General features: G+C 40.9%; 1 protein-coding gene and 1 pseudogene across 1 annotated transcript; one reads left to right on the top strand and one right to left on the bottom strand.

The window, feature by feature from the left end:
• Positions 1-3,489, bottom strand: part of LOC120863449 — a 4,816-nt pseudogene extending 1,327 nt beyond the window's left edge.
• Positions 3,490-15,832: 12,343 nt separating this feature from the next.
• Positions 15,833-67,240, top strand: FAM81B (family with sequence similarity 81 member B). The gene is made up of 10 exons (XM_040239665.1): positions 15,833-15,842; positions 16,235-16,374; positions 19,356-19,420; positions 33,785-34,028; positions 40,595-40,713; positions 49,029-49,158; positions 54,000-54,106; positions 63,623-63,758; positions 65,266-65,461; positions 66,941-67,240. The coding sequence occupies exons 1-10, from the start codon at positions 15,833-15,835 to the stop codon at positions 67,072-67,074; spliced, it is 1,281 nt and encodes a 426-aa protein (XP_040095599.1). The 3' UTR covers positions 67,075-67,240.
• Positions 67,241-72,089: the final 4,849 nt, after the last annotated feature.

Below are 72,089 nucleotides of genomic sequence, written 5' to 3'. Positions count from 1 at the left end.
GGGGATCTTCCCAACCCAGAGACTGAACCCAGGTCTCCCACACTGCAGGTGGATTCTTTACCATCTGAGCCACCAGGGCAGACCATAGAACAGTATGCAAACATGTAAAGAGAAAGAATATACATATGGAATGTATCTATGTGGATTGTATAATACATAGAATTTATATCTTGGGGTTTTTTTTCACTTAACATTTTTTTAGTGAACAAAATCACTATTTTAGGGATTCATTTGTATTTCATCAGAACCCATTTTTAAAGTTTTCTTACTTTTTTACATTTGTTTCCAGTGTTCTGCTCTTGTAAATAGGAAGGAGGAGAATATGAAGTTTCAATAAAAGGCAGGAAAGCAGCACTGTGTAAGCCCGTCAATGTGGAGCGCCAAAGGAGGACTCTTGGCAGCTAGAGGAACGCTGGACCCCTGTCGAGATACCAAGATGGGGAGGAGGGATATTCTTGGGGATGTGGAAATCTCTAAGGAAAACTGACCACCCACAAGTGTTCCTGAGCATAGTCCTGCATACAGAAATGGCAACTCCGGAAAGAATACATACGCTCATCCAAGACCAACACGTCTCTCACCTAGAGACAAACTGCTCTTCCAGAAGACTTCAGCCAAGAGCTCATTTATTTGGAAAGGACAATCAACAATCAATTCAATTAAGACAAATCTTCAGAGAATTCTTGAAAGATAGTATACCCTTTTTCTTTTTATGATACTGTTTTAGTTTCAGGTATACAGCAAAGTGATTTGTTTTCGTTCTTTTTTTTCCAGACTATTTTCCATTATAGGTTGTTATAGATACTGAATATAGCTCCCTGTGCTGTACAGAGAATCTTTGCTGCTTATCTATTTTATATATAATGGTGTGTATCTCTTAATCCCATACTCCTAATTTATCCCTCTCCCCATACACCTTTTTTCTAAATATTCTTAATGAAGGCCTATTGTTTCCGCTCATCTGAATAAAGCCCCCTCTTTTTTTTGACTCAGTGCAAAAACCTATTCTCAGATAGTGATGGATGACCTATTTATACAATATTAAAATGAAAGTATATTGCTTCTAGCCTAGAAGGCTATGTTTAGGCTGCTCAGCTGAAACGTCTTCTAGTTATAAAATATTTATAAAGTAATTTTCCCATGTTTTGCCCTTTCAACAAGTTTTCCATCATAAGGATAGTGTTTGGGTAGGAACTACTTTTATATTTTACTAGTTCAACCATTTTCCCAAGTAAATCTTTTCTTAATGGTACCTTACTCAATCTAATGATAATTTCATCCAAATTTTAACAAATCTTTCAACACTTCTGTTTTGAGTGATCTTTTTTTAATTCAAATATCATTCTGATCTTCAAAGTACTACTTTAATTTTCATATCTGCCTTTTTAACTCTTTTCTTGTTTATAGCATTTCTAAGACTGGTCTCATTTTAGACTTTGGATTTTAAAGTGAAGTGAAAGTGTTAGTTGCTCAGTCGTGTCTGACTCTTTGCGACCCCATGGACTGTAGCCCACCAGGCTCCTCCATCTATGGAATTTTCCAGGCAAGAATATTGGAGTGGGTTGCCATTCCCCTCTCCAAGGGATCTTCCCAACTCAGGAATCAAACTCCAGTCTCCTGCATGGCAGGGACATTCTTTACCAGCTGAGCCACCAGGAATTTTAAATGTCTTTTCAAAGAGAAGATTAACAAAGATGCAACCTTGCAGAGCTCCAGTGAATTGAGACAATGCTTCTTTTCTGAAAGGCCACATATTCCAACCATAGACACTAATGACCTCTAAAAGAATGTCAGGAAAATTCCTTTCTGAGCTTTTCACTGGGATTTTTCTCAGAAAGAAATTTTCTGAAGCAGTATTTCTGAAAGTATGTTCTCTAATTTCCTTAGGATGATAATAATTGCTTCTCAATTGAAAATAAAATGAGATTACCTGGTTACATGACTTTTGGAAATACTAAAGTTAAACAAAGTTAAGCAGTTCCACCTGCTAAGGTACATACTGAAGAAGGAGCAAAAGGAAACTGTTTTTTAAACTTACTTGACCATGAACTCTCCTCTCAAGGAAAAATGATTAAATGTCTCAGTGAAGAATTTGAAGCTACTGATGCTTCCAAGGTAAATCATCTCTGTCTCCATGTCCTACCCCAGTTACCTACACAGCTTCTTACCGACTATTGTCCAGATTCTACTACCTCTTCAGGTCTGTATCCTCCATGGGTTTCCATCAACAGGTACTCACCCTATGTACTGGAAAGCCTTTTCTATAGTGAAAGAAGGTAACTGTTTTATTTTCTAATTCCTGCAAAAGGACAGGTAGCTGCCTCTTGCATGTTCCATGACACTATTTATCTCTTCATACATTTCCTCCAGGTGTCTTTCCTACATGTACAGAAGATCCAACCAGTCCTGAGTGTTCGTTGGAAGGACTGATGTTGAAGCTGACACTCCAATACTTTGGCCACCTGATGCAAAGAACTGACTCATTGGAAAAGACCCTGATGCTGGGAAAGACTTATGGCAGGTGGAGAAGGGGACAACAGAGGATGAGATGGTTGGATGGCATCACTGACTCAATGAACATGAGTTTGGGTGGACTCTGGGAGTTGGTGATGGACAGGGAGGGCTGGTGTGCCGCGACTGAACTGAACTGACACTTATTTTGAGTTAACATCAATGGAGTTTTTTACCTACAGAATTTAATTGCCTCACCCATCATTATTTTCAAATGATGACTTCTTCCAATAGGAACTATGGAAAAGTTAAATGAACAGCCAGCATCCTCCCATGGCAGAGGAGAAATCTACTCCACAGAAAGACCTCTACTACCTCATATTTCTAATCCCTTTCTCTGTCTCCTGAACCAGAATGCAGGTTTGCTGGCTTCCTGAATAGTGTGATCTAGAACCTCAACAGTAACAGCTTTGTCCTCCTTTCTCTGAGTCAAGGGATCCTGGAATCTAAAATGAGAGAAAGTACATTTCCTACGTAAACCATGCTTTTCTGATTTGCTTCCGTTGTTCCTCCCTTGCTCTGCCCTGGATAGAAATACTGTGTCCAAGACAGCATCACTTCCTGCAAGGTCCTAACCACCAGCCAGCATCAGATTCCACAGGACTCCAGGGTGACTGAGATTCCCCAAGACTAGAGACCTTTCCTGCAAAAATCAGGAAAATCCTGGACAAACTGAGGTTGGTCACTCTGTTCTCGGATTAACCACGTCAACAACAGTCTTTCCTGGTAAGGGCATGGAGTCAGGGTAGCAGAACCTCCTTTCATGAGATTCTCACTTCAAAGCTCTTGCCTCTAGGGAAGTGGTAACCAGCTGGAGCCAGGCCAAGACAATGACCCACAGGGAGTCTGGCTCCTCACTCCCTCTCCCCTCCCCTTCGACATCCCCAACTTCCCACTGAAGCCTCCTCTTACCATCACTATGTCCTTCAAGCCTTGATCACAGAATGCCCTGTCTTCATTTTTTATTTCCTGTATCATGCCTTATTGACATTTCATCCTAGTTAAGAGAGTCAGCTAGAGACTTCATCCCCCTGGAGTCTGAACAGAACCGGCAGAATCAGATGCCCCCTGAGGACAACTGGCACATCCATCTCCTTGCAATGATGCCAATGCCCTTTCTACCTGGTTGATATCTGTGATAAACCTTCCTGGTCTAGTGCAGTCCTTCCAGAATTATCTGGTTAACTCAGAGCTTCCTGAATCCACCTTTCCCCATTTACACAGAGAAATACCTAGCCGCGTTCTTTCTTTCAAGAGTGCATACAGAAGAGAGAAAACTGAAGGCACACTTATGTCAGCTTCGCCCTCTTCATTTCTTTCTCCCTTACAATAGGTCTCTCAGGCTAGAAGCAGTAATAGGTTCACACTGCAAGAGCATGATTCCAGGAGGACAAGTCACGGTTCTTCAGTCAATGAGACAAACAGTCCTAAAGGTTAATGAAAGTTGCCACATGGAAAATGGATCTGGGTTCACATTCCGAGGGCTGCTTCTCCTGTTCCCCATGGTGTGTGGGATCTTAGTTCCCCGAGTGGAGATCACACCTGCATTGGAAGGCAGATTCTTAGCCATTGGACCACCAGGGAAGTCCTGAGGCAAGAAAGATGGGTTTATATGAAAAGAAGTGATATGCTGAAGCTCTTTCATGAAGACTTGAATCTACATTTTCACTCATCTATATTAACACTTCAAGCTGTGTTCAAATAATCTGTAATTAAATTGCTCTGTGTTCTCACTTTAAGAGCTCTTTGGTTACTTGGAACACTTTCATTCCATAAAACTTGAAAGTCTAAAGTAGGGATTTTTTTCCAAAGATGTTTGACTTAGCATTCTAAGGAGTCACCCAGCATCTCATGGTTTTTGTTGTCTGCTTTGCCTTTCACGGTTTTGCTTCATCCTAAGACTAGAGTCATTACCCCTGACAAAATTCGGTGTTCGTCCCAAAGTAAATCGTGTGAAATCCTCAGGGCTTACTTCTTGATCCTCCCTTGTGTCCAGCTCCTACATCTGTGCTCAGATCTGTTTCACAAATATAGCTCAGTCACAAAACCCTGACTGCTCACTGGTTTCCAAAGACAGACAAGCAAAAATACTATTCTTTCCAAGCATTTAGTGAACCTAGTAACAGTTGAAGATTTGCAGTCAAAAAAGGGGTTGCCTAAAGCCCTAAACGGTTCACTCCCTTTAAGCGATGCTGTCTCCTCCCTCCCATACGCATCTCACAATTCTCTTCCCTCCGGGAGTAATCGTCCTCACTGGCTTCCTTCACAGTGGTTCTTCCCTGCCTCTCTGAAGCCAGGCCACTAGTGGACAGGCCCCCCAGTGGAGAATGGAGGCATTTTTCTTTAATAAGTGGTTGGCTCTATCTTAAGACATACTCACCACACCCAGTCTGGGAGGGGACCTCTGCAGAGACTGAGGCCTAGGGAGAGGCAACACCATCCCCAGCCCCTCCCACCAGCTGTGGAAGCACTCCTGGCCCTTCCACAGAGGTGGTGTCCTGTCCGAGGAGATGGTAAAGAGCACTTTGCTGACAAAGGTCCATCTAGTCTAAGCTGTGGTTTTTCCAGTAGTCATGTACAGATGTGAGAGCTGGACCATAACGAAGCCTGGGAGCCAAAGAACTGATGCTTTCATGCTGTGGTGCTGGACAAGACTCTTGAGAGTTCCTTGGACAGTAAGGAGATCCAACCAGTCCATCCTAAAGGAAATCAGTCCTGAATATTCAGTGGAAGGACTGATGCTGAAGCTGAAGCTCCAATACTTTGGCCTCCGGATGTGAAGAGCCGACTCATTTGAAAAGAGCCTGATGCTGGGAAAGATTGAGGTCAGGAAGAGAAGGGGGCAACAGAGTATGAGATGGTTGGATGGCATCACTGACTCAATGGACATGAGTTTGAGCAAACTCTGGGAGATGGTGAAGGACCAGGAAGCCTTGCATGCTGCAGTCCACGGGGTCCGACACAACAACAAACTCCAAATTCACTATATGGATGACTTTCTACAGTCTCCATCACTTGGTCAGTGCCGTGGTTATACATTTTCAGTGCTATCAGGTAAATATCTCGTTCTGTTTCAATTTGCACACATGGAGAAATTGCATTATTAAACAGTTTCATTACTTGAATGTACAGTTGTATTTATTTCTAGAACACAGTAGGCAAGGAATTACCCACTGAAATTCCCAAAGATTTTGCTGAAGAAAATGTAAAACAGTAAATATATGCTGTGTGTGTGTGTGTGTGTGTGTGTTTTCAGTTGCAAAGTCATGTCTGACTCTTTGCAACCTTGTGGACTGTAAACTGCCAGGCTCCTCTGTCCATGGGATTCTTCATAAATAAATCCATTCCTCCAACTTTCTTCAAAGTAGTTGAAGACTTTCCTCATAACTATCTTCAATATCCTTCTTCAATTTTATTTACACCATAAACATTAGTATTGAGACTTGAGGTTTTTAAAGAGAGTTTACAGGGACTTCCCTGGTGGTCCAGTGGTTAAGACTCTGTGCTTCTAATACAGGGGCACAGGTTCAACCCCTGGTCAGGGAACTAAGATCCTCATGAGCCACAGCAAAACCAAAAATGAACAAACAAAAAAAAAAAGAATTTACCAAAAAAAAAAAAGTTACCCAAAACTTCAATCCCATCCACCCCCATAAGAGAGTCCATGCAACAAATTTGAATTGCATTTCTGAGTCCATGTGATTGGCCCACTGCAGTGAACACTACTCTTGCTCCTCAGCTTTGGCTAAAGCCAGAGTGACTGGATGCTCCAAGGGGCTTAGTGACAGCGAATGAAGAGTGCACGTGAACACCGGCTCTGTGCTTTCAGCGTGAACCAAGATGGAAAGAAGGGTCTCCCTGACAACACAAAGCTGTCCAAATGTTGCGGAATGAGGATAAGAAATTACCCACTTGAGCCGTTTCATAGCCTAAACTTCACTGTTTCTAACCAAGAGCGATTTAGAATTAGATGCATGATGAAGCCACTTCTTTAAAAAATAATTTAGTCACCAGCATAATTAAAATAAATGACAGAATAAAGCCATAATGAAATTTAGCCCCAAATTGCCTTTAGAGAGAGTATAACAAGCAACTGGAGAGTCGCCTGGTTCAGAAATAATGGTGTTTGTTTTATTAACTGGTATGTATTGTTCTGCCTGACCTATGTTTGACACAGTAATGAGAAAGGGAGTGGAGAGAGATAAATATGGACAGAGCATGGACCTCTGTCTCCATGACATCAAGTCAAGAACTGCCTCTTTCCCCGTCTTTCACCACCATCTGGAAGAGGCTTATGGAAGAACTAAGCCGATCTCAACTTCTGTACACAGCTCTGATGACTCTGATGACATTTCCTTGAGTGACATCTTGTCCCCTGCAGAGCCACTTTTGCCCCTCCATTACTTTCGAGTCCATAAGTGGCCCCATAGAACAAATCTGAAATCTACAAGTCATCACAGATGGGAGAGAGGTGAAGTCTACAGCGATAAGCACCAATGTCTTCGTGGAACATTTTTAAAACTCACTGAAATAAAAGTGCTTTTGTCTACAAATATTATTTGTATGTAGTTTACCATTATAAAGAGCATCCATTTTAGTAGATAGTCAATAATATTGTGACAACTTGATATGGTGGCAGATGGTAACTGGACTTACTGTGGTGCTCATCCCATAATGCATAAAGATATTAAATCAGTATATTGTATACCTAAAACTAATATAACAATGTCTGTCAAGTATAACTTGGTAAAAAAAAATGCACCCATTTTAAGCATACAGTTCAATATAGTTTGATAGGTGTTACACACCAAGGAAATCAGCACAATCAAAACAGAAAATTTCTACCATTCCAGAAAGCTCCCTTGTGTCCTTCCCTGTAAATGCCCCCTGGAAGTATTTTTTTATTTTTTAAGTCATAGAACATCTATTTGAACATTTTAAAGTTGAGGTAGTATAAAAAAGAATCTGTTCACTTGCCAGAAACAACATTTAGATCTTCAATTCTAACATAAAATCAGATAACACTTCTCTGAGTATAGTGGTAACACCAACTAGCTACTAATGAGAAGACATCGCCAGAGAGCTCTCAAACCTGGCTAACATTTGAAGTTTAACATTCCCCCAAAAAAAATCTGAGTAGGAAAGAGGCATTTTAATCTACTTGACATTTTCTGAAGATACACAGATCTCCTACCAAGGCTACATGGTAGGTAGTTCACAAGAGTGAGAGGGCTGAGGGAAGGAAGAAGCAAAAATGAAAAGGAAAAAAAAAGACTTCACTTGAAAAATATATCATTTATACATCAAGTCAACATTGTTGAATTTAAAATATAAGAAATAACTACAGAGACTCCTCAATTCTTAAAAAAATGTTAGAAGTCTCCTAGTGAATCCTCTTCAAGACATTTCTTATTTTTGCTGTCAGATCAAATAATGCTGTCTTCCATCTTAAAAAATAAACATGGACTAAAGTCTGAAACAAATTATTGACTGATGGAAATTGAGTCTGAGACCTAGAGTGAAAAGTGCTTCCTCATCCTGAAGCTGAATATTCTGCTCTGACAGTGCCTCCCTGTCGGCTTCTCTAGGGATCAATAGCGGGATCAGACAGGAACCTTCTCTGCTGCTTTCTAAGAGACGTGGGAATTGAACAAGTCAGGAACTCAACCACAATTCCTCATCTCAAATCCCACACCCAGCTCTGGCCGGTGGAAGCTGTGAAGGCATTCTGGAATTAGCATTTCTCTCCTCTTGGACAATTGAGACAAATACCAATTTTCAGTTATTTTAGCACCGTAATGAACATGTTTATAAGTTTTCTTCTATATTTTTGGAAAGTTCCCCGGAATATATTTTAAGATGTACAAATTCTACATTTGGGTATAGAAATTGTATGTCTCCTGTTACACATTTTCAATTTGCCTTGCAAAAATATAATTTTTTCAGGGCAGTTTGGCAATGTGTATCAAGATTCTCACAAATATCCCTACCCTTTGATCAATTATTTTCTTAGAGAACAGAGGTATATGAAATGATTTTATATAAAATTTTATCACTGTATTATTACCATTATCCAAAAAGTTGGCCACAACCTAAATATGCAAAAATGAAGAAGCAGTTAAATAGAATTATGGTTGGCCAATTATTAAAATCCTATTTTAAAAAATATGTAATAACAGGTAAAATATCAAAATATAGTATACCACTAAGACTAAATGGAGAAGTTAGCATATAAAATTATACATATAATATGATCTTCAATACACAAACACACATACACACACACATACATGTATATGTTCACAGAAAAAAGGCTAAAAGCCCAAAGTGTATAATGATTATTTCAATAATAATTTCAGAGAAGGTAACTGTATAAGAGTGCTGCTTGGCTGCCCAGCACCCCTGCTTTCCTCTATAATTGCACTCACCATGCTTCATCTTAAATGCCTATGCCTATGGACCTTGCCTTTTAGAATATCAGAGAACTTTCTTATGTTTTACTCATTGCTATTTATCTAGAAAAGATCTTAGAAATCACCCAATAAATGTCTGAATGCTTATGTGCCTGACAGAGTAAATGAGTAATTGAATGACTGAATGAATTCAACAGAAAGCTTCAAGTATCGTAAACACAAGGTGACTGGCAAAGGGCAGAAGAGACGCCATAAAGAAGGACAGGAGCAGAAAAGGACGAAGATCTATAGAGACTTCAAAGATGAGCAGTTTGGCAAGACAGAAAGAGCACAGACTTCAGTCAGCCACATACAAAGTCAGCTGTATGACTTTTAGAAAGTTCCTCAACTTGTATCTATATAATGGGACACTGTGCTCACTTAGTTGTTATGAGAATTAATTGAACTATAAATATAGGAATTCACATACACCATGCCCTGCACATGGTAGGCATTCAGTAAATGTTTTCTCATCCCCTAAGGTTCCAGTTTGGACTATTTATTTTTATGCCTATGAAAAGCTCACCACAAATTTCTAGGGGGGAAAAAAAGTGTACTGGACAAAATTATTTTCACTTTAACTTTTAAAAAGATAGCCAAGCTAGAAGAAGGGAAAAGGGAAGATGCCCAAATCCTTGCAAGGTTAGGCATCCTAGCCGTAAGAGGGTGCGACTGTGCAGCGCACGCTGAGGGAATGGACCCATTCTTTGCACAGAACAGAACCTCATATATTTTAATGGTGGGACATCAAGGTATTCCCAGAACAAGGAAAAACTTCCCTCGTGAATTTCATTACCCTCTGTACTGATAAGACCAACACATACAATATTAAATTCTGTCCTAGAGCCATTTGGCTAAATGTGTAGACGTCTAGGGCCAAAAATACATTCATTGATTTGGGGATTAGAATCTATTTATATGCTTTTCAAACAGATATTTCTGTTCACCTTGAAGCTCTGATGCTGGCGTGGGGCTGGAAGGTTGGGGACACTGGTCTCACCACACAACAAAAACAGGCTCCTGGAGGTCTTTAGAGCAGCAGGCCCTGTGCCTGGAGAGCTGACGCCCTCGGGATGTGGAACTCAGGTTTTTGAAAACAGGTTGCTGAATGCAGGAGGCGCATGCGCCTGGCAGAGCAAGAAGCATCCTTTCAGCAAAAGAGATTTTTACAGAGAAATTAGGGAAATAAGTCATGCGACCAGAGCAGCAAGAATAAATAGTCCTGTGTCCAATCTCCCAGAGATTCTGTAAACTAATTTAACAATGAGCACGAGCTTTGCTTGGCTCCACAGAAACTTACGGTCCCTGGATCTGGTAGCAACACAGTAACTTGCCACTCCGATTGTTATCGTTTTTGAATGATTAGCTTACCTACCCTTTGTCATTATCAGCCACAGTAGTTTTTTTAAGTCATTGTGTTTTGTTTGTCTTGGACCCTGTTTGCACATGTGAAAACATGGGGCAGACTCTATACAAAGATGAATTCATGTCTCCAGAGTGTACATTTTTTTCCCCTTGGCATTTTATTCCATTGCAAATTACCAAAGTTGATATATTTTAATGCACTGCACTTCTTAATTTGGTGAGTCAATTGACTTGGCTGGCATTAGCCAAAGCCAGGTAAAGGTTGTGGGGGTTGGAGGCAGGAAACACAGCGGAGGGAGGTGGGAATTCACCTTAGCAGCTGGACGGCAATTAGGTATCTGGGGAGAAGCTGTTTGTTCAGAGGTGGGGGAGACAGAAGTGGTAACAGGGAACCAGAGAAGGGACAAAGAGAGACTCGCTGAGAGGTGGGAGGATGATAACACCAGATAAGCTTGACTGGAAATTATCTGTTGGCACCTAAGGAGAGACTTCTGGTAAGGGGTGATTCAGGCTTGGAGGAGGTGCAGATGGCAATTAGGACCGGAGGAGGTTGTTTTGAAAGGAGAAAGCTCCTCCAGCACCACTGCAGAGGAGGAAAACCCACATAGACACAGAATCTAAGATGCTGATGGATGGATAGCAGACTGGCAAGCAGGTAGACAGTTGATAGTTTATAGGAATATAGTAGCAATTTTAGAAATATTGAGGAGGGTTCCCAACCAAAAGTAGGCTCCTTGTAGGTTTCACAGCAATGGATGACACCTTTAGAAATTACATTCTTTGAGTTGTTCAGTGTGTGGTCCTTGGGTTTCTAATCAAAACAAGCTTCTCTGAAACCTGTGAGGGTGTGACCTCCTCCCAGGAGTCTATAATTTAAGAGGCTCTCCAGGCAAGCTTTATACACCTGATGTGTGCAATGCCTGAACTTGGGCATTGTCCCTTGTTGGATGCGAAGGCCATGCTGAATTGATTAGACCCTTTCTAAGAGAGAAACTGGCTGAAAGTCAGGCAGGAAGAGGACAGGACAAGAAATGTTCAGTGATGGAGAGAGAGAGACCTTTCCTCTCTTCAAGTGTCAATAGGGACCTAGACAGTAAGAGCCGCTGGAGGTGTCCATGGGGCTATTGGAGGGGCAGGGGGGTGGTGAGGGGAGGCAAGAGAAGAGTCAGACTCTGCAGTTGCCACTCAGACCTTAGGGACCTCCAGTCTGTGCATTTTGCAAAGTTCAGGTAAGATGCTAGCTCCTCTACAACTCAAACCACATTCATCCGCTGCCACCTGTATTTCTGAACTCCTTGGCAGAATTTTGTCCACACGTGTTCATGGACTTTGTATATTCATTTATTTAACATACACTAATTGAGCACTTACCATGGGCCAGATACTATTCTAGACACCACGGCAGAGCAGCGAACAAAAGAGATAAAATTTTCTGCCCCCAGGAGCTAAGAATCTAGCAGAGGAAACAATTAGTAAGAAAAGTAAGTACAAATTAGATAGACACATGCTAAAGAGGGGAATATAGCAGAAAATGGGAAGTGTGTGTATATAAGAGGAAATGATAAGTTTTAGAGAGTCAGGGAAGGCCTCTTTAGAAAAGTGATATTTGAATTAAGACCAGTAAAAATTCAAGGGAGTGAGCAGAGGTCCTCAGGTCCACAGAGATCTCTCCAGAAAAGAGGGCCTGAGGGCAGTTAGGACAACAGGCGAGAGGTGACTTAAAAGGAAAAGGAAGTCAGGAGGACATTTCCAACGACCACTGGCTACTGTGGCCCAGCGCTGGTTGAGTCCAGTTCTGCAGAGGACACAGCACTCTGCAGACACCCTGAGTTGGGACGGCCCACAGACACTCGTGGGTGAGTCAGAAATAGGCATATTTTTCTCAAGACCTTTCCTTGACTTTCACTTGTGAGATAGTTGGACTAGTATACTTACCTTATTAGAAGATCTTTTCTTGACGTCTGCCTGAAAATTCGTAAGGCAACAGATTGAACCTTTTATGCCTAACAAACATGAAAATCTACATCGGTATTCTATGAATTTCGGGGGGGCACCAAAATCACTGCAGATGGTGATTGAAGCCATGAAATTAAAAGACGCTTACTCCTTGGAAGGAAAGTTATGACCAAATTAGACAGCATATTAAAAAGCAGAGACATTACTTTTTCAACAAAGGTCCATCTAGTCAAGGCTATGGTTTTTCCAGTGGTCATGTACGGATGTGAGTTCGACTATAAAGAAAGCCGGGTGCTGAAGAATTGATGCTTTTGAACTGTGGTTTTGGAGAAGACTCTTGAGAGTCCCTTGGACTGTAAGGAAATCCAACCAGTCCACCCTAAAGGAGATCAGTCCTGAGTGTTCATTGGAAGGACTGATGCTGAAGCTGAAACTCCAGTACTTTGGCCACCTGATGCGAAGAGCTGACTCATTGGAAAAGACCCTGATGTTGGTAAAGATTGGGCGGGAGGAAAAGGGGATGACAAAGGATGAGATGGTTGGATGGCATCACCGACTCAATGGACATGAGTTTGGGTAACCTCTGAGAGTTGGTGATGGACAGGGAGGCCTGGCATGCTGCAGTTCATGGGGTCGCAAAGAGTCAGACACGACTGAGAGACTGAAGTGAACTGAATTGTGTGAATGGCGCCCCCTAGGGTTTTTAAGTATGCAATAGTACATGGCAGTTCTGTCTGACCACATCTCAAGATTATTTCTTTATGCCTACATTTAAAGTAATAATCAGATCTTCCCTGGTGGCTCAAGTGGTAAAGAGGCCACCTGCCAATGCAGGAGACATGGGTTCAATCACTGATCCAGGAAGATCCCACATGGCCTGGAGCAACTAAGCCCATGGGCCACAGTTACTGAGTCCACATGCTGCAATGACTGAAGGCCATGCCCCCAGAGCCCGTGCTCTGCAAGGGAAGCCACTTCAATGAGAGAGGAGCCCCAGCTTGCTGCAGCTAGAGAAAAGCCCACACAGCAATGAAGACCCAGGATGGTCAAAAATAAATGAGTAAATAAAATTATATTTAAAAATTTGTCTTCCATCTGCTTCCCTGATAGCTCAGTTGCTAAAGAATCCCCCTGCAATGCAGGAGACCCCGGTTTGATTCCTGGGTCAGGAAGATCCCCTGGAGAAGGGATAGGCTACCCACTGCAGTATTCTTGGGCTTCCCTGGTGGCTCAGACAGTAAAGATTCTGCCTGCAATGTGGGAGACCCGGGTTCAGTCCCTGGGTTGGGATGATCCCCGGGGAAGGGAAAGGCTACCCACTCCAGTATTCTGGCCTGGAGAATTCCATGGACTGTATATTCCATGGGGTCGCAAAGAGTCAGACACGACGGAGAGACTTTCACTTATGCATATTAAAAAATAATACCAGAACATAATGTCATTTTTAAGTTTTTAAGGTGAAAATGGAACATCACTGGCTTCTTTGCTTCGGGCTATATTCTTGGTAGCCCTAGATAAGGAGGCATTTTTGAAGATCACTGACTTCCGAGAAGGATTTTCCTACACATTTGGGCAAGGAGGAATTCAATGGTACATATATTTTATGTGCACTACTCTATTAAAAGACAAGCAGCAATTTAGAGAACAGACGAGTTAGACTCTCATTTGGGGCCCATTTTTTTAGCAAATCCTATGGATTTGCTGAATTTTAAAGAGAGAAAGAATTGTAAGAAGTTGTTTAACAAGGTCAAATCCAGTCTTCCTCTCACACAGCCTCTCATTTCTTGGATAATTGCCACCTTGAGAAATAATCACTAATAGCTGCCTTTTAGTGGGGCCCCAGCCTGGCACTCGGCTGAGTACTTCAAGTGTATCACTGCACTGAATCCTCTCAGCCACCTATGAAATCAATATTATTAGCTACCCTTACAGATGAGAAAACTAAGGCCTGAAGAAGGGAGGTAATTTTGCCCAAAGTAAATAGCCGGTAGATTGAGAAGTCAGGGTTCTAACCTTTAACACGATAACCACCTGCTCTGTCACTGGTGTCACTGGTCTCACTTGGCACTCTATAAAAATGATAAGTGGCATCACCAGCACTTTAGACTGCTTGCACACCGTGAAATATTATATCTCTAAGCTTTAAGGACTTACCACTAGAACATACACTAGTGAAGCCAAAATCATGCATGTTTTTATCTATGGGATCAAAATTTGTCACTGAGTATTCTGAACGTCACGCATGCCCACAGAGCAAGGCAAACCAGCACCATCATGTGAAAAGTGACTCAGCCAGTAACATCACTTCTGTATATGAGGGCCAAGTGGTATTAGCAAAATATGCAGATTCTAATTTTAAAAGTCAGGAAAATATCTCAGAGCTAAAACAATCCACATCTTTTTGAACCAAGCCAAACAACCAAACAAAGCCTGTCTACCCACCCACCTGTCACTGCAGCATTCTTTGTAATACTCCACCTAGTGGCCTGGAGGAGTTCAGCTCAGTTCAGTTCAGTCACTCAGTCATGACCGACTCTTTGCGACCCCATGGACTGCAGCACGCCAGGCTTCCCTGTTCATCACCAACTCCTGGAGTTTACTCAAACTCATGTCCATCGAGTCCGTGATGCCATTCAGCCATCTCATCCTCTGTCGTCCCCTTCTCCTCCTGCCCCCAATCCCTCCCAGCATCAGAGTCTTTTCCAGTGAGTCAACTCTTCGCATGAGGTGGCCAAAGTGTTGGAGTTTCAGCTTTAGCATCATTCCTTCCAAAGAAATCCCAGGGTTGATTTCCTACAGAATGGACTGGTTGGATCTCCTTGCAGTCCAAGGGACTCTCAAGAGTCTTCTCCAACACCACTGTTCAAAAGCATCAATTCTTTGGTGCTCAGCTTCCATTATAGTCCAACTTTCACATCTATACACGACTAGTGGAAAAACCATAGCTTTGACTAGACGGACCTTTGTTGGCAAAGTAATGTCTCTGCTTTTTAATATGCTTTCTAGGGTGGTCATAGCTTTTCTTCCAAGGAGCAAGCATCTTTTAATTTCATGGTTGCAGTCACCATCTGCAGTGACTTTGGAGCCCAAGAAGAGTTAGCTGCCTTAACTAGCATACTCGGGGGAAAAGAATCCAGAGTAGGGCAGCATCTCATTTCTTTGTTTAATCTGATAGAAACTGGTCTCTTCTCAAACTCTGAAGGGGAAATGAGCAGAAGGGTGTGAAATATTGGTCTAAAAATAACCACTTCCCACCCATTGAGACAAAGAGGTGGGGAGGATCTAGCGATTTTTACTACAATGAGCATTAAGGAAAACACTTGAAGCCCCTAAACCTAGGACCTAAAGTGTGAGGACCCCCAACCCCATCGACATCACAGTTCCTTCCTGCAGTCACAATGCCGCTGGGCCACCCAGGAAGATGCCCCAGAAACATGAAGACTTTGGTCAGGATGCAATCAAATTTCCTTAGTACTTTGGCTTTCAGAGAGAGAAAATAAAAACCTCTGTTCCCTTTCCAAAAAAATGAAGTCAGGAAATCAAGCGTCATGAGTTCAGGTATTTATCTCATGGATTACTCGAGGACTCTACATGTCTCATTTGGCTAGCTTACTTATATTTCTTTTTACACACAAACAAGGTAATAAATCCTGAAGTAGGTACTCAGAAGGCTTCGGCACAATGGGGTGAGGAATCATTGCCTATTATCAGTCTGACCTAGATGAATGCCTCTTAGCAGTTTCCTGACTGTATCCAAGTATCGGCAGTATCCGAGGTGATAAGCTGTTCTGTAGGTGTGATGCGGACCTGGGGGAGAACTGGAGAGGAGGGGAAGGAGGGAAAGACATGTGAAACAATGGGAAGCCTCCCTTTAATTTCACTGTATGTTCAGAAACTGCCCTCAATTAAAAAATAAACAGTTGCCACCACTGCAAAAACTTCATTTGCAGTAGTTCCTGAACTGATTCAGCATTCTGGTTGCCTAGAGACGGATGTAAACAAAAGTGCCTCCCCGACTGCCGCTGCCAAGGAACAGCCAGAAGAACCTGATGGCCCCCCTCCTGGCTCAGCCAGTGAGCAAGAAAAGAAAGCAAGTACTCTTAGATATTCATATTAAAAATAGGATATTTTGTTCAGCTTCTTTAAAGCTTAATGTTGCTTAGAGAGATCTCAGGAGTCCAGGAAGAGTTGCTTTCCTTTTCACTCTCTTACCTTTCCTGTTTGTTCTGCTTTGAAAAAATGACTGAGGCCAGCACAAGCTGCAAAGAAAAATGATCTCGATTTGTCGGTTCATTCACTGGACTGACTTTTAATATGGGGAGCTAGAAATTTGATCATTATTTATTTTTGTGAAGATTTAAAAGGAACTCAAAGTGTGGGTGTTATCTCTAACAAAAAAGAAAATAACTAAATAAAATTTTTATTGTTATGTACTTGTCATATCTTCCCCATTAATTTAAAAAAAAAACACTCTAATAAGCTGCGTTTTCAGACTTTGCTTTATAATTCTGACTAGCGGACACAGCCTCTTGTGATGCGAAGAGGACTGGAAAGCTAGCACAATGTCAAGCAATGACCTTTGGTATCTACTGGCTGTACCGCATATTGGCTGCATGACTCAATTACTTAAAAACTCTCTGCCTCCTCTTATGCGAAATGGGCTGATTACGCCTATCCTAAGATGTGGAGCTTGAATGAGCCTCTAAGGCAAAGGCAGGTAGGAAGGACTCAGCTTGACCATTATCACCGCCTGCATGATGCTGAGTAAGTTCCTTGCTTCTCTGATCCTCGGATTTCTCACCTATAAAAATAATCATCTTAAATTCTTTCTCTAATAAAGAAGGATTTCAGTTACTTAAGGTAACTATTGTCATCCGTAAGTTAATGATTCTCACTTTACAGAGCTGTTTCAAAAATGAAATTACATCAAATATGTGAACATATTTTATAGTCCATTCTATATTATAAAGCATTATTACTAAACAAATGAAAACTAATACTTCTAAATGTCCTGCGATAATCACAGTTATTTATGAGGCAATTTTGATATAATTATGCTTAGTTTGTAGGAATAGCTGACTCCTATATTCAATTCAATCCAGTGGGATAGCTGACTTCTATATTCAATTAGCAAAAATATAAAAACTTAGTCTTAAATACCTAAAAAAGTACACAAAGAGTAAATAGGTTATGCCCCAATGTTAACAGCTTTTGCTCTAGGATTGTTGTTTTTTTCTGTATCTTTTACTTTTTCTATATTTTTCCAAATTTCCCTCAATTGTCAAGTTTAACATTTATTACTTTAAAAGTATGTGACTTGCAGATATGCTTTTAAGAGAATGCTACTTATTGTCTTCCAAAGCAAAACTTAAAAATGAGCAAAATAAAACTGATTTAAAAAATAAATAGATAAAACAGATATATATCCAACTGCTTTACTTCAAAAGAAGAAAGGAAGACAATAGCCCAGTTAGTCATTGTCCTTGGACACAATGTGCATCGCACTCTTTCTTTCCACACGTGCTCACAAAAGACTAGGAGGTGCCGAACATACAAGGCCAGGGACCAGCTCACAGACAAGCTCCCACAGGCTGGGCTGCAGCCGTGGAGGGGTGAGAAGGAAAGAGCTGGCATTAAGCAGGTGGGGAGCCCATGGCACAGCCCTGTTCCAGCCGAAATCCAGAGTAAAAACAAACCAGGGCAGAAGACCAATCCCATTCTCCAAGGAGCTGGGATGGTTTCCATACCACAGACATCTGTGTGCTCAGGGCATTAGTATAATAAACCCATTCTCTAGCAAAGACCTGGCTTAGGAGCTCCAGACTCATGGTGAACTCCACTCAACGTTGGGCAGAGAGGGTCTGAAGCACAATTAAACGGCTCACTGACTCCATCTGCATAGCCTCAAGCTTTTCCTGGTTCCTTCCACTGAGTGGGCTGGCCAGGAGAGCCTGTTGTCAGGTGTTGTTCTATATTAGCCTCCTTGAAAACAAACATACCTTTTTTTTTTTTTTTAAAGTTTTATTGGAGGAGAGCGGTTTTCAAATAAGTTTCTTTAGCCCTAAATTAAGAAATAAGATGTGGTCATTCTTAAGGCATTTGCAAAAAGAATGATTTCTGTTGTGGGTTTTAACATACTCTGCTCACCATTCCAGTCATTAATAACATAAACCAAGAAAAAATACCCTAGGAACATATTTAAGTTTTTAACTGGAATACAACTCATACTCTCCAGATTGAATCCAGTTCAGTGACAGGCTATTAAAATGAAGGTAAATTCATTTTTTCTTTTAATTAAAAAAAAAATAAAAGAACACTAATATTTAAAACATTTTCAATATAAGCAAAATAGTAAGTACATTTGGTAACCTCTTTCCACCTAGAAATGCTACAAAATTAAATGAATTTTCATGCAATAAAACTTTCTAGTATCATTTTATTGAATTAGTAGTGTCCATACAGCCAATTATGTTTAACATTAGAAATTATGTACATATCTGTGCTCTATACTTTTATTTCTCATTGACTATAAGACTGACAAACAGATTTCTTAGAAAACAGAATTATTTGAATAGACGCAAAACCAATTCAATATTGTAAAGTAATTAACCTCCAATTAAAATAAATACATTTACATTAAAAAATCAAAAAAAAAATGAATAGACAAGTTTTCTAGATTTTGGCTTTGTCTTTTAAAATTAGCTGATTCCCATTGGAATTTACCATGTCAGGAATAATTCACTCTATGAAGACATCTTTAGTAACCCAGCCAGTAATCGTTTGCTATTTCATTAAAATACCATCTAAGAATAATTTATGGTTTTGACTTTTCCAGAAAGTTTTTCTTAACTATGGTACCAAATATATGAAATGCAACTGTCCAGAATTTTCCCAGAACTTGATTTGGGTTTTAGCCTCTAGCTGTACAAATGGGGCGTGTGCAAGATTAACTGAGCAATGATCTATGACCTATAGCATCGATTTTGTTTTAAATTAAAACATCATAAGATGGATAAGATTTCCCTATAAAGTACCTAACAATACATTGTAAACCCATGACCTTTGTTTCAGGTAAGATTTTCTCCGGCCAAAATGTCAACCAAGAATTCTACAGATCTAGTTGAATATGTTGACAAGTAAGTCTGAATTACAACAGTTTTAACTATGGTTGATGATTACATTAGAAATTAAAGGGACTGAATGAGATCTTTGAGTTTATCTAAACTAGTTCTCTGCTTTCAGAAGGACCGCATTAAACCATGTCAGGAAAGCGAACATCCCTTATTCCTCTCTGATTGACAAAACATGCTAATTTTACTGCTTCCTCTTTAAATAGCCCCTACAGTTTCATATAGATTTATAAATAAAATAACACAACATAGGCAATGAAAGACATATGACAAGATAAGATATATTTAACTGTGACTTTCAAAATAAATCAAATGAATATGTTAACATTTCAAGATTAAAAACTCAGGAAATTTTGAAATATATTAAATCAATCCTCAGAATGTTTTTGTTTCCACTATTTACAGTGCCACACCTGAATCTCATCCAGGGAAGGTCTACAGAGAGGGGAAACTCCGGGGACTTGGAAATACACAATTAATACATGCACATTGTCCAAAAGATCTTAGTTTGGACTAGTCGGGATCACAGGACAATGCATATTAGTTTGAGTTTCCATTTGAGTATGTCACAGAGGGATGTGATCTGATAAGTTTTCAGGACAATTGGGATTTAGTGTCAGGCCTTCCAATAATTTTCTGCATGACCTCATGCTTAGTCCCCTGTGTCTCTGGGCTTGTTCTCTCATTTGCCAAATAAAGAGGTTGAACTAGAAAACGCTAAGACCCACTCACTGTACCTTTAAAATAATTCTGATCCTAAAATATACATCATGACCACAGGGGGGAAAAAATGACAGAACAAATTAAATGATTCCACACGAAAAGTAAAAATACTGGATTTTCATTTTTAAATTACTTTTAACCATGAAGTCAATAAAACCTTAAAAATTACTAATATTACAGCGGCTTTCCAGGTGCCACAGTAGTAAAGAAATCACCTGCCAATGTGGGAGACGCAAGAGTCGCGTGTTCGATCCTTGGATAGGGAAGATCCCCTGGAGGAGGAAATGGCAACCCACTCCAGTATCCTTGCCTGGAAAGTTCCACGGACAGAGGAGCCTGATGGGCTACAGTCCATGGGGTTGCAAAGAGTTGGACGTGACTGAGCACGCATGCATGCCACAAATATTCCAGAATGTTCACCATTAAGAATTTCCCTGTTTCTTAGTCAACTGAATTTAGTGCATTCCAAGCAGATCAAGCACAGTATTTCAGCGCTTCTTTTCATGCTACCCCTAATTCGTATTTGTTTATGGGATAATGAGGCTATAATTTAGAGACAATGAAACCATACAAGAGGAAAGGGTGTTTTCTTAATGTTTAAAAATAAGACACGTGGATAGACGGCATTTTTCCTTCGTTAAGGACAAGGAAGGTGGCATGCACAAAAATAATGATCATATTGCCTATATTAGCTAACCCTGCCATCCAAGGAGAACACAGAGACCTATTCCCATCTGACTCTCCACAAATAGAGAATAGAAAGCATTCTTCTGTCAAATTCCAATGTGAACCCAAGTGCATTTCATTAGCTCAGGCTGGTGACTTATATCATAGAAGATGGGAGAAAATCCCTGGAAGATGGCAACAAACTTAAAAAGAAATCCAAATAAATTTTTGCCATTTCCTGGATTCCAGAGAAAGCAAAATTGAAACAAAGGGAAAGATGGACTCAATGATTCAAAGCCAAAGCATGATGACCTCAGGATTCATTTCTACCTTGACCTCCCCCACATCCCTTCTCTTGCTGCCTAAGTCATATACTAAGAGCCTTCTATGTACCACCTGAGATGGCTGGTTTTCTTTCAGTCTCTCTCCTCTAATCTCCCAGAGCAGGCTGCAAACTCCCTAAAGGCAGGGACTCTCTGGCCTTAATACTTTTCGATACACCTTCAACAGCTTATCATGATGCATTGAATTTCGATTCCTACAGAGCTGTAGTTGACAGAAGTAATGGAGAATAATGGTGGAGCAATTGAATCTTTAGGGCTCTGCTTAGAGCAGCAGATTTCTGATTAACTGGAAAAGCAAAATGGCATTTGGGCATTTCGATCATCAGTCGAATGTTTTAAATGGACATAATGAATCCAACAAAATAACATAAACACAATAATTTTTAAAATACCTTCCTCCTTCAAGTGATCAAATGCATTGAGTGGTAACAAAGGTATTGATATGCAAGCGGAGTACTCACACAAGTACAAAACTCATTAAACAGTCTGAATATATGTTACATATTCTCAGAGGTTCTGCCTTATAAATCTATGTGGGCATATTTATAGGTAATACTAAAAACAAATAATAAAAGCAACTGAAGAGAGTAAAAAAAAAAAAAATCCAGCAGCAAGAGGGATAAACACCTATTCTGTGAACGGAGTTTGGCTACAGAAAAGCACATTAAAAAGGCAGGCAGCCGGAGCACGTACACGGCTCTTCTCAGCCTCAGGCAGTTGGAGCAACACCCACACACTATTAGTGCTTGCTAAATGTTAGGTCGTATTAATAATCCATGTAGCAGGGGGAGGCGGAATGCTTGCAATCATTTCTAGGACGATTATGGTGACATTATATTAAAGGCAGTAAATAATTCTGATTTCCCCATGTGTTTATAGATTTGCAATGAACAGACATCCACTGATTTCATGATAGTGCAGTCAGCGCTCATTTAAGTTTAATTAAGCAGAGAAGCACCAACACCTTTTTCCTTTTTCTTCTGCTGGTAGAAGGAGCATTGCATGGTGGCTAGGCACCAACTCTTGAATCTGCCAGTAATCAGCTATGTGACCTTAAGAAAATGAAAATGTCTTTTCTCCAGGCAGTCTCTGCCTCCTCCATAAAATGGGGTGGGGTTTTAAGTGCCTGAGTCCCAAGGGCTGTCTCAGTTCTAGGTAAGATCCAGAATTCATTTCTAGAATGCAGATTAGAGTCACCACTATTTGCTATTTCTCAACTCTGCCCACAAGTTACACTCCTAAGCACTCTTTTATGTAATGAAGTAAGTGGTTAAGATTTAAGAGCATACATTATTCCCCCACAGGATTTCATCTGGAGTGGAAAACAAATTCTGCTCATAAATTACTTTTTCATTTTCTTCAATTGAATCTCCTGAAAAAACAAACAGGTATCTCGCCACAAAATCAAATTACTCTTAAGGTCTCTTCTATCCCTTAGGTTCCTGCAAAAACTGGTAAAGCCATTTATTCACCTAGCAAATATTTACTGATTATATATATTTACTGACTATATACTACATGGCAGGCCCTTGAACAGTCTTCAGTGAACAGAACAAAGACCCTGCCCTCATGGAACATTTGTTCTAGGAAGAGGAACAGATTCACACTGTTAGATCATCTGGCCAGGGTAGGCCTTGTGAGAAGTTAGCATTTGAGCAAAAACCAGGAGATGAGGAAGTGGGCTACATGGACATCAGAGGAAAGCAAATTTGCTAAGGCTGGAACATTCCTGCGGTGTATCAGAAAGAGAACAGGGGCAGAGAGGGCTGGAATAAAAAGAAGGGGGGTATAAGCCTGAACTGTGATGCTCTCTGGGCCAAAGAAATGAAGTTGTTTTGTACTGAGGAGTTGTCCAGGCTGAGCTATAGCCAATATGTACCTCAGAGATGCTCTCAGGAGTACATTTGGGGATGATGGAGGTCTGGGTGACAGCCAAAGAAGGGTATTTAAAATTTGGATACATAAAACTCTCAGTGAGCCAAATGGGCAAAATAATAAATGCTTAATGAGCTCTACTTGTAAGTCGAATAGGACATTCGGGGCCTGGAATATAGTCGTGTTCAACGCTTCTTCCTAGGACTGTGGCAGACATTTTATTATACCATGATGCATCACTCTCGTTGCCACGCAAAGACAGATATTTCACATTAGGATACAAAGAAAGGAAGACAAACAACACCGTTGGCTGAGTGTTTCAGGGGGTAGGTCATGTTAGGTTGGAGACCTCTTGGGTCTTATTTGGCAGTATCATATCCATCTTTGAGGGCAACTAGCTCTCAGGTGGGAGAAGGCAATGGCACCCCACTCTAGTACTCTCGCCTGGAAAATCCTATGGACGAGGAGCCTGGTAGACTGCAGTCCATGGGGTCGCTAAGAGTCAGACATGACTGAGCAACTTCCCTTTCACTTTTCCCTTTCATGCATTGGAGAAGGAAATGGCAACCCACTCCGGTGTTCTTGCCTGGAGAATCCCAGGGACGGGGGAGCCTGGTGGGCTGCCGTCTATGGGGTCGCAGAGTCGGACATGACTGAAGCGACTTAGCAGCAGCAGCTCTCAGGTGAGAAAGCTCAAAATAGTCTGCATAGCTTATGAAAAAAAAAGATATACAGGGCACTCTGGGTTGTGAGCAAGTTGTTTATTACCTGGCAGAACCCTCCCACCCTGCACAGGTCTCTGGCCCCACTGACCATACGCAGTGTTAACATTTCCAGCTCTTAAGTCACTCATGACTGAGTGACTCCTCAGTCATGTATGACCCTTTGTGACCCCATGGACTGTAGCCCGCCATGTTCCTCCATCTGTGGAATTTTCCAGGCAAGAATACTGGAGTGGGTTGCCATTTCCTTCTCCAGGGTATCTTCCTGATCTAGGGATTGAACCTGGGTCTTCTTCATTGTGGGCAGACAGACGCTGTACCATCTGAGCCACCAGAGTAAGCTTCCGGGTCTCACTCTGTGTTAATTATCTATTGAATCTTCACAGTAACTCCAAGAGGTGGAGAGTGTTGCTGTTTTAAAGATGAAGTCACTGGGGTTCAGAGGAGTCAAGTACTTGCCCGCGGTCACACAGTGCAACGACAGACCAAGGTTCTAACACAGAAATCTGTGTCTCCATGACCTCAAAGCCTATTTCCCTAACCACTTGGCTATCCACACCCTCTGCTGGCTATCTTTTCAACACACACACCCTGGGACATCTTAGAATCCTGGGACATCTTTGCCTCTAGTCCATCCCTTGCAGTGTGGAAGATGTGAATGCAGCCACATCTGATCTTCGTCCATGGTGTCCATCCATGGGGTTTCAGCAACCTGGATTCACATCTTAGCCAAGCCTGGGAGGCACTGCTGTCTGCCACAGTGCAGTCTTTTATTCTCTCTCTGGCATCATCTCCCTGAGCACCCCCACCCCCATGATGGGTAAGACTCTGGCTACAGGTGGACGCAGCCACAGGAAATGGGCATCACCCACAACACTCCCATGTCAATCAAGGCAGAACTGCCCACACGAAGCTCACTCCCTCCCATCCCAGGAGGCTCCCTGAATTCCCCCCACACCCAAGAGCTAGTGTGAGAACTGAGCTGAGGTCAGACAAAGGCCAGCCTCAGTTGTCTAGAGCAGGGAGCATGCCCCTCCAACCCCTGGACCACAGAGAGGATCCTTAGGACTCCAAGGAGAGATATGAGCCAAGCACAGGAAAGATAACTGGGGTGAAAAATTGCATAACGTTGGAAGCAATCTAAATATATATATATATACACATATATATGCAGAGAATATAATTATACATATGCAAGCTATATATAACATCATATAGAAACATATATATCTTGACTATATACTTATACATGAAGAATATACATGTGTAAATATGTATGCCAGTTATATATATAGCTTTATATCTGCAAATACATATATTTATCTTGAGTATATATATACATGTATATTTATATTTCAGAGGAATAAATATATCTTATCTCTGAGAATAACTCAGGGATTTATATAAATATATATAATTTTTATATATAAATTATATATATATATATAACAGGGAGAAGTACTAATTGGTCTAAATAAAGCTGCTGTGATGTAGGTAAAAGAGTCAAAGGGGCAGGCTAATATTTCTTGGCTGGATTACTGATAATCTCCAAGCCTTAGTTTCCACCTAAACTGAGAAAAATTTTACTTATGCCAAGGACTTGTGGGGATGAGATGAATGGATGTTTGTGAAAGTGCTCTGTTGACTATAAGCATTATGGAGAAATTGAACCATAGGATAATAAATTCCTTACATTTCTCTTGGGCTAGAAACTCCCCTCAAATAATTTAGCATTTGTATCAGATTCCTAGGACTGCAACAACACAGTACCACAAACAGCAGACGTTTTGCCTCACAATTCCAGGAGTTAGAAGTATGAAATCAAGGCGTTGGCAGGTTGATTCCTTCTAAGGGCTCTGGGGAGACTGTTCTGAGAGAAATTCACCTCTCTCAGCCTCTGGTGACAGCCAGCAATCCCTGGTGCCCCTTGATTCATAGATGCACGGCTCCAATCTCTGCCTCCATCTTTACATGGTCTCCTCCTGTGTCTCCGCCTTCACACAGCTGTCTTCTTATAAAGACATCCGTCAAACTGCCTTAGGCACCCACCAACCCCTGTGAGTGTGACTAGTCACATCTGCCATGACCTTCAAGGTCACATTCTGTGGTGCTAGGAGTTAGAACATCAACATATCTTTTCCCATAACACCGTCTAATCATGAATAATTATCATAATAAGAACACACATCTGTGACCCTTGTAGACATTACAAAGCACTTTAGATACATTAGCGCTTCCCTCATAGCTCAGTCGGAGAAGGCAACGGCACCCCACTCCAGTACTCTTGCCTGGAAAATCCCATGGGCAGAGGAGCCTGGTAGACTGCAGTCCATGGGGTCGCTAAGAGTCAGACACGACTGAGCAACTTCACCTTCACTTTTCACTTTCATGCATTGGAGAAGGAAATGGCAGCCCACTCCAGTGTTCTTGCCTGGAGAATCCCAGGGACAGGGGTGCCTGGTGGGCTGCCGTCTATGGGGTCGCACAGAGTCGGACACGACTGAAGTGACTTAGCAGCAGTTGCAGTAGCAGTAGCAGAGCTCAGTTGGTTAAAAAATCCACCTGCAATGCAGGAGACTCTGGTTCGATTCCCGAAGATCAAACCAGGAAGATCTGCTGGAGAAGGGATAGGCTACCCCCTCCAGTATTCTTGGGCTCCCCTGTGGCTCAGCTGGTAAAGAATTCGCCTGCAATATGGGAGACCTGGGTTCGATCCCTGGGTTGGGAAGATCCCCTGGAGAAGGGAAAGGCTACCCACTCCAGTATTCTGGCCTGGAGAATTCCATGGACTGTATAGTCCATGGAGTCACAAAGAGTCACACACAACTGAGCGACTTGCACTTTAGATACATTAGGTAAATTGATCAACTTCAGCCAGCTCAGAAGGGCAGGAATCATCTTCATAGGACAAATAAAGGGGTTCTCTTCTGGACTGCTTATTAGGGGTGAAGGATATTAAGTGGCAGAGGCAGAACTTGAACCCCCAGTCTTTCCACTTCACATAGAGTCTTATTTCCCCTAGAGACTCACATAAATAGCACACAAATCCCAACGGTAGTGAGGTAATGCAGGTCAGGGTTTCAAGAGCACTACAAAATGCTGTAAGAACTCCAGGTACCATCAGAACAACTTGCTGCTGCAGTCCATGTGTTTCCCTGAAGCCCCCATCCACACAGAGACTCAGGAACACCTGCCCGCCTGAATGTCTCCACCAGAAAGCCAATCACTACAGGGACATTACGAGGTCTGTAATTTTACTGAAAATGTTATTGAGCACAGGGAGTTTGCCTCATACTACGTAACTTGAATCTGGGAAAAGTCCACAGCCAGTCTCTTTCTCCAGCCTCTTCTCAGAGGCATCACTGTTTAGAGTCCTCTCCTTTCCTGGTTCCTCCACTCAGGCCAGTGTTGACCCAACCCCACTGGGCTACTTCTTCCTGTTATGGATGATTTAAAATTGAAATTGCCTCCCTCACTCACCTCCAGCTTTCAGCCCTGTGTGTAAAACTCAGCAAAGGAGGCTCCAAGAGCCACCAAAACCATCTGACAGGGCAACGGTCAGGAACAAGCAACTGGGAAATGATAGAAAATACATTCTCAGTCCCATCGCTCCACGCACATACTCATGGATTATTTTTGTGACGCAGCAAAGTATTCTCTGAAATGTCACTTTATTTCACTATTGTTTGCCAGACTATATGCACTGAGAATGTAATTAGTCATAGAATAAATCTCACAGAAATGAAAATTCTCTTCAGCTATGCCCCTTTGTGTCCTAGAAAGGAGTTTCAATTTTCCAATTTCTGTCTCTTGAATGTTACAGGTTGCTGAAACGGTTTTCCAAATCTCCTAAGTAAATTTAGTGCTCTAGTCACAAGAACAGGACAGGCAGAGACATGAAAGTCACCATGTACCAATGCATCTGCCAGCAACAGCACAGCTGGTGTAAGTCACACGAACCGTAGAGAAATAGAACCCAGAGTTTGCAGAAAATCTGTTCAGACTCAGTTGTCAGCTACATAATCAATGATCTATGTAAAGTCCAAATATCCCTCTGAAAAGGCCCCCTAGGAATACTTCCTCCTGTGGTTAGAAACTCCATCTGTGCTAGTCTGGAATATTCAGTTCTATCTCTCCTTTCACAGTTAAATTTAGATACACAAGTCTCACTGATATGATATACACTAATAAAGCAGTGAATTTTTCAAATTCAGGGTAACCACATCTTGTTACTAGTGAAAAGCCTCAGTTTTTAAACTTTCAGATGATTTGATGTTCTGAACGACAGTGTTACCAGGAATCTCTCTTAGAAGACAGAATGTTCATGTGTTGGATGTTACTCCAGTCACTGGTTTATGAAAGTCATTTGGAAAGCAATATTCTATGTCCTTATGGCAGAAAAATAGGAAATCTATATTTAAGCTCTCTTTATCTGATAGGGATCACACAAGTAGAGCTAAACAGAGCATCATTCGGTGCTTCAGGTTGCCTTTCCCTTCTCCAGGGGAATCTTCCCGACCCAGGGATCAAACCCAGGCCTCCCACATTGCAGGAAGACGCTTTAACCTCTGAGCCACCAGGGAAGCCCATTAAACATCGTTAGCAAACAATAATAATAATATTCCAATACATATCTCACTATATCTCATAGTATGAGATTTACTATATCTCAGGCATGAAAAGAAATTTCAAAAAGGAACATTCTCCACTAAACCATAAAATAAGCTTTAAAAATAAATATTAAGAATCAAAATCAAAGTAACTACAGTTCATCATTTATATGCCACTTAAAGTTCCATGGCTGCAGGCAAGCACATTCACACAGCAGCAGTGCTGCCCTGCAAGGCTTCCCTCCACATGCCAAAGAGCAACAATATTGAGGCCAATCCGGAAGGCAGAAGCGCAGACTGGCATCTGAGCAGAGGTGGCAGTCCTGTTCCGCTGGTCCCTCCCCTGTCTTAGGTCTTTTTCCTCAGACAGAATCCTGTGGATAGAATGCCCTTTCTGGAGACACTCCTGACATCGGCTGACAGTACATTCAAAGAGTAGGGGCACACAGGCCCCTGGTGAGCCTGGACTGTAGAGCAGTTATAAGCACTGGTCTCACCCACCCCACCCCCTGCCACCGGACCAGTCTTAAATAAGTTAGTGATGCTCAGTCATTAGAATATATTCGTCTAAGTGTTTATTTAAAATACAAATTCTTTGTAAAGTTTTTAAGCTACAGTGGCTTCATTTTTTATTTCTATTTTTTTGTCTGTGCCTTGGGGCATGGGGGATGTTAGTTCCCTGACCAGGGATCAAACCTAAATCCCCTGCGATGGAAGCATGGAGTCTTAACCCCTGGACCACCAGGGAAATCCCTAAAATACATATTCTTGTTCTTCCCCTCACCCTCAAAATTCTGAATTAATAGGTCTATCATGGTGCCAAGGAATCTTCATTTTAGCATCTTCCTTTCCTTCATGACTCCTATAAAAAGTTTCTTTGCAAGAAATACTGAATCAGACTAAGTTCCTTGAGGAACAGAACCTTTATTTATTATACATGGACCAGAGTAGACATTTAGTAATATTGACTGACATATTTCTATTTCGATTTACATTTTTATTGGTAAGTTACTAGATATAGAGACAGTGCTTTCAGCTACACATTAAAACGCCAACCAAAATGGCTTATATGTAAGGACATCGATTAGTTCACATTAAAAATCTAGAATTCGGTTAGTTTGGAGGCTTAACAACATCATCAAGTGCCCAAGTGTTTTCGGTCCTTCTTCCCAGCCGTCCTTTTTCTCCTCATGATCACAAGAGGGCTTCAGCAGGTCCCGGCATCCCACACAGACATGGCAACATCCAGGAAAGAAAAGGGAAGTTTCTTTCTGGGTATCTCTTCTTAAGGGCTTCCCTAGTAGCTCCGTTGGTAAGAATCTGCCTGCAATGCAGGAGACCCAGGTTTCATCCCAGGGTTGGGAAAATTCCCTGGAGAAGGAAATGGCAACCACTCCATTACCCTTGCCTGGAGAATTCCAAGGACAGAGGAACCTGGTGGGCTACAGTCCATGGGATCGCAAAGAGCTGGACATAATCTTTGAGGATAATCTCTTCTTAAAGGCAAGCAACCTTACTCAGAAACCCCACAGTAGGATTCCCCTTTGCATCCCATTGGCCAGTACTGCTTCACATGGTCCTCCCTAAACCAATGGCATCTCAGCCCAGAATAATGGGGCCACCAAGATTAGCTTGTGCCCCCGCCCCCGACTCTGAAGGATCTAGGGGTCAGGAGGATGAACCAAATCAGGCAGAAGCAGGGATGGCTATTAAGAAGGTAACCAACAGTGTCTGCCATACTGAGAACATCTAAGAGAAAACAAATTCTAAACGTTGATGGGAATGCAGCATGATTTACAAAGGTCTATATAGAAACCCCACAGACTATACAGTCCAGGGAATTCTCCAGGCCAGAATACTGGAGTGGATAGCCTTTCCCTTCTTCAAGGGATCTTCCCAACCCAGGGATCGAACCCAGGTCTCCTGCATTGCAGGTGGATTCTTTACCAGCTGAGCCACCAGGGAAGCCCAGAACAGAAGAACAGGGATGAAATACTCTTTCACTGGCAAATCCAGGCTGCAGGTTGTCAGAAGAACAGAAAGAAGCACCAGCTCAAGGAAGGACTAGAGCTGCAGTCCACCGCTAGGCTACATGTCACCATCCACAGGGCCAGACATCCCCTTCTCCTCTGCCTGTGACTCATCAGTCCCAGCCAGGGTAGCACTGTCAGCTCGGCGGGGGTTTAAAGGAATGGGTTTTCTATGTATGAGGTTCCATCTGGTAATTTTCCAGAAAAACATTTTTGAGCCAAATGAGTGCTGGATGGAATCTGACTGATGAAACCCTTAGCTGAGTCATCTCTGCTCCTCCGATGTGCAGGTGATAGGAGAGCTGAATCTCACCCAGACCGACGCTAAATATTTCATACTGCTCGGGAAAGCAAACTGTACGCCTTGAGGCTCTAACAACTTGCAGCTTTGTGCAACCATTTTTTTTCCCCCTCCAATTTTCTAACAACGGAGCCTTAAGGAAACAGTCCAGCTAGACAGACCAGTCAGTCAACAAATAGTTTACTGGCCACCTACTACGTGTCAGGCACTCTTCTCAGCGTTGGGGACACTGTGGAGAACAAGTCAGACAAAGTGCCTGCCTTCAGGGAACTTGCAGTCTCATGATGCAGGGCAGAAAATACACACAAACAAGTGAATTAGATGATATCAGGTAATGACAGATGTTATGAAGACAATGAAATGGGCTATTACGATAGAAAGTGACTGAGAGGGAGGTTTGTCTGAGGAGGGGGCGCTGAGGCTGATGCCTAAAGAATGGGGAGCAGGCAGCCATGAAGAGACTGTAGGGAAGGGCTTTCCCAGTGGAAGGCATAGCAAGTGCCAAGGCTCTTAGCTGAGAACTGCCTGGCCTGCCTGAGGAACAGAAAGAAGGCCTGCATCGTTGAGTAAGGGTGAACAGAGAGAAGAGTGGGAGGAGATAAGGCCGGGAAGGGGAAAAAAGATTTTATTCCCAGAGAACGGATGAGCTTTCAGAGGGTTTTCAGGAGGCAAGCTCTATCTTCACATTTTAGAACGACTACTCTTAGCTCTTGTGTGGAAGATGCATTCTTTGTTAGGAGGCAAAAGTAGAGATGATGGCGGCCGTGACTGAGAGAAGAAGAAAGAACTATAGAGAGAGGATGTGAAGCCTGTGGACACTTCTGCGGGTCATTTCTGTTGTCACTCTATCAGGCCACATCAGGAGCATTAATTAAGGTGTGTCCTCTGCTTCTGTTTTTAATCTCTTAGAATGACAGAATGTATGGGAGTAGAGGTTAACATTTGATTTTGGAGACAGACAAGAGATTTTAATTCTGACTCTTCACATTTCCGAGTTGTATGACTGCTCCTGCGTCTGTCTGGTAGATGTTCTCAGTCTTCTCTCCCAAAGCACTAATTCATTCTTCAGCTATCTCCTGTCTGTCGTAGTTATCCCACCTTTTTTGTTTCTTTACCTATTTTCATGTCTAATATTTCTACTTCTTTTCCTGTTTTTTTTTCATTTTGCTAATATCTTCCCATATCTTCACTTTTAATATTTTTATTTACTTTTTAAAAAAATTTCTTATTGTGTGAAAGTGAAAGTCACTTAGTTGTGTCTGACTCTTTGTGACCCCATGGACTGTAGCCCACCAGGCGCCTCTGTCCATGAAATTCTCCAGGCCACAATACTGGAGTGGGTAGCTGTTCCCTTCTCCAGGGGATCTTCCCAACCCAGGGATTAAACCCAGTCTCCCACATTGCAGGCAGATTGTTTACTGTCTGAGCCACCAGGGAAGCCCAAGAATACTGGAGTGGGTAGCCTATCCCTTTTCTGGTGGATCTTCCCGACCCAGGAATCAAACCTGGGTCTCCTGCATTGCAGGAAGATTCTTTACCAGCTGAGCTACCAGGGAAGCCCTCTTATTGCATAACTTAGTAATTCTCTTTTGTAGGAATCTATAATCCAGTAGTCCTGGAGGAGGGCATGGCAACCCACTCCAATATTCTTGCCTGGAGAATTCCCATGGACAGAGGAGCCTGGCAGGTTGCTGTCCCTGGGGTCACAAAGATGTGGACATGACTGAGTCACTAAGCACTGCACATAATCTAGTAGGTTGGTTATTTGTTGGCTAATTGGTTTTTTGAGACTGCGCTCCTCAAAGTTGTGATATTTTGGCTTGTGGGTTCATTTTTCCCTGAAGATTTCAGCCAAATCCTGTTCACCAATGAAGTCTTGTCAGCTCCAATGAGCTTGGGAGGTGGGGTGTGGGTGAGTGCCAGACTAAAACCATCATCAGCCACCCCCTATCCCACAGAATAACTGCTCCCATCAGGTCTTCTCCTCTTGCTTCTAAAAAAGAAGCAATTGGAAGAGCAGTTGCTTTCCCATCCCTGGAACATGTAGATGTAGTGAAGATCTTACATTATTTGAAAAATGTTTTGGCTTTGCCTTCCTTTCATAGCTAATCTAGGACAAACAACTGTATAGGAGAAGAAGCTCTTAGCAAGATTCTAGAGATCTGGAAACTTTCCCCCCTAAGACTAAGGGTATTTGATTGGGGTATAATTAATATGCATTAAAAATATGCAAAGTCTGTATCTCGGTGGATTTTTGACAAATACAGTTAACCATGTAACAGCCACTCAAATCAAAATATAGGACATTCTGGAAGCATTCTGATATTTCCAAGAAGCCAGCTAGATGATGTAACAGGGTGGTGGTCTTTGAATGACCAAAAATTTCCTGGGACTCCATTTGTCAAGAGGTGGATCCTCACGCACTTTGAATATAGGTACAACTTAGTGACTTGCTTCTAGGGAATGAGCTCAAGCAAAAGATACAAGGTATGAATATAGAGACTAGGTCACAAAAATAAGCAAAGAAAATTAAATAAAGAAAAATACACAACAAAAGTAACTTGTTCTCCAAAATGTGTATCTGTGAAGGGAAGGAGTAATTTACTCATGCCAGTAGGAGTTATTGAGATTTTATGTGTTTCTTTATCCTAATAACTAAATAGCCCTAGTCTTTGTATTTTTCTTTTCTAATTCATTTTTTTCTTTTACTTTTTGTTGAACTTCTGACTCTTTTATTCATCTTTGCCTTTGACCTATCATTTCTCCCAGCAATTAGAAAGCAGCTCACTTCTCATATAGGATCATCAGGCATTAAATTTATGTGGATCCAATTTGGCTTGTTAGAATAGCGGGTAAAATGTAGAACAATTCCTGCTTGAAAAACATGGAAAATGGATGATACAAGATCAAGGCTTAAGTCAGACCCAGTTCTCAGATGAGGCATAAACCAAGATTCTCACCATGCAGGGTTTAAAGTCCTACCAAACTTCTCCTCTTGGGGGAGAATATACAGGAGTCCAAGGGCAGCTGCAAGTTCTGGTTCTGGCTCCTCTAGCTCACCCTTGTAAAGTCCCGATGTTGTTTCCTTTTCTGGACCAGGGGTCATTCTTTTCTTCCTGCCATTCCAAACATCCAGAGAAGTCAGCTAGAAGACAGACTCAACAACCAGGACCGCACCATAGCTTTCCTCCTTGAGCAAGCCTTCCGCATCAAGGAGGACATCTCTGCCTGTCTTCAGGGGACCCATGGCTTTCGCAAGGAGGAGTCGCTTGCCAGGAAGCTCCTGGAAAACCACATCCAGACCATCACCAGCATCGTCAAAAAACTCAGCCAGAACATTGAGGTAGTTCTTTATTTCCCATGTGTTGGCACCATTGCTTGACAAAGATTATCAACCGTCAGGGGCAGTTTTCAACTAGAGAAATGAGTCCCTATTATTTAAGCTTAAATGATTACCATTTAGTTACCTCAGAGGGAAACAGTCAATATTTTAACTGCTTGTGTCATTCAACTTCTACTTTTAGTAGAAGCAAATTCTGTTCAAAAATTGTTGAATGTCTCTTTGTGACAGCAAAGACAATTATTTAACATTAAATGTCAGACATTGTGCTAAGGTGCTTATTTTAGTCTAACTCTCTAAGAGTCTATGAATGTGATCATTTCAAATAGAGGTTTTCATAAGGTAGTTGCAATGCCCATTCATAGACACATCACATATGACCCCCCGAATCTCTGTGACCCCATCTCCTGCTCCTCTCTCCTTCACTCTGGCTTACACTGTGCTCCCAGCACTTCCTAGAACACCCTAAACATGCTCCAGCCTCAGGGCCTTTGCACTTGCTATGAACTCGGGGTGGATCATCTTCTCCTAGACACTTCTGTGAAGTATTCTTCATTCCCATCAGGTCCCTTGTCAGAGAACATTTCTTTGACAGGCCAATAGTGACAATCTCCCTTAAATTCCACCCTATTTTTATCCATAGTGCTTATCACAAACCACCATGGTCTAAACTTACTTATTGTGTTTCCGCTCCTAAGATATAATCTCTGTGAGGGCAGAGACTTCATTTTGTTCACTGCCAAATCCCACACCAAACCAATGACAGTGTATGAGAGGTCATCAGTGATCTGTCAATATTTCCTGAACAGATGGATGAATGAATGATGTTTAAGGTATTAAAGGAAAAATAGTATTTCTGATCAAGAGAGAAAATGATTGTGTTAAACCAAGATGGGTAGATTCTTACCATAGATCTTTCAGAGTTTTTAATGTACCAGTGAGAATGATGAATCTCAGATAGCAACTTTCAGGCAAAAGTTTCAGAGAAAAAACTTAAAAACTCTGGCCTTATATGTGTGGAATTTTGAGAATTGACAACAGTGCCCTCACACAATACACCCCCTTTTCTCCTACTAGATAGAATAGTGACTTAGACAAAAACCATGAGATTGACCCAGAAATGACTTACTCATGACTTTGTATTTAATCCTAAGGATATCTGTTAACTTATTTTCTATCTGTAGACCCATAATGCATTTGAGGGAATGTGAAAAGTTAAAAAAATCTTGGTGAGCCGTTAAAAGGCACTTTCTTGGTATTTAGTACATCCTGAATTGCCGGCAGTGCCTCAAGAGGCAATGTAACTTCTCAAGGTGGCCAAAGGTGTTTCCAGGCACAATGAACTGTCATGAAAGTAAGGAGAGATATGTGATTCAGTGCCATTGAGATGATGAGAAAATCAAGCATAGCACAGGCACTGAAAGAAGATCCTAATTCAGGAGTCAAAGTAAAAGTGAAGTTGCTCAGTCATGTCCGACTCTGCGACTCCATAGATGGTAGCCCACCAGCCTCCTCCGCCCATGGAATTTTCCAGGCAAGAATACTGGAGTGGGTTGCCATTTCCTTCTCCAGGGGATCTTCCCCACCCAGGGATCAAACCCAGGTCTCCTGCATTGCAGCAGGTGCTTTACTGTCTGAGCCATGGGGATTGACAATTTAGGAGTCAAAACCTCTCGGTAATTGAAAAATAACAGCATTCTCAGAATTATCAAAAGGTTTCTAGAATGTTCTATATTTTTATTTCAGTGGTTGTTAAATAGTCATTTATATTTGTCAAAATCTATCCAGAAATATGCTTTGATTTATATATTTTAATACATATTAATTATATTCCAATAAAATACTCAGCATTAAGGGGGAAAACATTTCTAGATACTATAAATCTTGCTAAAAGTTTCTTTTCCAATCTTTGATTAGCTCTGAAAAAAGACAAAGCCAAAACTTTTTTTCCAAATACTATAAAATCTCAAAATATTTGCAGTCCTGTTAAGAGTTTGGCATATAGAAGAAAAATGACAAGGCAGGTCTGATTGTGCAGACAACTGAATTAGGAAATATTTAAAGGTTGCAGATGGGCTTGCTCTTGGAAGAAAAGCTATGACAAACCTAGACAGCGTATTAAAAAGTAGAGACATTACTTTGCTGACAAAGGTCCAAATAGTCAAAGCTATGGTTTTTCCAGTAGTCACGTACTGATGTGAGAACTGGACCATAAAGAAAGCTGAACGCCAAAGAATTGATGCTCTTGAACTGTGGTGTTCGAGAAGACTCTTGAGAGTCCCTTGGACTGCAAGGAGATTAAACCAGTCAATTCTAAAGGAAATCAGTCCTGAATATTCATTGGAAGAACTGATGCTGAAGCTGAAGCTCCAAATACTTTGACCATCTGATGCAAAGAGTAGACTCATTGGAAAAGACCCTGATGCTGGGAAAGAATGAAGGCAGGAGGAGAAGGGGATGACAGAGGATGAGATGGTTGGATGGCATCACTGACTCAATAAACATGAGTCTGAGCAAGCTCCAAGAGATAGTGAAGGACAGGGAAGCCTGGCATGCTGCAGTCCACGGGGTGGCAAAGAGTCAGATACAACTGTAGCAATTTAGCACAGCACACAGCACAAATTTTGTAGATATGAAATTAAAACATTATGAAGAAGAAACTACTAAACTACCTTTAGTAAATAACTAAGACTATAAAGTAATAAGAATTTAGATAAATGGTTGCTATTCAAGTATTTTTTAAAAACCTAGTAAGTCAGCCCATTTTTAAATCAGCCAGCAAGATAGAAGCAAGTGTGAGCAGAAGTTTGTCTTGGGTTTTTAAAAGAAATGAAAAATAATTGTTTAATCAACCATAATTGTAGCAGTTCAGTTGCTTATTCCTTTTTAAAGTCAAAATATTTCTTTCTTAAGATGGCAGCTCATTAAAGATTGAAAATCAATTTATTTTTATAAGATGGCAGCTCATTAAAGATTGAAAATCAATTTATTTTTAATTTAGGAAAAGAGTTTCATGAACAACATGGCTTTATTGTGTTTTTTCCCCAAGTTACATTAATAAAAGCAATACTTGTTTATTGTAGTTATTTGCAAGTTTAGGAAATAAATTTAAAACCTAGGAAAAATTTCTCATAATTTCACCACTAAATGACAATTGCTACAAGCACCCAGATGAATCTGCCTCTGGTCTTTCCAGGCATTCCCTTTAGGAAACTGAGACTATTGTTTGTAAGCATACCTTTAATATAAAATTATATCATAAACTCTTTCATAGGTCATTAAAAGTTCTTTGTATGGTGCATAAATCATGGTTAGATTATTTATTCTCTTAATATTTAAATGTCTTTGTGCATAGATATATCTACATTTGTATTATTTCTATTGTATATGTTTTTAGAAATGGAACTACTGGGGTAAGAACACTGTAAAAACTCTTGACACATTGCCAAATTGGTTTCCAGAATGTTTATATCTATGTATACTTCCATTAGCCTTATACAAGAGTTCCATTAGCTTCCATTAGCTTTTCTCACTATACCTCTGCCAGCATTGAGATTTACTGTTTTTAATCACTGCTGATTTGAGGGATAGACATAACACCTTTTTCTTCTTTTCACTTTTTAAAAACAACTATAACAGTTTACATTTTCTCTGCTGATATTCTGTTAATATCTGTTGCAGATTTAGTGCTTTTTAGTTCTTATTTATGGGTTTTTTATTAAAAATAATAAGCAGGGATGCTTTGGTAAGTGTTTAAAAATCAGCAGTTTTTTTTCTGGGGGATAAAATACCTGGTTTATAGTGTTTGTCTATTTCTATGGTGTAAATACACTCACTGTGATTGATTTCAAAAACCAACTGATGGGAGCTTTCCTTGTAGCTCAGTGGTAAAGCGTCTGCCAGCCAATTCAGGAGACATGCGTTTGATTCCTGATTGGGAAGATCCCACATGCCATGGAGCAACTGAGCCCATGCACCACAACAATTGAGCCTGTGCTCTAAAGCTCAGGATCCACTAGTGAGCCCACGTGCTACAACGACAAAGCTCACAAGCCCTAGAGCCATGCTGCAAAACAAGAAAGGCACTGCAATGAGAAGCTAGAGAGCAGCACCCCGCTTGCCGCAACTAGAGGAAGCCTGTCTATAGCCACGAAGGCCCAGCACAGCCAAAAATGAAATAAAAATAAATAAAATTATTTAAAAAACCAGTTGATGTTACTAAACAAAAAGATGGGAAGAGACATACATACGCAATCAGCTCTCAAGAAAGGTGTATACTGATTGCAACACGCAATGGAAACCCTCGGCGGCAACACTCGTTACAAATGTTCTCCCAGTTTGTTGTTTATATCTTAATTTTATTTATAATGAATTTTTTAAACTTTTATGTAAGGTTTAATATTCCAATATTTTGCTTTTTGATGTCCCGCATTACTTTTAAGAATAGAAATTTCAAAGATGAAATAATCTCCTCCATTATCTGTCAGTTTTATGGCTTAACTTTTTAAATATTTTAAATGTTCTTTTCTAAAATCTATATATATTCATGTATGATGTGAGATATAGATCTAAACTGATTGTTTTCTGAGTGCATGCATGCTTGCTGAGTCACTTCAGTCGTGTCCGACTCTTTGCCATCCTACGGACGTAACCTGCCAGGCTCCTCTGTCCGTGGAATTCTCCAGGCAAGAATACTGGAGTGGGTTGCCATGCCCTCCTCCAGGGGATCTTCCTGACTTGGGGATCAAACCTAAGTCTCTTGTGACTTGTGCATTGGCAGGCGGGTTCTTTACCACTAGCACCACCCGGGAAGCCCTGTTTTCTGAATAAGTAACCAGAAATCTTAACAGCATATGTGAAATTCCTTCCTCATTGACTCTGAGTCTGATATATGGCATATTTCTTTGCTACATTTACCAAGATCTTCACTAAATTACAATGATCAATTTAGGCACAGTTATTTAGCTGCACTCATTTCAAAATGCTTTACTATTTAATAGGGCAAGTTCTCTTTTATCACTATTATTTACCAGAACAAAGTAAAACACCACCTACTGTTAGAATCTGAATGTTTGTATCCCCACCAAAATTCATATGTGAAATCCTAATGTCCAACGTGATGGTATTAGGAGGGACTTGGGTCATGAAAGTGGAGTCCTCAAAAAGCGGATTAGTGCCCTCATAAAAGAGACCTCACAGGGCTCCCTGGCCCCTTCCCCTATATGAAGATGAAGCAAGAAGTCAGCAGTCTACAGCCCAGAAGAGGGCTCTCCCCAGAACCCAACCATGCAGGCACCCTAAATCTTGGACTTCCAGCTTCCAGAACTGTGAGAAATAGATCCCTGTTGTCATATAAGCTTCTTAGTCTGTGGTTTTTTGTCATGGTGGCCTGAATGAACTAAACACCTATAGGTATGCAAAAATAAACAAGCCAAAACACAAAAACAAAAAATAACCTCTAGCTAGTATTCCTGACACTTGTATGTCTTCAGCTAAAGCTATATTTGCCCTTGGCTTGTCTCAATCTGCCAGTTTGCAAACGGGCAAGATTCTGTACATAGTCTTTGAAATTTTCATAATTCATTTCCTATAAAAATCCTTCTTTTCCTCAAAACATTCATAATCATAAATTTAACATGGTTCAGACCTTGGTAACATCTAGTAACTAACCTTTTTTGTTCCCCTAAATCACAAAGTTGTCTGTGCTTCAAAAAGTCTATTCCCTCAATACTTTTCTGAATAAATATATATTACATTTTATATGTCTTAACTTTACACTGGTATTTGTTTGAATATCAACCAAGATATAATTTTCTTCTATGCACAAGCAAAACAACTTATTTTTTATGTATGAGTGCCAAAAACTAAAGCCCACTGTTTGGAGGACAACCAAGCTGGTGGAACAGGGTAGTCAGATCCATTTCAGAACACTAAGACATAATGAAGACGTGACGATGGAAACTCAAGGCAAAATCTGAATACATTCAAGCCATAAGTTTCTCATGTTCTCTAAAAAAAATCTAAAATAAACCTTTTCCACTCCATGTAAGTGAAACAGTTTTATTCAGATTTGCTCATTAGCTGTATTAGCTTTGTTGCAGTTCCAGCTCAATCTATAAAGGGCCTTGCTTAATCCCATATGAAAGGTCCCTTTTTCTAAACTTGACTACCAATTCTGAAAAAGGTTTTTGTGAAAAGTTTTTATGTCAAGGATGGTCACGTCCACACAGCACAGTAAATACGTTTGGCTTGACCCATATGGTATTTATAAAGAACTTAAATAAAATGTCAATATTTTCAAATTCAGCAATTTAACATAAAATCTGGACTTCCAGCTTCTGTTGAGACACTGTTGAACCATCATGCCCACCTGGCAACTGTCAGCAGGACTCAAGCCATCACTGCCTCCCTCGGATATAGCAGGGGTGGCATCAGACCCAAGAATCTCACTCATTTGCACTATCAGCCTAAGAAGGGAAACGCACTCAGTTTGTAACCTCTACTTTAAATGATATTTTCTTATCATGTGTGACAGGAAATTAATGGGAACTTTAACTCAAATATTGCAGATGATAGAAGAACAAATAAAAGCTCGGGATCTGGTGGCCACAGGAACTAATTTCGCAGTACAGGACCTAAGCAACAAACACCTTCAAGGAGTTGGAGATCTTCGAGGAAGAGTAGCCAGGTGAGAAGAAACGTGTTAACTAATGCTTAGCAGTCAGTTCTGGCCACTGAATTCTCATCCCTAAATAAGTTCTATATTGTAGAAAACAGAATACTGTCTTTAAGCTAAATGGTAAGATAGTAACAGAGAAAGTGTATCATGAAATTTGAAAGTCTCATGGTGCCTGTGAGATCCAAGGGTTCTATAAAGAACCTCTTATACAGGATGCCTAGTTTGGTTTCATCTGCAAATGACAAGTCTTGTCTTCACAGTGCTCAGCTGTCCAAATGCCAACATCTGTATACAAAGACATGACCTTTAAACTGCATACAGAATCCCCAATGTCTCAAATTCTAATGATTTAAACATTTAAGATATATAAGAATTGCATATAAAAGCCTAGCAAAAGGGATTTAATGGTCAAGGGAATAAAATTTTGAATATTTTTTATGTGAGACTGAAAAAATTCATGGTGCACAGCTCAGCAAAAATTTGTAGGTATTGGCCACAGCAGGACCATTCTGGTTGACACATCAAAGATGACCCGCGAGTGGCTGACCGTGGACACCTTTCCATCTCTCTGTCTCCTGCCAGTACCTCATTCCTCTCTCCAGAAACACCCCCACTTTCATCTCATTAATCTGCTCTGCATAATCAGGTGATTAATGCCTAAGACAAACCTCTCCTAGGGCATCCATCTATTCAATTCAACAAAAAATGTAAACACTCACCAATGCCAGGCAGTGTTCTACGATTCAGGGGTTCAGCAACATGATCATCTTCCTATAACTTCACAGTCTACCTGGGAAAACATAAGCAATAAGGTGAGTGCTGTAATGAAAGCCTGGGGTGCCGCGGGAACATGCAAATCAGATTGGGGCATAAAAAGGCTTCCTGGAGGAGGTGACACTTGAGGTGAGTTTTGAAAGACTAGCAGTTAACCAGACAGGAATAGGAAATGTACTTCACAAAGGAGGAATGATGTGTGCAAAGGAACCGTGGGATAAGTTACTGTGACGTGTTCAGGGCTTTCCCGTGAGAACGCTATTTTAGTTGTGGTATTTAGGGAGAGATGGGAGATTGGGAGATGAAGCTAGAGAAATGATCCAAAGTTGGATGATGAGGGATCTTTGGTCAAAGTAAAAAGTTTGAACTTTATGTAAAAGGTTATAAATAGCCATGGGACAATTTTAAGTAAGGGGATGACATTCACTAACCTTGTGGTAGTAGATGAATTGGTGGACTACAGAAATAATATATGAAGATGAAAGGAAGCCTACTGAAACAATCAAGGTGAGACGTTTTAGTTTAGGGGTCTAAACTAAAACTCTGCCATGCAAGTCCAGAGCAGGTAACAGACATGAGGAAAACAGAATCTATAGGATTCGTACGTATGTGTTTGTGTGAATGTGTGCACACACATAGGTACAAATATACACATATACACAAGGCTTTGTGTATATATACTTTATACTTCTAAAATACATAAAATTATATATACTTTTATATAACATTTGATAAATAGAATTTTTACAAAATTTGGGTAAATGAAACCAAATAATAAAACAACCCACCACTCTCCTTAGATGCGCCATGATTTTACAAAGAAGATAAGCACCAAAATCTCTTGAGTCAAACTTGGAATCTGGTTCAATTTGGTGGTGCACTGATAACACTATTTCAGGCAAGAATACAGGAGTGGGTTGCCATGTCCTCCTCCAGGGGATCTTCCTGACTCAGGGATCAAACCCCCATGTCTTACATCTCCTGCATTGGGAGACAGATTCTTTACCACTAGCACCACCTGGGAAGACCCTGGTTTTTGTAGATTCCACATATAAATAAGATCATGCAACTTTTTGTTCTTCCTGTGTCTAGCATTTCACTTAGCATAATGTCCTGCAGATTTATACATGTTGTCACAAATGGCAAAGTCTCCTCCTTCTTTGAGGCTAAAAATTTTGTGACTCCATGAATATCTCTGGAGTCCAGTATTCTTGCCTGGAGAATCCATCCCATGGACAGAGGAACCTGGTGGGTACATAGGGTCACAAAGAGACAGACAAGACTGAGAGACACACACATACACATACACACACACACACACACACACACTTATTTCCAAATCTTGTTTATTGTGAATATCGCTGCAGTTAACATGAGAGGATATATTTCTTCCATGTATTCATTTCATTTCCTTTGGATACATATCCAGTAGGGGGATTTCCAGAAGTCAGTTCTATCTTTAACTTTTCAAAGTCTCCATACTATGTTATATAATGGCTATACCAATTTACACTCCTGCTAACAGTGTGGAAGGATTCCCTTCTCTCCACATCTGCACCAATACTTTGTATAATACTCATGTTAACAGGTATGAGGTGACATCTCATGGCTTTGATTGGCATTTCCCCAATGATTCGTAATATAGAGCTCCTTTTCATGTACCTGTTGGCCATCAGCTTTCACATTTCAAATCTGCATATGAAATAACTAAATTGTGTTGATGTGCAATTAAAAGTGTAAGACATGTCCTTTGAAGAGGCACTAATGATATTATTTGGATACTGTCAACTTTTGAAAAAGAGTGAGGACTTCTTGTTAAAGATGTTTTTAACTTCACTCTTCTCACCTGAGACATCTCCATGCCAGTAAAAATAAAAGGAGGGAAACAAAAATGTCACCTTTAACACAACATGGAAGTTGCTGCAACCACTAAGGACAAGCAGAGATGTGTGGACTGAGCATCCTCCTCCGACCCGAAATATCATGATCTCCTCCAAATCAAGAGGCATCATCCCCAAAGGCATAGACCAAATCTGCTGAATACAGGAGGATTAACCTAGGGGATGGGGTGAGTCACAGGAGAAATAGGAAATATCCTTGAGAGATTCAAGGCAGCAGCACAGAATAGCAGAGACGGCAGAGAGCTGAAGAGGCACTCGTGACATTTATCATCTGGGATTCCCACCCCCCTTCTTATCAATTTATGCCTAAGAGAAACTGACTGAGGTGCAACAGGCTGAAGAGGGAGAAGAGGTGATAGTATCATGTTGAAGAATCCATGATGATGACGTGCTGTGAGATACACCGATCTGGCCTTTGAGGAGAGAATGGGGAGGTGCACCCCTTCCCTGGGCCTAAAGAAGCAACAGACTTGATAGATGAGGCTGAGCAGAGGAGCTGGGCTACTTCCCCACGAAACACACCCTCGCTGACCGGCGGGTGGCCAGGACTACAGAAGATGGGAGAGTGGGTGCGTGGAAGCCGCCACCGCCACCATCCAGGCAGAGGTGGATCGATAGACAGACGGATGAAAGCACAGGGCTGATGAACACACCTCAAGACAGGAATTATCCGGAAAACTACAGGAACAGTTCAAATCCAAGTTTGAAACTTGGATTCTTGGAAACTTGGATTCTTGAATTCTTGGAAACTCCTGGTTTCCAAGAATTCATGAAAAGCAAAAGAAAAAAGATTGCTGATTGAACTGTTGCACATAATTTTGCTCCTTCCAAAAGCCTAAGTAAAAAATGCTTTTCTCTTTAAAACATAAGCCCACAAAGACAGGGAACATCAGCCTGGCAACCCTGGAACCTGGAAGGCACACAGATGGAAACTGATTTAGCAGAAGAAATGAGACTGATTTTCAAGCCCTGGAATAAGCTGAGGATGACTTGGTTTCATCCCCACAGAATTCTCACAGGCTTAGGGGTGGGCTGCATCAGGCACCTCTGAGTGTGGGTGAAGGTGGCCACTTGCCTGCAGGGAGAGGAACCAAGAGACACAGGGAGAGATGGAGCCAGGAATCACTGTGGTGCGTTCTTAGCCTTCTCATTATTACTGACTTTCAAACTACAAACATGTTTTATTTTGATAAGCAATAAAAAGGTTTCCCCCAAAAAAGAGATTATCAGCTAACAAAAGGAAATAGATAAACCAGAATTGTTCAGGGATAGGAGACAGAAAAAAATTAAAAATTACAGAGATTCAATCTACTTTAGAAGCCACCCCCCCCAAAAGAATACATACAACTGAAAACAAATTATTTCTTAAAAAACCTGAGCAAGTCACACAAAACAAAAAGAAAATGCTTTTTCATATAAAAATGGTTATGGAGAAATGATGTATAGGGCAGAAAACAGAGACTCCATGCAGCAGAGAATTAAGAGGAGCTCCAAAAGAAGAAGAACAAATTCTTCAAAAGAAAAAAAAATGGATATAAGAGAAGAAAGATTTCTTGAAACAGAGATTAGAATCTGTAGATCAAAGGGGAAATCTGCAACACCAGAAAAATTTATATGAGAGCAATTAAACCAAGATATCCTGGTTTGAAGTCACTGATTATCAAAGAGAAAGAATCACTAGAAGAAAGCAAAGCGAAAAAGAATCGTTAGACATCTAGGTAGACTAAACAGATCACATTAAGAAAAGAAAAAACTTAGTCATCGCAGACTTGTCCACGTCAAACACTGTCAGGTAACAAGGGAGAAATGTCTATCCTGTTCCGAACAAAAGAAAAGTGACTCAATGTTTTCGTAACCAAATTACCTTTCAAGTAGAACAAAGAGACAGGCATTCTCAAGCGTTCAACAATGTAAACAGTCCAATGCTCATGGCCCCTTCGTTTGAACTCCAGATGACAAATCTGGCCAACCAAGGAATAAATCAAAATAAGGATCTCAGATAAGAAATTATAGTTTTAAAACACTGGGACTGCCCTGGTGGTCCAGTGGCTAAGATTCCACACTCCCAGTGCAGAGAGCCTGGGTTCAATCCCTGGTCAGAGAACAAGATCCCACATGCCACAACTAGGGGTTTGTGTACCTCAGCGAGAATCAAGGATCCCGCGTCCTGTGCCTGGGACTCAGCGCAGCCATAAATGTGTACATTTTTAAATGACTGTCTAATAGAGTCTAAATACAGAATGAAGGTTAAAGAGTGGGAACTCTAGTGGCAGAACACACTGTAAACGTTTAATCTGATATTTTTAAAATAGAAAAACATTAACAAAAACTGTTGGAAGAGCAAGTATATAAATATTTGTTTTCTCTTTTTCCTTTGGCATAGGGTCAACAGAGAATAAAGTTTTGAAATGGTAGTTGTAAAAAGTACAATGATTCCAATCTGTGATTTATAACTGTTTATAACTTCATTTTTAGAAATATATCTTGTAGTAGGGGTGTGTGTATATGTACATGCACACAGATACACCTGAAGTTCAGCAATTGCTTCATTTTTCACTAGTTACATTTCCTTAGGTTAAATTAAATTAAAATTCAATGTAATGTTTTTAACTAAAACTCATACATATAATTTGAATATTCTAAAATTATTTTATTTCTTCCTATCTCCATATGTCTATATATGATGTATGTACATATTATAATGGTGAATGAAATAATAACCAAATGTTAACAATGATTATTTCTGAAAAGTGGGATTTGGGATGATGTTAACACTCTCCTTTGTTCTTTTTTTGTATTGTGTGTAATTTTTTTATAACAAGAATTTGTTATTTTAATAGAAACAATAAAATCACTTCAAAGGAGAGAAAGAGAAACTTCTTTTGAAATATGGAGTACAGCCTTGAAAAACCATTAATCTTTGATCTCAGGGTAGAGTCAGGCTAGTTGGGTAGGAATGGGATGGGATGAAAACAATTAGATGATAACTCTCAAGCTGAGGAAATAAATAATAATTGCTGATCTTGTGGGGTGCTCCCTCCATTCCAGGTACTGGCTAAATGCTCTGCATTCATTATCTCCTTTTATCCTTAAACAACCCTATGCAGGACCACTCTTCAGGACAATCACTTATGGTTTGGAAGGCCGAGCATACAGCATTCCAGGAGACACTGTTCACATTACCCCCATGTGTCTGGCACACCATGGAGTTTTGCAGGGGACAAACTCTGCAGCTACATGCGGGACCACAGCATTGGTACCCCAATTCTCAGACAGGACATCGGTACCCCAATTCTCAGACAGGACATCGGTACCCCAATTCTCAGACAGGACATCGGTACCCCAGTTCTCAGACAGGACTTCCCAGGTGGCTCAGATGGTAAAGCATCTGCCTACAATGCAGGAGACCCGGGTTCAATCCCTGGGTTGGGGAGATCTCCTGGAGAAGGAAATGGCAACCCACTCCAGTATTCTTGCCTGGAAAATCCCATGGACAGAGGAACCTGGTGGGCTATAGTCCATGGGGTTGCAAAGAGTCGGACACGACTGAGCGACTTCACTTTCACTTTTCTTAGATAAGGAAAACTGAAACTTACAGACATTAAGAGAATTGTCCCAGATCACAAACCTGGGAAGCAGTAGAAGCCGGACTCCAAGCCTGACCTACCTGACTAAATCCTGAACCACGAGCCCACAACACACAAACCAGTGGGCCCTGAGCAGGTGGCAGGTGGGCTGGGTGAGAGGTGGCTGGCAGTGGTGATTCAGTTCAGTTCAGTCGCGTCCGACTCTATGCGACCCCATGAATCGCAGCACGCCAGGCCTCCCTGTCCATCACCATCTCCCAGAGTTTACTCAGACTCACGTCCATTGAGTCCGTGATGCCATCCAGCCGTCTCATCCTGGGTTGTCCTCTTCTCCTCCTGCCCCCAATCCCTCCCAGCATCAGAGTCTTTTCCAATGAGTCAACTCTTTGCATGAGGTGGCCAAGGTACTGGAGTTTCAGCTTTAGCATCATTCCTTCCAAAGAAATCCCAGGGCTGATCTCCTTTAGGATGGACTGGTTGGATCTCCTTCCAGTCCAAGGGACTCTCAAGAGTCTTCTCCAACACCACAGTTCAAAAGCATGACAGCAACAACTATTTCTCTGTGTGTGCTATGTTGCTTTAATCGTGTCCGACTCTGTGTGACCCCATGGACTGTAGCCCGCCTGGCTCCTCTGTCCACAGGGTTCTCCAGACAAGAATACTGGAGTGGGTAGCCATGCCCTCCTCCAAGGGGGTCTTCCCGACCCAGGGATCGAACCCCCCTCTCTTATGTCTCTTGCATTGGCAGGCAGGTTCTTACCATTCACGCCACCTGGGAAGCCCATTTCCTTATAGCCTTTGATTCCCATGTAGCCTTTGGGTATCTCAATGTGGACTAACATAAGAATATAAAAACCAACAGTGAGGTTGTTCTGACAATAACAGTTTATATACACAAATGTGCAAAATGACTTTTGCCCGTGACTTAGGTGCTTCCATGTTGAATCAGATTAATCCCTGATTTTTTCCTCCTGGCAGTCTGCCCACCCCTCACCAGTGATCTGGTGTTCTTTCAAGAGGTTTCTCAAGAGGTTAGCCCACCTTTAGCTCAAATTTGACACCAAAATTAAGAAAAAGAAATTCATTTTTGGATCCTAAAGAAAATGTTGGCAGCCACGGAACAATGTTTATAGCACTTATCGTGACATATGAAAATATAGTTCCTAATAGATGTTATTTGATGACAGTCAAAACAGTTACTTGATAAAAGGACAAACTTCAAAGTGATGTCTGGTAACTCATTTATTAATACACAAAACACAACCCTACAGGGCTTTCTGTCCTACCCTTCACACAGGTATGAGTGCATTGAAACTGATAATACAGTAAGTAACCTGCTCTCTCCTAAGGGAGGCCTTAAGTGGAGTAGTGGGTGGGATTCCCTGACATCCTGGGAAGATGGTTAATCTGAATTTCAATGCCATTTCACTAGGGTTCCTCCCTGAAAATGCCAAATGCCACCTTATGCGCCAAAGCCTCATACACGTCTTAGTGTGGATTCTTTTTGTCCTAACCTAAGACAACACTTAACTGAGGCCACTTAAGGAGCAGGAGATTTCACTGGGGCTAAGAGAAAAGATGCTGTCTTTTGATGATGGGTTGGGAATCTTTGGTAGGCTGGGACATTTTATCTAGCCAAAGGGGAATTGATGATCTGGGAGCCAAGAAAAGAGGTCTAAAGGGAAGAAAGAGAATTCAAAACACAATATATAAGAGGAAAAAGCTTTAATTTTGCCTACCCATAGGCACCAGGGAGTATGCCCCAAACATCACAATCTGTTGAAACTCCTATAACTGAGTTAATATATCTTATGGCTGAAAATCTGTATCTACCGAGTTTCCCCCAATGTCTTCATCTACTCCAACTCAGTGCTTTAATTTGGGCCAGTGTTTCATTCAGGAAAAAAAGAGGAAGATGAGGGAGACTTCTGTATATGCCCCTACATCTGCCAAGTCCCTGTTCAAAGAACTTTGGAACTCTTGCCATCAAATGAATGCATAGATTCTACTATAGTGTTAAAAATGTTATCGATCTCACATCTAATTTTCATCTTGCCACTAGATGTGATTCCAGCATCATGAAGCTTTCTGGAGATATTCTCTTCATCAGAAATGAGCACCAGCAACTTGAAAAAACAATTCAGGAGATGATGTCTTCCCTACAAACTGTTTCTAAGAACTTGGATATGAAGGTAACTGAAAAATTTTGAAACTCCTATGTACTACTGCTAGAAGTAAGGGCTTCTCAGATGGCGCTAGTGGTAAAGAACTGCCCGGAGAATCCCAAGGACAGAGGAGTCTGGCAGGCTATGGTCCATAGGGTCACAAATGAAGTGACTTAGCATGCATGCATGCCAGAAGTAAGATCATTATGACTTACCAAAATGCTCAAGCAGCAGTTACTCAAAAGAACTCTTTTCCTCCAAAGGGTTTAAGTATGACAGCTCACGCATATACACCATGCATGCAGCCAGGTTAATCAACAAATACTTAATGAGTGCCTTGAGGAGCCTGGTGGGCCACAGTCCACAGGGTCACAAAGAATCAGACAGGACTGAGAGAGTAACACTTTCACATTTTCTTATGTTCCAAAACAGCCACTCATTGGAAGCATATGCTACCTGATTCTACGGTTGTCATCATTTCCTTACTTTCTAGGTTCTTCTCTCTTTTCTTTTTTTTTTTTTTTTTTTGGCCTTGCCATGTGGTATGTGGAATCTTAGTTCCCCGACCAGGGACTGAATCCTATTCTTGGACTGTCAGGGAAGACCTACCGGGTACAACTGGAGAAAACAAGCAAAGGAATTTTCCATAGAAGATATTTCTATTAAAGGTTCAGCATAAACCTGAGTTCATCACATTACATCCTAGCAATGGGTTATGTTTCTTACAAAACAATACACAAGGCCTTTGGCCTGGATTTTAGAGACCATCTCTCCACTGGCCCCCGTGTATCTCTACAGCTCACCCTCCTGCTTCCTGGCTCACCCTTTATACCAGTGACGCTGAACTACCTGTAGTTCACTCACTCCAGAATACAGCACTGCCTCCGTGTTCTCTGTGCTCTTTTTGCCTGAAATGTTTAAAGAATGGTTGGGAAGATCCCCTGGAGGAGGGCATGGAAACCCACTCCAGTACTCTTGCCTGGAGAATCCCATGGACAGAGGAGCCTGGCGGGCTCCAGTCCATGGGGTCGCAGAGAGTCAGACACGACTGAGCGACTAAGCACAGCACTTTCACCTTCGCAGGCACTGGTTTAATGAAAAGAGCCAGTGCAAACTCTTCCATGCCCTACTTTGCCATGTACCTTGTGTGAGAGAAACGTATCTCCTCTGAAGGCATTTGGGCAGAACAAAGTGGAAACCCTTTGGAAACTGGGGGAGATGAAAGCCTGGTGCTTGATTATTTGTTCATGGGAGTCCGTTTATAGGAAGCAGAAGGTACAGAGGAGGCACAAAGTTTACAGCAACCCCATCGGGCTGGTCCATCTCCCTACAAACCCACCTAAGCGGTCCTAATGGTTTGGGGGTTGATTATCTTAGTTTTTCAAGGTGATCATATCAACAACAAATCATAACAGCTTTATCTCTAGTTTTCTGATTACTTAAGGCTTTGACCAGAACTTCCAGAACATTGTTACATAAAAGTGGACAAACAAGGCAGCTTATGTAGTTCCTGATTACACTGGAAATGTCTTTGCTGTTGGCTATTGGTTTGATTTATTCTTAATTATATTAAGAAAGTACCCATCAATTCCTATTTTACTTAAATTTTATTAGAACTGAACATTTAACTTTATAAAATGCCTTTTGGACATTAACAAATGCCTAATTCAGCATGATTGGTTTTTTGTTTTGGGTTTGTTTGTTGTTAGCTTGTTTATTCTTTTGGCCTTCTAATGGGCTATGTCAAAGCATTTCCCAATGCTGAAACATTCTGGCATTTCTGTAATGAAAACTGTACAGTCTTTGTAATAACTCAGTATTTAATTTTGCATCTAACTTCAAAGGTGATATTAGATTCTAGTTTCTCTCTCAGTTTTTTTAAGGTAATACATACATGATTCAAAATCAAATCTATATGAGAAAATATACCCTGAGAATTTCCACTTCTGTGTCTGTCACCAGTAATCACACCCATTCATGCTATTCACAGGGAACCATTTTTATTAGCCTATTATGAATCCTTTCCATATGCCTTTACAGGTAATTCAGTTCAGTCCAGTCACTCAGTCGTGTCCGGCTCTTTGCGACACCATGAACCGCAGCACGCCAGGCCTCTCTGTCCATTACCAACTCCTGGAGTCTACCCAAACCCATATCCATTGAGTCAGTGATGCATCCAACCATCTCATTCTCTGTCGTCCCCTTCTCCTCCCGCCTTCAATCTTTCCCAGCATCAGGGTCTTTTCAAATAAGTCAGCTCTTCGCATCAGGTGGCCAAAGTATTGGAGTTTTAGCTTCAACATCAGTCCTTCCAATGAATACCGAGGACTTTACAGGTAGAAGCAAATACAAATTTATATTCTTATTTCCTCCTTTTTACACAAAAGATAACATATTATAAGCGTATTACTATGCACCTGTTTTTTTCTAAACAAACATATCCTAGAGGCCCATCCTATCAGTACCTGGAGGGCTTCCTCATTCTTTTTCACAACCGTGTACTCTTCCTCTGTGTATAATAGCTCAATTTAATCAGTCTCTCATGGATCAACATTTGGATTCTTTTCACTAATTTGCTCTTTCAAACAATGCTACAGTGTGTAACCTTGCACTTACGTCATTTTGTATGTCTGTAGAATAAATACCCAGAAGTGGGATTGTGGGGTCAAAGGTACTGTGCTTGTTCTCTTGAAAGATCTTGCTCTCTGCAGAGTTTTTACCATATTGCATATCCACCAGCAATATATAAAATGTCCTATATCCCCATTGCCTCACCACTGAGTGTTGTTTGACTTTTGAATTTACCTTTCTTAAAGGAAAAGACATCTGTTTTAATTAGCCTTTATTACATGTTTTCATTTATTTAAGAGCTAGTTGTATTTCTTTTCCAGTGAGCTACCTGTTCATATCTTTTATCCACTTCTCTATTGGGCTATTGTCCTCTTTCTTTTCAATTTCCAAGAGCTCTTTATACGTTAGCAAGGTGAGCTGATTCCCTGTAGTGTGAGCTGCAAATACCGTTTTCCAGTTTTTCACGTCTCTTTCGACTTTTGGTTTGTACATGGTCTCTATTTATAGCTGAATTTATCAGTCTTCTTTTTACGTATGTATGTGGCTTCTGAGATTTGAAGTCACAGAGCTTCCTCACACAAAGGCTTGAAAGAATTGCTTATATTTTCTTCTAACACTTTCAGGGCTTTATTTATATTTAAATCCTTGATCCATTTTGGAATTTTTTTCTAAAATAGGATTGCCTTCATTATCATTTTAATTATTGAGACCTTGTAGTGTTTTTAATATCTGATAGGGCTAGTCTCTCCACTGTTTCTTTTTTCCCTTTTCCTAGTGATAATTGCTTTTGCAAATGATTTTAAGATTAGTCTGTCTAGGTCCAGCAAGTAAACTGACAGATAACTCTGCTTTAATTTTAATTGAAATCATGTAAAATTAAAAAATTAACTTTCGAACTGACAGTCATAATGCTGAGTGTTTTATCCAAGAACATAGGGTACTTTCCATTTGCTCAGTTTTGCTTTTATGTCCTTCAGGAGTGGTTTCAAATTTTCCTGATGTAGATTTGTTTATCTTAAATATATTTTGAGACTTCATCCTTTTTTTTAGTTAATTGTTATGGGGCTTTTATTATATCTTCTAACTACTTGTTAGTTGTGTATTATAAAGGCTATATTAATTTTATACTTCATGAATTGTCTTCTTGATTATAGTAATTTTTTCATTTGGTCTTTGGTTTTTCCAGACACACAATAATATGATTTGTAAGTAAAAATCATTTGGCCTCACCTTTTTCCATTTTCATATACATAATTTCTTTTCTCTAAGTGTTTTGAATAATAACTCTGGTACAATATTAAGTAATAATGCAGAGACAGGGCATCGTGGTCTTGTTCCTGATTCAACAGAAATGTCCCCAGTGTTTCCCCTCTGATGGAAGAAATAAACTTTCTCAATAAATCTGTTTCTTGATGACTCAGACTGTAAAGAATCTGCCTGCAGTTCAGGAGACCCAGGTTCAATCCCTGGGTCAGGAAGATCCCCTGGAGAAGGAAATGGCAACCCACTCCAGTATTCTTGCCTGGAGAATCCCATGGACAGAGGAGCCTGGTGGGCTACAGTTCACAGGGTTGCAAAGAGTTGGACACAACTGAGCGACTAACACAGCAGCATTCCTATTTTACTAAGGTTTTGCAAATCAAGAAAGTTTATAAAAGTAAATGCCTTGTGATATAAAGGACAGCATAATGACTATAGTTAACAATTCCAAGTTGCATATTTGAAAGTTGCTAAGAGAGCAGATCCTATGTTTAAAATGTCCTAAGTTATTTCACTTGGAATTTATTTGTGCTCATGTCAGAATTCTACCTAGAAATTCCCGAGGCCTGATCTTAGACCACTCAGGTGTTTTCTTTGCAGAGCCCAATTGCGCACTGCAGCATTTATTCAATAGCAGTTGGTGAGCCTGTACCATTGGTCATCTAATGTGTCCTGAGGATATAGTGGTGATAAAAGATAGAGTGGCTTATATTGTAACTGGGGAGACAAAGAAAAGCAACAATCAAACCAACAAACTGATAAACCAATGTCAATAGCATGCTTTTGTTATATCATTAGATGATTTCTTATCAAAAAGATTATTATAGACAGCAGAATGGAACATGCCCCCATTGTTCTTTCCCTGAAGGTAGTGCTATAACTGTTGAATCATTCCTTTGACAAAAATCATTTTCAAAAGCAAGCATGTTTTAGGCTCAAGTCTTTATTCTGGGCTCCTTTAGGAATAAAGTATAATGAATGTAAGTGCTAGTGATTTTGTTCACACACACAAAAGCTCCCTTTTGTACTTTCATTAGGTAATGCAGCTCTTAGAAAAGATAGAGGCTTCCAGTTCTGAGCAAATCTCAAATTTAAAGATGGTCCAGGGGGATTATCGCCACGAAATGAACCTTTTGGAGTTCAAGTAAGTGAATGGAAGATTTTTAATTCTGTTTAATGCATTCCAAAGGGTTTTGCCTAATGAAAGCATTAGCACTAAATAAAATCCTATTCCAGGAATTTGAACCTGGCCAAGAAATAAAGCAACACAGTGATGCGCAGATAATATTTTATACTAGAGGGATTCATACCATATTTTAATAGAAGAAATATGCATATTAATTTGCCATTCTCATTTGCATAATATCTCAACTGAAATGACACTTTCTGATGAGTACAATTTTAACTTATCAATTGTACACTAAAATGCCTCATTGAAAAACACAATTGAACATACATAGATTCCATGAAGTTATCAAATAATTTTTTTAAGTTTGATTCATTAGCTCTTCCTTTAAGATTTCTTCTAAGACCCTCTGCTTGCTTCTTTTCAGTATCCCTATTTGAATACTATTTGTAATCCCACATTACACCGAGTTCTCCCCTGTACAATGGAGAAAGCAATAAAGGAGACAAGACTCCACATTCAAATTATTGGCCTCCTTATCCTCAACTCCTTTCTTATTTAAATAACCACCATTTCCTGGCATCATAGTACCAGCAAAGGAAATTCTAGGTACTTAGATGGTACCACCTTGGGGTTGAATCACTCAGTCCGGTCTGACTCCGTGAACCCATTGACGGCAGCACGCCAGGCTGCCCTGTCCTTCTGTATCTCCCAGAGTTTGCTCAAGCTTATGTCCATTGAGTCAGTGATGTCATCCAACCATCTTGTCCTCTGTCTTCTCTTTCTCTTCCTGCCCTCAGTCTTTGCTAGCATCAGGGTCTTTTCCAGTGAGTCAGCTCTTCACATTAGGTGGCCAAAGTATTGAAGCTTTAGCATCAGTCCTTCCAGTGAATATTCTGAGTTAATTTCTTTTAGGATTGATTGACTGGTTTGATCTTCTAGCTGTCCAAGGGACTATCAAGAGTCTTCTCCAGCACCTTCATTATGGTCCAACTCTCATATCCATACATGACTACTGGAAAAACCAGAGCTTTGATTATATGGACCTTGGTCAGCAAAGTGATGTCTCTGCTTTCTAATATGGTATCTAGGTTTGTCACAGCTTTTCTTCCAAGAAGCAAGTGTCTTTTAATTTTGTAGCTGCAGTCACTGTATGCAATGATTTTGGAGCTCAAGAAAATAAAGTCTGTCACTGTTTCCATTGTTTCCCCATCTATTTGCCATGAAGTGATGGGACAGAATGTCATAATCTTCATTTTTTGAATGTTGAGTTTTAAGCCAGCTTTTTCATTCTCTTCTTCCACCTTAATCAAGAGGCTCTGCCTCTTCTATTCTTGTTCTTTCTCCTCTCTGTCCCACATCACTTCAGTTTAATGTCTTGGTCAAATCATAATCATGAATATACTTTCTCTCCATTCTCCTCCATCTCTACCATATTTCATCAAATCTAAGTGCCACCAACTATAAAATGTACCAGTATATTCTTGTACCTCTAAGACTTGAAGCTAACAACTGAACAGTGTATGCTAAGTCACTTCAGTCATGTCTGACTCTATAACTCTATAGACTGTAGCCTGCCAGGCTCCTCTCTCCATGGGATTCTCCAGGCAAGAATGCTGGAGTGGGTTGCCATTCCCTTCTCCAGAACATCTTCCCAGACTCATGGCTCAGAATTGGGTATCGCACATTGCAGGCAGATTCTTTACCATCTGAACCACCAGTGGTCATCACTAAAACTCAAAGAGAAATAGGTGTTTTGGGTAAACAGAAAATACCTACTTCCTTCATTCTCTAAAAAATGCTTGTCTAGGTTTTTAAATTCTAGCACAATGAGGGTGCTCAGTAAATATCTATGTCATGTTTGATCTAATCCTTTTAGTTTAGAATTAAGATAAAGTGTCCATAGGAGAAATAGAAAAGTAAATTGTTTCTAGAAGTACAGTTTAAGAATGGATTTTATTTGGGGAGAAAAGGAACTTCTTATCTGGAGTGGAAGACTGTCTTAAAGCAGTCAAGAATATTAATAAACTAAAAAGAGGGGAAAAGTAAATGTTTGAGATCTAGGGATCACTGCTTCACTGATGTTGTTGCCTACTTTTTCCACCTTCAGTCCTGTGGGAAATTGGCTTATAGATGAATCATCTAAATAGTTAAATCTGAATCTGGACACTTTTGTAATAGTATAAACTGGAATCCTTTCCCACTTGAAATAATGAAGTCTTAAAATTCATTAGTATTACAGTACTTAATAGTTTATAAGCCAGATTTTTCCCCAGGCAAATACTTATTAGTCTATAATTCAATTACACAATAGACTTATTTAAAATTTCTCCACTTATTTTTTAAATTAAAAAGTAGTATGTATCATTGTAACGAATAAAATAAGGTAAAGATAAAAATAGAGGTCACCATTCAGGCTTCCTAATGTAACCAATGTGAACACCAGGAATGTATTTTTCCTCTCTTTCCCCCTTGTTGATACAAATATGTAACAGAAAAGGGAGATTTTATGTATATACTATATAATATGTATTTAGCATAGATTATATATGAGAGAACATGAGTTTTTAAAATAAATCCTATACACATTACTCAATAACTTTTTTTTCAGTATATGTTGGTATCTCTCTAAATCAGTGAATATTATTCTAGCATTATTTTCACAGCTGCATAATATTTTAACTTAGATATGCCATAAATAATTCAACTAACTGATAAATAGATCTTTTCCAGTTTATACAAACAAAAATTATTGTATGTATATCCTTAAATTTCCTTAGATATAGGTACTTTTATTCCTATAGACAAAATTCCTAGGTCAGAGTTTATGTTTGTATTAATTTCTATAAATTTATTTCTAAAAATGTTGTAGCAATTTACTCATACCAGCAATGCCTGAGAAGGACCATTCTTATTTCTGTGCATTCTTATTCTTATTTCTGTGCATTCTTATTCACACTGAGTATTCTTTTTAATATTTGCCAATTAAAGGGTGAAAAATAGTATCTCTTTCTTTCATTTGCATTCCCTTCACCCTTTGAATTTCTGTGAATTGCCCATTTTTTTACCATTTATTTTCAACACTTTCTTATCTACTAGTAGGATTCCTTCACATTAGGGATATTAACCCTTTGAGCTATATATTACAAAGTATTCTGTTCAAAGAGAAAGTGAGGCGGGTAGGGCTTTTTTTTTTTCAATCAGAGCACTTCTCAAAGCAAAGTGGGTGGAGTATAGTATTTGCTTTACTTTTTTAAGAAAAAAGAAAACTGTTTCTGAACAAAGAGACTGAAAGCTTTTAATAACATTAAAGGGGAAGTTTAACTGGCAATTTTTCCCATTTAGAAATTTTAACAAATTCAAGCTTGATGGTAGACAGAACATATGTTATTAATATATTGAAAGCCAGAATATTGTCTGGGAGTTTTCTCATGAGTTCTGTGCTTTGGCACAGAAGTGATCATTTGATCTGACAAAGGAGACACACAGGCTGTGTCATCTGGACCTCTGCACTGAGCCTTCTCTTTCCAGAAGGGCCTTAGTCAGATGGCCAGCTAAGAAGTGTCCTCAGCCAACAACAGAGTGCTTACAGAGCGGGTCTCAGGCATCATGAGCCTCGGCTGCCCTTCAACAAGCGGCAAGCAGAGGCAGCATGCCCTCGGTAGCTCTTGCTGTTGCTGCTCTTCAGTTGATAGTGAGTTATAAGAAAAAGCATTTGGCCAATGAAGCAAATGCCTAGAGTCAAGTCTTACTACACAGCTTTGAAGGTGCTGCCACGGTAGAAAACAAATCAGAGCAAGGACCTGTCTCATTCGTCTTCGTATCCTCAGCACCCAGCACATTTAGGTACAAACAGAAACCAATGAATGAAGGACTGTGTTGAGCATCTATAACACTTAAGCTGTGTTTTGGAAAATCCAAAGATACACTCATGACCATAGACAGTAGGGGAGAAAACACACAAATAAGTAAAAAGCTCATTAACAGGTAAAGTGAAAGTTGAGATAGGAAATGAAATATATCAGTAGGCAGAAATAATAAATATTCATTGTCACGTATAAGCGCCTACCAATCACTAAGGGCTTCCCAGGTGGTTCACATCGCAAGGAATCTCCCTGCCAAGAAGGAGACGTCGCTTCGATCCCTGGGTTGGGAAGATCCCCTGGAGAAGGAAACGGCAACCCACTCCAGTATTCTTGCCTGGGAAAATCCCATGGACAGAGCAGCCTGGCAGGCTACACTTGCCCCCACCAATCACTGAATGCTCATGCAGCTCGTGTGCACTCAGCTCTGCCAGCTGGGTCTTATCTTCATTTCAAACACAAGGTAACTCATAATCATGGAAATTGAATAATTTGCCCAAAGCCACACAGTAATAAAGTGTCTGACTCCAAACTCAAGCTATTTGTGCCGATCTGTGATGATTCCATCTCATAATTTCACATATTATAGTAAACTAACTGTGCTATGACCAACCTAGACAGCATTTTAAAAAGCAGAGACATTACTCTGCCAACAAAGGACCGTCTAGTCAAAGCTATGGTTTTCTTGGTAGTCATGTATAGATGTGAGAGTTGGACTATAAAGAAAGCTGATCGCAGAAGAATTGATGCTTTTGAACTATGGTGCTGGAGAAGACTCTTGAGAGTCCCTTGGACTGCAAGGAGATCCAACAAGTCCATCCTAAAGGAAATCAGTCCTGAATATTCATTGGAAGGACTGATGCTGAAGCTGAAACTCCAATCCTTTGGCCACCTGATTCAAAGAACTGACTAATTAGAAAAGACCCTGATGCTGGCCAAGATCGAAGGCAGGAGGAGAAGGGGATGAAAGAGGATGAGATGGTTAGACGGAATCACTGACTCAATGGACGTGACTTTTAGCAAGCTCTAGGAGTTGGTGATGGACAGGGAGGCCTGGCGTGTTGCAGACCATGGGGTTGCAGAGTCATATGTGACTGAGTGACTGAACTGAACTGTGCTACTGAAATTTAGGAAAGGGAATGATCAGGTGCTCAAAACGGATGGTCTGAGCCTATGAAGATACTGGAATTTGAACTCAAGTACAATTTGTAAGAAACAATAAACAAAAGTCTTTCTATCAGAGTGAAGCTGAAATTTCTTTTTAAAAAGTGTCACTCATTAAAAACCATAGAACACTGAGAAGAAATTAATTTGAGGTTATTGGTATAAAGGGCTTCCCCTGTGGCTCAGCTGGTGAAGAATCCATCTGCTATGCAGGAGACCTGGGTTCAGTCCCTGGGTTGGGAAGATCCCCTGGAGAAGGGGAAGGCTACCCACTCCAGCGTTCTGGCCTGGAGAATTCCATGGACTGTATAAGTCCATGGGGTCGCAAAGAGTTGGACATAACTAAGCGACTTTCATTCACTCACGATTGGTATAAATTTAGTTCAGAAGTTTCTTGAAATTTATTTCTGGTTTGTGACATGAAACTTAGATTCTTAGACTCAATCTCTAACGAAACAATAGTACCTAATCTAAAGGACTTATTCAGATACAAAAAATGAAAACATCTTCTGTGTTTATAACCCACCAAACAGCACTAAATCTTTCTATATTCTCACGTAGTTAGTTAAAGCCACCATCTGAATTCTCAAAAGCCTGGTAATACTAACAGCTTTCAAGAATTCAAAATATTTATGTCTTCTAAAATAGTTCATTCAACAGATTGGTGGATGCAAGACCACTGGGTTTGAGACATGAGAGAGCTGGTAAAATTCGCCCAGGATGGAGCTAATTCCTCATTTATGTATGTCATCTGCAGGGAGGTCACTGGGATACTTGTTCCAAGCCCCACTCTCTGCCCTCACCATTCACTCTCACCACAGCCATGGGTTTCCCAGGTGGTTCAGTGGTTAAGAATCTGCCTGCCAAAACTGGAGACACAGGAGGTGAAGTTTCGATCCCTGGGTTGGGAAATCCCTTGGAGGAGGAAATGGCAGCCTACTCCAGTATTCTTGCCAGGATAATCCCATGGACAGAGGAGCCTAGCAGGCTACACTTCATGGGGTCACCAAGACTCAGATGTGAGGGAGTACGCCTGTGCACATGCACAAACACACACACACACCCCTCTCTACGCTGGGCTCTCGTGGTGTCTACAGAGCCCCATTAAAATTTCTTTTACTCTTTTGTGACTTTCTCCCTTATAATTGCCTTTGGTGTGCATTTTAACCTGATTCTATCAGTGTGAAAAATTGTTCAAAAATCAGCCTTTATCTCATGTTTGTGCTAGTGAGGTCTCTGGCTGTAATTTAAAAGTCTGATTTATAATTTAAGGAAAAGGAAAGAAAAAGTTACCTATCACTCCATCTGTCTATCTACCTACTCACCTATGTAACTACATCTGATCAAAATACTCCCATAACCAGTGATGTAGAGAATTTGAGAACTAAAGTGTGTCATCTAAGATAAATTCATCCTATTGAGATTATACCTATATGTTCTATAATTAACAGAACAATAATTCTTATATGGCAAATCACGTCCATTATGTTACGGAAAAGTCAAAAGAAAGGAAAACATTTATATAAACCACTATTTTTATCCTTTTTACCTTTCAAGGAGAATGCTTTTAAATAATGCCTTTCTATTTTAATAAGCTAACAATAGACAGGATCTGACCTCTGTTACCAGGAAAGTGAGTTTCCAGTTACAGGCAAAACCTTGTGATAAGAAGATCATAAAAAGTAATTCATTCTTTATGGTTTATTTTAATTTCAGAATTTCAATTACTGCCATGTCCTTCCAGAGATATTACCTAGGTACATTTAATGGCTCCTTGATTTTCAGAGGGATTTTAATATTTTATTACTGATGAGAGCAAATGTTCTCATTTATTTACACAGTGAAGGTGAGAACTGAAGGACGGATTCTTGATGGTAAAGCTATCTTATTTATCTGGGGATTTACTCTCCCACTTAACCATCACAATTAATCCTTTCACGAGACAGAAGGGAAGATGAAAATCAAAGATTAGATCTCTAAATAGCTTGACATGTCTATGATTTGCTATTTGTTAACAGCCCTAATAAAATGTATTCAATGAGAAAGAATAAATCATTTATTCAGCCTCTGCTTAACTGAGCATTTCTATATTCTAGGCATGGTTCACAGCCATGAACAAAGCAAAGTCCTTGCCTTCACTTTCTAGTGGAAAAGACCTACATATTATGTATCATGTGATGATGAGCATTTTGAAGAAAAATAAAGAAGGGTAAAGGAATAGGGAGTGTCAAGAAAATTTTCTGTGATAAGGTTGTGCTTGAATATAAATATAAATGAAATTAGGGCAGGAGCCATTGTATATTCTCAGGAAGAGTGTTCCAGACAGAGGCAGCAGTTGGCTAAACAGAGATTGTCCACCTATCCACTGGGGGGCTAATTTATCTGAGATCCAACATCTGTCATTAGCCAGCAGCACAAGTGTTTAAAAAGCAAGCTTAAACTAAGAACAGGAAGAATAATCAACTTCATCTTCTTCACTGTCGAGAAACTTACCCACATCAAGGATAAGTTTCTATGCTGACGCTTTCTATGTGAAAAATATTCCTCTCTGTATCAAAAAGTGTTAATTCAGAAAGATGGAGACCAGAATTTAGCTATTACACTACAACAAATATAAGTACTGAAAAAGTAACTCCCTTTTCCGTTTCTGGATTTCATCATCCAAATCTGAGTTTCTCAACCTTGGCACTATTAGCATTTTGGAAGGATAATTCTTTGTTATGAGGCTGCACTGTTCACAGTAAGATGTTTACCCACCATGGCTCAGTAGCACCTCCCATTTGTGACAACCAAAAATGTCTCCAGACATTGCTAACTGACCCCGAGTCTACATAAAAATGGAAATGACCTACTATCATCTTTTCCAACTGATAGTCAAAACACTTTTTCAGGAAAGCTAAAGAAGCATGCAATACGGTACATGTCTAGCATGCCTTAGGCAATTTCCAGTGATAAATGTCACACACCAAATTAGCTGCATGTAACTTTTCCTGAAACCATTAGACTAACTATTATTTCAAGTAACCCCTTGAGGTAGTCTGAATATTTTCAATAACAAATGACATGCCCTTTTCCTGCGATCTAATATTTAGCCTAAACAGAATTCGATCGTGACATCTGATCATGAGCAAATCACAAGCAGAAAACATCTTCAGAAACCACTCCCCAGGCCCCATCACCCCTCTTAATCATTTCAGATGAGGACTCCCCTCTCACACTCTCAGCCACTCTGCAGTGAATTTTCAAACTGATGCTACATGATTCCAGTCCTTTTAATTTTAGCAAATTTTGGGAGATAGTGAAGGACAGTGAGTCCCGGTGTGCTACAGTCCATGGAGCGGCAAAGAGTCGGACGTGACTTAGGGGCCGAACAACAGCAACAATGACATCTACTTCTGTTTAAATCCTTCATTCTGTTATTTAACAGTCCTATTGTGCACTGACTTGATGTGAGCAGTTCCTTCCTGCACACTTCTTGATGTTTCTGATTTTGCCCCACTTGAGTAACTCAGCAGCTCTCTAAATCCACCCCCAACCCCCGCAAAGAATAAAGAATCCACTCAGAGATCCGTTGGTGACACACGGGGACTTCACTAAAGGTTTGCCGGAAGCAGAGATGATCACCGAGGAGCGTCTCCCTTGGACACTCTGCTTCCCAAAGTCCTCTCGGTCTCTCTCGCTTCTCCCTTCCCCGTTTCTCCCTCTGACTGTCCTCTCTCGCCCAGCACCTCCTCAGCTTCACAGTGAGCCTAGCAGAGAAAAGATTTGGCCAACTACTGCCCTTCACCAGTCTGCCCATAGCTAAGAATGGCTTTTACACTTTCTAATCATTTTTTAAAGGAAAAGGTATACTTCATGACATCAGATGAAATTTAAATTTCAGTGTACATAAAGTGTCATTAGATGATAGCCACCTCATTTGCTCATCATTTATTTTTTTAAAAAAAGCCTATAATTTGTATCATGTGGGGCTGCTTTCCCACTGGGCGGGCAGACAAATGGTTGCAATGGAGACTGCATGGCCTGAAAAGCCTGAAATATTTACTATGTAACCTTTTAGAGAAAAAGTGGTTTGCTAACCTTTGCTGCTGCTAAGTCACCTCAGTCATGTCCGACTCTGTGCGACCCCACAGACGACAGCTAACCTCTACCATAGACTAATACCGTGCCATACTAATACCAAGCGACTTGTTGAAGTAATTCTTCTGCACACACACACTACGGCCTGGGCACTGACAGGAGATGGCACACACAGATGGCACAGGCCTTTGTGTGTGTGTGTGTGTGTGTGTGTGTGTGTGTGTGTACATGTGTTTCAGGCTGTGCAAATGGGTGCTGTCGGCAGGGACCCAGTGTGTGCTCCCTTACCCACCCCCCATCACCCCTAAGTGTTTGCTGAGCACATGGGCCCTCATCATCAAAAAAAGGCAGAGTTTTCAATAAATGTCGGTTTTATGCATAAATTTACTTATTAAAATAGAACAAACTACTTTCCCCCTCCCCCTAGATTTAATTCCCTTTCATTGAATCTATACGAGGAAATGGAGAACCATCAAAAACGGACAGAAAACCAGGTCATCAAATACGAACAAGAGCAGCTCAGCCGTGCAAACCAGTGTCTGGCCCTCCTGCAGGAGAAGCTGGTAAGGGCTCTGTTATCCCCTGTCTAGATGTGAGCGGTGAGTCTGGAAACGCTTGAAACCTCACAGTAACCTTCAGCGTCTCAGTTACTGACTTTCTGGCACTGGAATAGGAATCCAGAGGCCTGCCTTCTGGTCCTGCCTGCTACTCCCCAATTCTGTGCACTCCCACGCCTCCGGGTATCTCTCCCTGTACCAGAATAACACGAAGAGAGCTTTTTAAAGTACAGATTCCTGGTCCCAACCCAGAGCTGAAGCATCAGAGCCTCCCCTGGGGAGCTGCTCTGGGATAAGCTCCTTGGGTGATGCTCAGATATGATAAAACCTGAAAACTGCCTTAAACAAGTCGTTTTTACCTCTCTGGAGATCCACTGGTAGGTCAGAGGAGGTTTTTCTCAAAACTCCTTCTCCAGGGCAGACCTTGTAGAGACACCCCGAAGCTTCGGGGTGAGGTGACAGGCACATATAGGAAATCCATCGCAGGCTCGCTTCTCCAGCCAGCAATGCCGGGCACGCTGCTGAGCCCCGACGGGAGAGCTGCACGGCCAACCTTGCAGGTGATTCAAATAAGACGATTCTGGAACTTCAGGAGAGCGGCTTTCGGCAGCCCGGGAAAGGACGCTCCCGTTACTCACCCTGAGCTTGTTGACATGGATGGAGGCAGGAGTCCCAGAAAGGGAGGTCAACGTTACAGCTTTATCACTGATACGGCTGTTGAAGGACGTGTGGTCCGACCTGCAGCCAAGCAGGCCCGCTGGTTCTGCTCCGGGTTTAGGCAAGACTCCTCCACCCGTTCTAGGCTGCACTAGGTGAGAACCCGGTCATCTGAGGGCAGAAGGCGCCGATCACAAGGAAGAGAGGATGGAACCCACCGCATTTCTCTCTTCCCTGCAGGGGAGTGAGGAGGAGCAAAGAAGCTCCTTTGTCTCAGGCTGCCTCTGCAGCCCCACCCTGCTGCATGTTAGAATCACCTGGGGAGCTTGTAAATGCCATCAACTCCTGGGTTCAACACAGCCCCATTAAATCAGAATTGTGTGTAGGGTAGGGTGGGGTTGAGGGGGTGGATAATGGGCCAGGTGATTCTAATAGAAAGCAGAGATGGAGAGTCACTGTTCTGCCTGAAGCCCGTCCACATAGAGATAGGAAGCTCAGGGAATAAGAACCACTAATACTTAGGAGAATGTCCCAGGAGCTCAAGTGAAGCAGGATGTAAAATGCCTTCCTTGGCAACACTTCTTTAAATGCTACAATTCCTATTCCTCCAGGCATTTCACAAGGACCACAGCCCTTTCTCTTCTCCCATAGCATGTAGAATTTCAGAAACTGCAAATGAACAAGGCCAAATCAAGGAATTAACTTACACTTGTGAATAGCTTTAGATCTAAGGGAACCTGGTTTGGAAACTCATGTTTATCACAGGAAAGCAAACTTGTTAAAACGCATTCTCTAAGATAAAATTCAAATCCACAAAGGGGTTTTCAGCAGTTTTATCACATGACCTATTTTGTAGGATATGTCTGAAAAAAATATGGAAGAAAAATTACTGAAGCTTTCAAGCAAGTTAGAGAATTTCATTAACACAGAGAAGTATGAAGCAGATCTAAACAAAATAAAGCATACAGAAAATAAACTGTCCAAGAAGATGAGCCAACTGGAAAAGCACATCTGGGATGAATTAGAGAAAATGCAGGATGAATACCAATCAGGTGAGCAGGTACCTTTAACTGAGTGAAGAACATCAGTCCTTTCTTATCCAATCCTTCAGGGTTTTCTACTTTAAGCTAATAGCCAGGGAGCAATCTTGTCATTAGTCAAGTGACATCCTTTGTATTTCATCTGACCTTCCTAAATAACCCATAGAATGTCAGCATATCACCGGAGGGAAGGTAAATATGCAAATTTAGCTTCTCATTCATAGGTTGCAGGGTCACAAGTTGCCGTTGCTGTGAGATTTATTTTTTAGTCTTTAAGATCATAGAATCATAACATTGTCAGACCTGGAAAATCCTCAGAGATCATCAAGACCTGACTTGTTGTTATATCATGAAGTTAAGAGTCTAGGTCAGATGTCCCTCACTGAACTGCAGGTAATGAGCCTGGACAGTTGTCAAACTGGAAACCTGACCTTTAGAAGTCAAGAGAGAGAGAAATGAGTGAGCAGAGTCCAGCATAATGACTGCTTTTCTTCTTAAGGAGGCTAATGGTAGCAGTGTCAAGCTGAGCTAACATCAAAGAGGATTAATTTGAAAGGCTCATCTAATTTGTCATAAGGAAGGATGGAGGGATAGGTGTAGCGGAGCAGCCATCTGCCTCGAGCCACAGTTTTGCGAATTACCAGGAATCAGAAGGTTCCTGTATGAGAGACAACCCCAATTTAACTGACCCAACTTTTAGGGCTCTGCTTGCTATTTACCCATTAAAGATGGAATTTACTCATTCTGTTAGTACAGTCCCAGTATGAACTGAAGAGTAACTTGTAATCTATATGTTTCTGTGTTTTACCAAGTGAGAGCTTAACAAATGGGGACTCCCAATTAATGGTTTGCTTTTATGCCTTTAACAAAAATGTGTTGAGAAATGACTATGTGAAAGCCTCCAGTGAATAAGCAATGCGCTGTACCCTAAGAATCTTGAGGTCTGGTAGGCTGTGGTCCTGAGTGGCTGGATTTTGGTATAACAGAGACACAAAGTGCTGGGGGCAGGCGTAGGGGAGCAGCTGGCAAGGGACCATTCCTTAAGTCCTTCAAACAGGTTGCTTTCAGAGAAGGTTTAAAATCTCATCTGTGGCCTTTACCTTCAATTTTGTAACAAGAATAAAAAAGAGATCATCCAAATTTCTTGTCCAAGTGGACAGAAAGAAAATATTTTCAATTTCTCTCTTGATATATAGAATTATTTCATCATGCAATCTATTGGGGATGGAGGGGAAGGACAAGAATTGAAATTTCACAATGAAGCCAGATACTAGTTGAAACACGGTTGCGAATGCATTCTGATACATTATAAGAAAAAGATTATACATTTTTAGACCATTTTTAGACTGGTCTTAATGGAATTTAATATGCTTTGAATTAAACAATGATTATTGTGGCAGGACTGCTGACTAGTAACTTTTGTTAAAAATTTTTTTAAAGATCCAATGCTTTGTTTAGCTTCAATATACCTATTTTCATATCCTCTTCCAGGATTTAAATCAATTCATGACTCTCTCAACTCCCTCCAACGAATACAGAAAACAAAGATGGATTTAGAAAAATATAAAGTACAGAAAGACCTAAAGAAATTGCAGCGTAAGATAGCGGAACTCCAGGAATCATAAACTTTCCAGTCATCTTCTTTTTCACCAGCCAGTGGAGTGGTTTTCTGCAAGAAGTTTGGGGAAAAAATCTGTTTGAGATGTTTACTGCTTCTATTTCTTACCACCTTTCTAAGCTGATGAATGTACCAGAAAACCTAATAAAGTAGGGAATTTTATGATGTCTTGATATTAGTGAAAAAGGGAATTTCTTTCCATACATACCTTTATATTTTTATTTGTCCACAAATGTGCATGTTATTCCTATAGGCCTGGTGAAGTAGGCCTGGTGTAATATATTAAAGAATGGCGGAAACTGGAAAATTGGAGACAACTTACTTGTCTAAAAAGAATAGCAACTATGCAGTTCCAGTCCATTATTTACATGCATATAATCCATTATTGTCCAAAGTTTTATTTTCCAAAAAAACCAGAAATCTGGTCTTACATGAAACCATTTATAAGCATTAGCAACTAGTTCTTAAACTATGAGGGAAATATCTCTGGGGCAGATACAGCCAAGTGAACTGTCAGACTGCAACTTCTAATGCAGAGGTTTTAATTTTCAAACAGTCCCAATATTTATACCAAGTCTAACTTCTGTGTATTTAAAATACTGATTCATCATACTCAATTTGTATCAGAATTATGAGCAAGGAAGAGTTAACCATCTAAAAGAATATAACAGTTTCCATGAAAAACATCCAACATAATTTTATCCTGGTGCTAAATTTAAAAGCACTGCAAAAAATATGAATTAGTTTTCCATAAAATGAAACTATTTCTAACTTTCGTAGACATAAATGTGAAATGGAAAACCTGATATTGGGCAGGAAAATCAGGAAAAATAAAAACAAACTATTCATGTTTTGTACTATGTAGAGAACTGCATCTCTTACATTATTGGGGAGTCTACAAATTGGTACAATAATTTAAGGGGTAATTTGGAAACATCTATTAACATTTTAAAGTGTATATAGCCTTTGACCCTGGAATTCTACTGCTAGATACTCATATTACAGGAGGAAAAAAACTTCCAACATATGGAAAGATTTATGAATAAGGTTGCTCATTATAGCACTGTTTCTTATAGAAAAAATGAAAACTACCCAATCAAAAGGAACTGATTGACTAAATTAATATCACCACCAACAAAAAAAGTGCTATCTAGCCCTTAAAAAGAACACAGAAAGAAATCCAAGATACTTTGTTAGGTAAATAAAGCAAATTGCAAAGCTATAAGAATGTGATCCCACCTGTGTCAAAAAAGTCCTAAAATAAGTTAAAATACACATACAGTACACAAAAAAAGTAAGAATTTACAGCACACTAGCAGAATTATGAAAAATTTTGTTTTTTACACTAAGTGGTTATTAATGCTTTTATAGTATTACAATAGCTGTTACCAGTAAAGATTTTTTTAAAAAATAACCACAATAACAAACACATGAGGAAGCTAACAGAGTCACTCTTTGTAATGAACCAAATAAGTGGTTGTGGGAAACGTTAAGTTAGAACTTCACACAGATTAACAGCCAAGCCAGATCCACATTTTACTGTACACATTTAGCAGCAAAAACAATGACAATATACAGCAAATAGAAAAAAAAAAGTTGATGCATCTTTTTCCTTGTAAGCAAAAATGCTCTAACTTGTAACTGAAATAATAGGGCAAGGTCAAGCCAAACCTTTCCTAGAAAGGGTCTTCTGTATTGGCCTTGACAGGGTAGAACCACGTAGAACTGAATGTAATGCAATCGAGTAGGGATTCAAAGGGTCCTCTGCTAGCATTCTTCACCGGGCACCCCAAGTTGGGGTGTTCGGAGGTTTGCAGACACTAGGTGGCCTGAAAACTATGCCTTATGAGAAGGTGGATCACATTTAGTAGGGCCCTGATGCTGGGAAAGATTGAAGGCAGGAGGAGAAGGGGACAACAGAGGACGAGATGGTTGGATGGCATCAGCGACTCTATGGACATGAGTTTGAGCAGGCTCTGGGAGTTGGTGATGGACACAGAAGCCTGCCATGCTGCAGTCCATGGGGTTGCAAAGAGTTGGACATGACTGAGTGACTGAACTGAACTGAAAGCCTATACAGCTTTAAGTTGTTGTTGATGTCCTGTCCTGATGAGTGGGCTCAGTATTGGAGGAATATTCCTGAAAGCTATTGCTACCTCAGGATAGCAGCAACTTCAAACAGAAGTGACTGTGAACAACACATCACCCTCTGACCCCAACATATCCCCTCATTCAGCTCAGTTCAGTTCAGACACTCAGTTGTGTCTGACTCTTTGTGACCCCATGAACCGCAGCACACCAGGCCTCCCTGTCCATCACCAACTCCCAGAGCTTGCTCAAACCCATGTCCATCGAGTCAGTGATGCCATCCAACCATCTCATCCTCTGTCGTCCCCTTCTCCTCCCACCCTCAATCTTTCTCAGCATCAGGGTCTTTTCCAGTTAATCAGTTCTTCACGTCAGGTGGCCAAAGTATTGGAGTTTCCACGTCAGCATCAATCCTTCCAATGAATATTCAGGACCGATTTCCTTTAGGATGGACTGGTTGGATTTCCTTGCAGTCCAAGGGACTCTCAAGAGTTTTCTCCAACCCCACACTTCAAAAGCATCCATTCTTCAGTGCTCAGCTTTCTTTATAATTAAACTCTCACATCCATACATGACTACTGGAAAAACCACAGCTTTGACTAGATGGACTTTTGTCAGCAAAGTACTATCTCTGCATTTTAATATGCTGTCTAGGTTGATCATAACTTTTCTTCCAAGGAGCAAGCGTCTTTTAATCTCATGGCTGCAGTCACCATCTGCAGTGATTTTGGAGGCACCCAAAATAGTCTCTCCCTGTTTCCATTGTTTCCCCATCTATTTGTCGTGAAGTAATGGGACCAGATGCCATGATCTTGGTTTTCTGAATGTTGAGTTGTAATATATCCCCCACTCAACTTTATTTTAGCTGGTTCCGAAGATGTCCATGGCCACTCCAGGGGCATGTGGCATCAGCAGAAGCGGAAGTGGAAAGAGTGGTCTGAATCAATGGACTTATTGTAGTTAAAATGTGAATTTTACAAGAACCTGGTAAACCCGTCGGTAAAGCTCATGTAAGTGAGGGGCCCTGGAGCTCAAGAGTAAGCATTTCACAGGAGCTTCAGCTATGCTCTGGGAGCCAATGGAGCCCCGGGTTTCCCTCCTTCTGCATTTATTTTGCCACAGGCCCCAAAAGATACCAGAAATAAACAATCCCCTTAAGAAGCTCAACACATGGCGCTTTATTCTTCATCAAACACCAACTCTTAATCCTCTGGAAAATGTCAGACTTGTCTCCACAAATACAGGAGAATGTTTGTTCAAAGCATTTTGCTTCCCTATAGAACATGAAGGGTTTCCCTGGTGGCTTAGAGGGTAGAGCATCTGCCTGCAATGTGGGAGACCTGGGTTTGATCCCTGGGTTGGGAAGATCCCCTGGAGAAGGCAATGGCACCCCACTCCAGCACTCTTGCCTGGAAAATCCCAGGGACAGAGGAGCCTGGGAGGCTGTAGTCTATGGGGTCGTAAAGAGTCGGACATGACTGAGTGACAACACCTATAGAAAATGAAGGACAAATCCCGCACCTCATGTTACTCAAGTAACTTCCTTCTCAGCCCCACTATAAGGCGGATATACTCACACCTGAGTGCCAGGACAACAATAAAGCTCAAGGTCAAAAAAAGAGCATCCCCAGAGTGCTGTGGACACCATCAACTCTCTCCTCTTCTGCACAACTCTCTCCTCTTCTGCAGTGGAGCTCACTTCTATGGTGTCACCAATAATACCAGCAAGAAGCATTCAAAACTACCAAGAAGGAGACACTTGATCCATAATATATATGTGTTTACCTTATAAATGCAGTCTCCAAACTTTTGTGAGGGAGTACTTGTGTGCTAGGCACTGGGGACACAACACAGAAAAAAATAAAAATGGACTCTGCCCTTAGGGAACTTACAGTCTAGTGGAAAAGACCAACAATCAAACCTGCAAATACTCGAGCAAAGGAGGGGTATGGTGGAAGCACATGGGAGAGGCACTGAGCATAAACATAGGGAATCAGACACAGGGGTCTACCAGAAGAAGGGAGATCTAAACTGAGACCTCTAAAGTATAAACAGATGTTAGTCAAGGAAAACGAGCTTGATTGGTAGAGGTGGGGGTCAGGCAGACTGAAAGTCGCTCAGGCGTGTCCGACTCTTTGCAAGCCCATTGACTATACAGTCCATGGAATTCTCCAGGCCAGAATACTGGAGTGGGTAATCATTCCCTTCTCCAAGGGATCTTCCCATCCCAAGGATCGAACCCAGGTCTCCTGCATTGCAGGCAGATTCCTTACCAGCTGAGCCACCAGGGAAGTGCAAGAATACTGGAGTGGGTAGCCTATCCCTTCTCCAGGGGATCTTCCTGACCCAGGAATCAAACTGGGGTCTCCTGCATTGCAGGCAATCCTTTACCAGCTGGGCTACCAGGGAACCCTTAGGCAGAAGGTGCAGCCTAAGCAAAGGCCTGGAGGCCAACAAATGTGACCCAGGCCAGGAACTGAAAAAGTTCAACAAAGTCAAAACCTAACGTGTGGGTGGAGGTCGGGGAGGGCTGGGGGAGGCGAGCAGGAAAGAGAAAGTTGGAGACGTTAGGCATCTGATCACAAAGGGCCGTATAACTCATGTTGAGGAACTTGGGCCCTATCTTCAAAAAAAGTCCTTTGAAGGATTTTGCATAGCAGAGTGACATGAGATTTGCATTTTAGTGAAACCCCTCTGGCTGTAGAGTACAGACTAAAGACACAGTGGGAGAAAGAAATTTGGGTGAAAAGTAGGGAGACAGTGCAGGAGAGTGACGATGCTGAGCTCAGCTTTAAATTAACTGATTTCCTGAAGATATGATGAGCTGCCCCAAGGGCTTCCCTGATAGCTCAGTTCGTAAAGAATCCACCTGCAAAGCAGGAGACCCCAGTGCAACTCCTGGGTTGGGAAGATCTGCTGGAGAAGGGATAGGCT

Source organism: Oryx dammah, unplaced genomic scaffold (assembly GCF_014754425.2).
Source record: "Oryx dammah isolate SB20612 unplaced genomic scaffold, SCBI_Odam_1.1 HiC_scaffold_5, whole genome shotgun sequence".
Taxonomy (NCBI): Eukaryota; Metazoa; Chordata; class Mammalia; order Artiodactyla; family Bovidae; genus Oryx; species Oryx dammah.
This window is presented reverse-complemented; position numbering and strand designations above follow the sequence as displayed.

Excerpts from the sequence above, each read along its gene's own strand:
- FAM81B (XM_040239665.1), top strand. Across the intron at positions 49,159-53,999 it reads CTAAGAACTTGGATATGAAG|GTAATGCAGCTCTTAGAAAA; the intron begins GTAACTGAAAAA and ends TACTTTCATTAG. Across the intron at positions 63,759-65,265 it reads CCCTCCTGCAGGAGAAGCTG|GATATGTCTGAAAAAAATAT; the intron begins GTAAGGGCTCTG and ends CCTATTTTGTAG.